At 51.7% G+C, this 69,578-nt stretch overlaps 2 protein-coding genes, 1 long non-coding RNA gene and 4 other non-coding genes across 8 annotated transcripts; 4 read left to right on the forward strand and 3 right to left on the reverse strand.

The window, feature by feature from the left end:
- The first annotated feature begins 6,009 nt into the window (after positions 1-6,009).
- Positions 6,010-9,098, forward strand: LOC143678676 (protein S100-A7-like). The gene is made up of 3 exons (XM_077155648.1): positions 6,010-6,127; positions 7,722-7,879; positions 8,877-9,098. The coding sequence occupies exons 2-3, from the start codon at positions 7,739-7,741 to the stop codon at positions 9,039-9,041; spliced, it is 306 nt and encodes a 101-aa protein (XP_077011763.1). The 5' UTR covers positions 6,010-6,127; positions 7,722-7,738; the 3' UTR covers positions 9,042-9,098.
- Positions 9,099-18,876: 9,778 nt separating this feature from the next.
- TRNAN-GUU (transfer RNA asparagine (anticodon GUU)) lies at positions 18,877-18,950 on the reverse strand. The gene has a single exon. It is a non-coding gene; the product is annotated as a tRNA-Asn (tRNA).
- Positions 18,951-24,378: 5,428 nt separating this feature from the next.
- TRNAV-CAC (transfer RNA valine (anticodon CAC)) lies at positions 24,379-24,451 on the forward strand. The gene has a single exon. It is a non-coding gene; the product is annotated as a tRNA-Val (tRNA).
- Positions 24,452-26,114: 1,663 nt separating this feature from the next.
- TRNAV-CAC (transfer RNA valine (anticodon CAC)) lies at positions 26,115-26,187 on the reverse strand. Its single transcript has one exon. It is a non-coding gene; the product is annotated as a tRNA-Val (tRNA).
- Positions 26,188-31,612: 5,425 nt separating this feature from the next.
- On the forward strand, positions 31,613-31,686 carry TRNAN-GUU (transfer RNA asparagine (anticodon GUU)). Its single transcript has one exon. It is a non-coding gene; the product is annotated as a tRNA-Asn (tRNA).
- Positions 31,687-41,416: 9,730 nt separating this feature from the next.
- Positions 41,417-44,481, reverse strand: LOC143678677 (protein S100-A7-like). The gene is made up of 3 exons (XM_077155649.1): positions 44,390-44,481; positions 42,636-42,793; positions 41,417-41,638 (listed from the first exon to the last, which is right to left on the reverse strand). The coding sequence occupies exons 2-3, from the start codon at positions 42,774-42,776 to the stop codon at positions 41,474-41,476; spliced, it is 306 nt and encodes a 101-aa protein (XP_077011764.1). The 5' UTR covers positions 42,777-42,793; positions 44,390-44,481; the 3' UTR covers positions 41,417-41,473.
- Positions 44,482-66,500: 22,019 nt separating this feature from the next.
- Positions 66,501-68,273, forward strand: LOC143678678 (uncharacterized). Of its 2 annotated transcripts, XR_013173401.1 has the most exons (5): positions 66,505-66,583; positions 66,665-66,809; positions 67,081-67,170; positions 67,364-67,449; positions 67,850-68,273. It is a non-coding gene; the product is annotated as an uncharacterized LOC143678678 (long non-coding RNA). The 2 variants fall into 2 exon arrangements; XR_013173400.1 differs by lacking the exon at positions 66,665-66,809 and having other exon boundaries at positions 66,501-66,583.
- Positions 68,274-69,578: the final 1,305 nt, after the last annotated feature.

Here is a 69,578-nt window from a genome sequence, read left to right on the forward strand (position 1 = left end):
GCAGGCTGTGCAGGCCCGGGGCTGGGGAGCACTTGAGCAGGCTGGGCAGGCCAGGGGCATCCCACTGGGCAGGAGGCCCTGCAGTTCCTGTGCTGCCGAGCCCCGCCCGAGGCCTCCCGGGTGCACGGCCAGGCCGGCACTTCTGCTCCCAGCAGGGCTCGCTTTTAACATTCCAAATCCCTCATCCTCCCCTGTTATTTTTATCTTTTTCTTGTCCAACTATCCATACACTGGAGAAAGGGGGCTGTTGGCACGAGGTTTCACCAGCACACTGGCACCCCTTCAAGCTCCCTAGTGATTCAGTCACCTGCAGGAGTCAAGCCTATCGGAGCTCAGCGATTCCAGGTATTTCCCCCTTGCTGCTTCCATGTACCAAGCACTGGAAAGGCACACCTCCATTCTGCATGTGCCCATCTGATAGGTCCACCTGCTGCCTCTTCAGACCTCCTTGGCCCTGATCGTTCAGTCTTGTCCTTCCAGGCCCCTGACTGACCAGCCAAGCCATTCCCCACTGTGTCTTCAGGCCACTTCTCCATCAGAGGAACTAAACTGCAAAATGCCGTACTCATTTTGAGAAGATCTAGCTTCACGTCTGTGCTTCAGGGACACTCCCACGGAGGACTACAATGCAGCAACAGCTGACTTCAGGCCAGGGCCAGGACATTCTGCCAGTCCTTCCAGGAACTGGGCCTGTGTCCCTCCCTTTCCCATCAGCAGGTCACCAGGAAGTCCTCCATGAGGGGACAGGTGTGAGCTAAGGGAGGAGTGTCAGTGCAACACAGATGGGTGAACTGAGACCTGAGCTACCTGTTCCTCTAAGGTACTTGTGCTTTCTGGTCCTGCTGGATCCCAATCTGGAATCTGTCATCACAGAGGTGTGGTGGATTGCTGCTACTCCGGTCTGCCTTAGGACTGGCTGAATCCAACGCCCAGCTCATGGTGAGCAGCTCTGGTGGCTCGGTCACTCAGGGTCTCAAGGTCCAGTGCTCCGTCTCTCCTAGGGCCCAATCAGGATGCCAGGAGAGAATTGTCTAGTGGAGAGCAGCTCTCAGCATCGGAGGGTGTGCTCGTGGGCCAGATAGCCAGGGCTCTGTACCGAGACCTCCAGTTGGGGATTTCCAGAAGCTCCACAGAGCATCCTCAGCCAACATGGGCAAACCTCCGTGCTTCTGTGTCTGCTGCACCACTCGGCTCGGACATTGCTAAGGGAATCCCTCAACTGCAGCTCCTCATTCACCATCTTGGCAGGTGGAGCGAGTCTCAGAGCTTCTACTTGTCTTCCCTAGAGTAACTGGTCTTACCCCTCAGATCAGGGCATCAGTGTGAATCTTCTGCCAGCTGATATGTATATTCATCCCAATCACACATGTGGAAACTGACATGCCAACCAAAGGGTGGGTCCATGGATGCAGTGGGCCGAGTGTGAGAAGACTCAAGATTCCATGTACCACCTGGGGCATCCGGAAACCTCATGCTAACAAGATTAGAAGAGTGTTTGGGGCCCCTTCAGACCAGTGTTACCTTACATTCATCTTTCTGAAAGACTGATATTCCTTTTTTGTCTGTGCACTGTCACTATGGCGAATGACCACAGTCTCTTTGGGGTAGTATTGGAGGAATGTCTGCTGTACACACTTGCAATGGCATTGGAGGATCCTCCTTCTAAGAGGCCTGTCTCGCCTTTAATCAATGGGCTCTGGGTCTGTTAAAACAATCTGACCAGGCATCCACGTGACAGACCACGATTGTTCAATGTGGTCCTGACGTCAGTTTCCCGCTTGCCACCTCTGGGTGGGTCCCTCCACGGACAGCGCGAGCACCACAGACCTTGTGGGTTCTGGACCCCGAAGGCCACTTCTGTCTTGCTGCACCTGACTTACTATGTCCACCTTGATGGTTAAGGCTTCCCCCTGGCCTCTGCCGGGCTAGGAGTCCATCATCATTCGCTCTCAGGAAGGCCAAGGCCAAGGCAGTATCCCCAGGGTCAGACCCAGCCCTGTGTGGACAGCTCCCAACACACTCCTAAAGGACGCTGTCCCTCCTCTCCAGTGTCCTTCTTGCTGCCATGTGGAGGGAGTGTCCTCAGAACCGCCTAAACAATGCGGTCAGGGCATGGGTCCCCAGTACGTGCTCGGTAAACCCATTCTTACTGGACCTTCCTAGTCATGCTTTAACATTGTGCCAAGGAAGTTCTGAAACCCGCCTCTTGTTTCTGGAAGTCACCATTGTGTTGTAACCAAACCTCAGGGAGCCATTCCAGTAAACGTGTGGGCCAACTCCAGGTGTTCTGACCTAGATATTGGATCCCGAGTTTGAGCAATTCCTCCATACCAGTGAAGCCCTCTATTCAACTTTTTAAGCTCTGCTGCCTTAGTCCGGCTCTCAGTCCACTCCCTCACAGGTTCCACCTCTTTGTTCTGGCTCATGTTAGTTTTGCTCTGAAATTTACTGCACGTGGATTGTTTTACCCCAGCGCAGGGCTCGTACTTCATAACATGTCCAGACAGGCCTCTGGTTGCTGGCCTGTAGTGATAAAGTGTGGGGAGATGTTAGGGGGAACGAGCGTGCTGGGAGGCACCTGCTTCAGGTGAGTCATTGCACAGGGGATGGCAAGGGAAGGCTGTTCTCCTGCTTTGAAGGAGGGTTCACTTGGGACCCCAGGGTTCCCAGGATCATCACCCAAATGACCCCGTCCCAGGCTTCAGAGCAATGTGGCAGAGAAGTCAGCTCTACGCAGCGAGTCCTTTACAGCCTGGCAACCTTTGTGATCAGGTCCTGTCGTGAGTTTCGGCACGGCCTGCCCGGCAGTTGTGGGAGATGAAAGTCTCCCCTTAAATGCTGTCCTCGAGGTCCTCTGGCTTTTGATGCATGCTTTAGGTTGAAAATTAGCTTTCTTGAGCTATTTTTTTCTTTTATCAAAGCTTCCTAGGATGTAAACGGAAGCCACCCCATGCTTTTATCCCCGTAAATATCATTGCCCCTTCAGTAATCAAATGGAGCAGCCGCTTGGTTTCCTCAAGCTTTTCCTTCTACCTGCACCTAAGCTCAAATAGCAGTAATAGAGTTGCCACAACGTGCACCCGAAATTATCACTTCGATACTGTTTCTATGGCCTTAAGACAGGTGGGAAATCAACTCCAAATCCAATTGAGCCTCTACGTTCTAGAGCCACTCCCGGAACCAATTCTCTTAGCACCGAGGCCGAGACAGAGCTTTCTCTAGTGTTATTTGTGGGGTGCTTACGTGCAGCTCCAAGGATACGTGAGGGGGGATTAGAGGTAAGGCAGGGAAGGAGGAAAGCACAAATAAGGCAGGTATTACTGAGCTGACCGTGGCTTTCTAGGAACAGAGGCCTGGGTGCCCCTGGTCACGTAGGGAGGTGATATGAGCATCACGGACCAGCGCCAGTGATGGGAACCAGGAGGGAACGTGAGCTCTTTAGCTGCCTCTCGCCTCCCTCTCATTTCTTTGTGATCTGTCTCCCACGTAGGGGTAACGCTTCTGCATTTGCAGATGGCAGTAGCTGCCCTCCACCTCCCGGGGCAGCCGTTAGGAAAGCGGGAGGCTTTGTGGCATCAGCCTCGTCCTCCGTGGACACAGCGCTGTTGTCGTCCTTCCACGAGGGGCGGGACGGAGGATGTGCCGGGGCCTGGCCCCCCCCCGCAGAAGGGGCCTGAGAAACTCTGCGGTGTCAGGAGATGAGCCGAGGGTGGCGCCCGGCGGGGCGGGGGGAGCCAGCACTGGGGTCTCGAGGCCAGAAGGCGTCTGTCCTGAACTCGGGGCGGACAGGGCTGGGGTGCGGGCAAAACTGGTGACGCGGACGCAGCAAGTAAAACACGACTGGACAGAGAACACAGGAACTGTAGTGAGCTATAAAACACATTGGCATTTATATACTTTAAAATCTACTCACAACCACGCAAATTTAATAAAAATACAGGCAAAAAGATGCACGTTAAACGTATGTCTGTGGTGAGAAAGAGAATGGGAGTTCAGAGTGGGGGGAAGTTTTAAAAAGTGAAAGACCGAAGAGGGACCTTTCACGCAGCGAAGTTGACCGTAGTTGAAAACGGCAGGTGGTCGTCTCTGAGTTCTTCTGTGCCTGGGATTCAAAAATGAAATCCAGGGCAGGATATGGTGGCTCAGCAGATAAGGACACTTGCCTGCCATGCCAGAGGACCTGGGTTCAATTCCTGGTGCCTGCCCACGTAAAAAAAAAATTAAAAAATGAACTCCAGAAAATTATAATACAGCGAGGTCATCTTTGGACCACACCTGGATATGATACAACATTCAAAATGTGGCTCACTGTAAATTCATTCTCCTTCCCTTTTGTCCCCAGTCACCCATTTCTTCCCCGCCTCACCTCTGTGCTTGCTTAACTGAGGGTTTCAAAACCACTGGGACTGGATTCCAACCAGATGAAAAGAAACCTGGGCACAGGGAGGGGCCGCACTGGGGGGGGGCCAGGCTGGGGGGCCCGGGTTGGGGGGGGGCCAGGCTGGGGGGGCCGGGCTGTGAGTGGACGGGCTTGGGGGGCCGGGCTGGGGGGCCGGGCTGTGGGTGGCCGGGCTGGGGGGCCGGGCTGGGGGGTCTGACGGCGTGGACGTGTTTCCCAGGAGGCCGTGAGGAATTCCTGGGTGGGAGGTGGGTGCATGAGTTGCGGGCAGAGCCGGGGCGGGGGCAGGAGCGGATGGGGAGACGGGGGTCCAGGAGAAGCCTCTCCTAGGGGGAGTCAGAGCAGTCCCAGAACCGTCTCCATGGTCTGGAGCTCCTGGGGCTTCTCCCGGGGCCCCTCGGGACGGGGTAGCAGGAAAGCGTTGCCTCAGTGAGTCATCCCCGCCGCCCTGAGAGAGGTCCCGGGACTGTCCCTCCAGCAGCCCGGCGCCTGCTTCCTGCCCTCGCCCAACGGCCTGGGGCACAGGAGAGGCGCGGGCACGTACAGGCTCTGAAGGACGGTTTGCACAGACACGGGGAAGGAGCTGAAACCTCCACGACGCCCTGTTCCCGCCGCCTGCGCAGGAGGAGACACATCCCAGAGCCGGGGCCAAGCTGCCCGATCTCACATCTCAGGTTCACTCGTGAGCCCAGGACGCGGTGGTCACACCCACGAGTGTCAGTGTCCAGTGCAGAAGACACTGAAAAAACACACTGATTTTCAACACTTGCAAAGGGCCTCCAGGGCTTAGAGCCCTTAGGCTGGGCTGGGGGGTGGAGGCAGGGCTCCTCCAGGACCCCTGTTTCCAGGGCACACCCCCTTAGCTGGATCCAGACTGGGGGGAGCTGCTGCTACGGCCGCCACCACCACTCACACCACAGCCCCCAGGCCCACCCCACAGGCGTGACCGGACAGTGTCCCTGGGGCCCACCCAGCTCCCTGGACAGAGGCCCTGGAGAAGGCTGAGCTGAGCTCCTGCAGGGCAGGCACACTGACAGCCCCCGTCCAGCCTGGAGACTCCCCGACCAGAAGCTTACCTGGAGAGAAATAGGATAAAGAACAGATTTTGGAGTTAAACTGACCTGGGTTTGAATCCTGACTTGGCAATATGCTGTCTGAGTAACCTTCGGTCATGAACCAACCTGAGCACTGATTGCCTCAAACGGAGAAGGGAGGGAGGCCCCCTAGCTAGCTCACGGTCATTAGGAACCCAGGAGAACTTACGGGCCTCTCATGAGCATTCTAGGAGGTAATGCATATAAGGCAACTGCGCTGCCTGCCGATTTACAGGCTGGATCAATGGAGGTGGTTATCACTAGCCATCAATACCGTTGTGCAGAGTGACTAAAAGAGTGAATACACAGAAGTTCCTTCAGTCCCTGATCCATGGATTCCGTCATTCTTGGGATTCTGTCTGTCATTCTGTGTCCGAGGACCTCATTCCCCTGGCTGGCCCAGCCCCAGGGAGCGTGGTCCAGGCAGAAGTTCTGTGAGGTGGCCTCAGGCACGAGGCCCACGCACAGGGCAGGACGGCTGAGCACAGCCTCCTGGGTGTGGCCCCCACCCACACTGGGGCACCATTTAGGGAGCAGCTGAGCACTGCCCAGGGAGCCCAGCCTCTGGGAGGGCCGTATAAGAGGGCCTGCTCTCTGCTCACCGACGTTCTCTGTGGCACTTCCTCAGGCCCTGGTAAGTCTCTGCCTGTCTCTCTGCCCTCCCTGGGACATCTCCCAGTGCCCAGCCTGCTGTCGGCCTGCAGGGGTGGGAGTCTTACCCGGCCTAGGGGTCAGGACGTGGGGATCCGCCACTGAGGAGATGGGACGTTGTGCTGGTCCCACCAACACCCACGTCCTCCCGCTCTGGCCACCGGTCTCAGGGAGGGTCTCGGGAGGTGATCTCGCGCGTCCTTTGGGGTCTGCATGAGGTGCCTGTCCAAGAAATCTTAGGTGAAGTGTCTTCCACTCCTCTAGCCTCTGGCTCTCTAACTCCCTGATTGCAGTGGTCTGCCTGGCAGAGGTGTCAAAAAGGACTTCTGGGAAGTAGTTGGGGCCCAGAGAGATCAGAATCAGCCCGGGCGGGAAGGTCGGGCCGAGTCACATCTGCCTTAGGACGCCGAGATAGCCCATGGGCCCGGGCACTGGGCTTGGACTGCGGCCTTGGACACAGGTACCGCAGGTGCTGCAAGGCCACCCCCTCCCCTCGCCGGGCCTCCAGCACGGCGCTGCCTCGCCTTTGTGAGGAGGGTGGTTTCCTAGTAGCTGCCCGCAGGGGATACAAGAGGGCACCCCAAGGGCTCAGGCGAGGACACGGTGCGCCATTGTGCACGGCCTGGGCTACGGGTCCAGAGCATTCCAACCTCTCTTGTTAGAAGAACTTGTCTCCTGGCAACTCTCCCTATTGATTGAAAATGGGGCACCACTTGGTGCTCTTTACTGAAGGAACTAGAGGCAGATAATCTTCCTGGTGCATAAACCAAAACCCCCCGCCACTCTCCCTCACCATCATTTTAGAGACCCAGGCCATCATTTTTGTTCATTTTAAGCCCGGAAGTGAACTGTGGGCTTAAATCTCCTCTTCCTACTTCCAGGAAGGCGTCTCTTGTGAGCTGAAGGTGGCCAGGCTTTCCAGCTCACGTGCAGAGGTGCTCACACTCACAGCGAAGGCCCTCTCTGACAGCAGATGCTTGAGCGAGGCTTTCTCCCCAGTCAGGGGGAGACCTGAATCACAAGGGATGTGGCTGGACCTTGCGGTCTTCTCGAGCAACCCAGCACGATCAGAGGCCAGATCCCCAGAAAACCAGATCTGTGCCCAGGATTCCAGACCTGAATTCCTAGATTGGACATCTTAGATGATTTCTTGGGTGGCGTGGGGTGAATGGGACAGAGCAAGAGCTATTGTTGGTAGGGACGTCTTGCCTCTGGATTGGATGTTTCTCTCCCCAGTCCAGAGAGCCAGGAGACTTGTCTCCACCCAACACAGCTCAACCCCTCCTTTCGCTCACTACAGCTTGGACAGCCTCTGCTCCATTTCCTCTTCTACAGCCCAACAGGAATGGGTCCAGGGCTCAGCACCTGGTTCCCGCTTCACCTCTGGAGACCAGCCCACATCAGCACTTAGGAGAACACAAGTTTCTTCTGTTATTTCTTAGCCCAGCCTTGACTTCTCTTAACCGCATCGCTCAAACCTTTCCCAACCTCCCTCATTCCCATTAAGTTCTTGTCTGCAGACCCTCATCATGGGGAAATAAAAAGAAAGCACGTGCTGTTGTCTTCCTTCCCTGCAGACTCTTTGAAAGCAAAGATGAGCACCAGTAGACTTGAGAAAAGCTTCCTGGAGCTGGTCGACCTGTTTCACACATACACCGGAGAGGATGATAAGATAGACAAGGAAAACTTTTTGAAGATGATGAAGAAGAATTTCCCCAATTTCCTCAAGGCCTGTGTGAGTGCTTGGGTTTGCCTTGCCCAGGGCGGGGAGAGGCTGTGGCTGTGTGGGGATCGGAGGGTGGACAGAGTGGACAGAGTCCACGGACTTGACACATGTGGGGACCTGTGGGGAGCTGGGTGTGCTCCCTGGGACCGGCCGGTCGTGTGTGCTTGATTCGCTCTCCACCCCCCTCACCGCTGCCCTGGGCCCGGACAGAGCCAGCCCCATGTGGGGGCAGATGGTGCCATCCACGGCACCAGGCCTGGGAGCGGAATTCCTGGGCCCCTGCCCACCACGGCCTCTCCCCTGCAGTGTGACCCGGGCCAGTTACCCGTGCTCTCTGACACTCAGTTTTCTCATCTGCACAAAGTGATAGGAGAACTTCATTCCTGGGGTCGTGGTGTTGAAATGAGATGATTCATTTGAAAATGCTTTCAGAGTTGAGAAGAAGTGGCCCATCTGTTAGGAAATGAAGTGCTGATTGAGGACCATTGACTCCTCCCTGCTCCCCACCTCCGCGTCTCCCCTGCACCAGCCATGGGGAGTCCTTCCACGTGTTTGGTTGCACTGGGGCCAAGAGTTAGCCCCTGAAGTCCCTCTCCACATTTCCCGAAGTGGGGGAAACACAGCGAGTGTCATGAACCCTAGAAACACAGCCGCAGCCCTTCACGTGGGCAAAGCACATTGAGAATCCCCAGCCCGTTTGCCCGTTAGGAGGAACTAATAGCGCAGAGTTTCAGGCCACGGACCGGAAAACCGAGTCTTGCCTCCATGGAACAGAACTGATAGGTTTCGATGTGAAAGAATTGAAATGGGAAGGACCTTAGGCAATGAGCCAGCGGGGTTGGCCCAGTGACTGCTCACGCCGATCAGCCCGTGGAGGGGCCCCCTGCCCACCACCCCTGGGTTCCACTCCAGGCTCTTCCCCCATCCTCCTCGGTGCGTTCGTGCCCCCCAGCGCAGGGCGAGGTGGAGGTGGCATGTTTCCTAGGTGTGCGTCTTTCTCCCACAGGAAAAAAAGGGGGTAGATTACCTGGACAACGTCTTTGAGAGAAAGGACAAGGATAAGGATGAGAAGATCGACTTTTCCGAGTTCCTCTGCGCGCTGGGGGAAGTGGCCACAGACTACCACAACCAGAGCCACGGGGCGCCGCCCTGCTCCGTAGATGACCAGTGATCCCCACCCACAGGCCTCCGGAGACCCCCAGAAACAATAAATGTCTCCTCCCACCAACACGGGTGCTGCTGCCTCCTTCGCGTTGGGCGGTCTGTGTGGACACACGGACAAGCACGGGCTCTCGGGTTTGTAAACCATCCACATTTTCTCCAGAGAGGCCTCCCCGAGTCCTGAGCATCTGATGACCCTCTCACACCAGCTGACCTCTGTCCCCACGCTGGCCAGCCCTGCTGCTACCAGCACGGTGTAGATGGCTTTCCTTACAGGTGGTGAGCTGGGATCCTGCAAGGGCTTTTTCTCCCAAGTGGCACTTGTCTGCTTGGATGTGAGGGGTTGCTGCCCAGTGGGGACAGCGAGTTGTCCATCACTGCCCTGGCTGTTGGGGGTGGAGCAGGGCAAAGAAGGAGCAGATGCTACCACCCCCTCCCCACTTTGTCTCCCACTCCCCTCACTCCATCGTGCCTCGGGGCCGTGGGACAATCAGACCATGAGACTCTGGACAAAAGTGGAAACCTTCCCCTTGAGCCAGTGGCCAGTGGGCCGAGGTCACGCATGGGACGAGGCAGTAGGGTCCTGAGAATTAGCCTCCCATCCTGGAGGCCAGGCCCTGAAGCCCGTGGGTGTGTCTGAGTGCCCAGGTGTGTGTGTGTTTGTGTGTGAGTGTGTGAATGAGTGTGAGACGGAGAGAAAGGAAGAGCGAGACCAGAGTGCAAAAGAGAGACTCCTGCTCTAACGTGCTCTCCCCACGTGAGGCGTGAGATATGTGCACTGCGGAGAAAGCTGGAGGGACTGTTCCAGATCTGAAGATCTGTCATCAAATCGGCAAGTCCTGCACGAGCACGTGAGAGGACAGGTGGACTAAAGCCAGCTCCTGCACTCACGGGGGATGGAGGGGTCCTTTCTGAGCGGGAGGCCTGAAAAGCAACCTCAGCGTTGGGCCAGACAGAGGGGGCAGGGGACGCGGATGACCACTGAGGGCTGCTGCGTTCTAGCACGTGCTGTGCTGGACACTGAGGCTGGACAGACCAACGCGGCCCGTAGCCGGCCTTCCCAGAGCCCTGCCGCGAGCACCAGGCCCCTTGTGGCGTCTGCACTGCCCCTGGGGTGGGGTGGGCTCTGCTCTCCTCTCTCCCCGGGCTCAGGCCTGAAAGGGTCAGGAGGAAGGTGGGGTCAGCATTTGCCTCCATCCCCAGGGTCACGCCCAGGCCACGTCCCCTGGACTCCCTCCTTGGGGCTCATGCCGTCTGGCCCTGAACACTGCTGCCCTCTCGCTCATGGTCTCCCACCAATCTCCTTGTCCACCCGTCCTCCAGCTTGACCTACAGTTCCTTGGTTCAACCTGCTACCTGGGCACAGATACGCGAGATACTGTCCATGGGGATGACCCTCAAGAACCGACTGACGGACAAACTCACTCCCTCCCTCCCTAGTCACCTGCTCCTCCCTCCATTGTGGCCCATTTCCACTCTAGGTTTTGTCAGTCCTGGGCTGCCCCTCCCTGGTGTCCTGCCCTCTGACCACCGGGTCTTCCTTTCTACTTGTTCTCTCCCTCGCTCCTATTTTAGCTCTCCTTCTAATGCACCTGGACCTCGGCTCACTGGATCTCTTTTTTGTCTCTCTTTCTCCCAGCTGCTGCTGGTGTCACCTCCTCTCAGCAGCCTGCTTTCCATTGTCCACCACCACAGCTCAACTCCACCTTCATCCGTCCCCCACCCACGCCTGTCGTGCAGCACCCGGTCAGAGTCAGCCCCGCCTTCTGCCTCCCAGGTGCTGACACCTGCTGGGTGACTTTGTGCCAGAGCTCTGCCCACCTGCTTCACATCTTTTCTCTCTGAACCCCCAGGTGTATTTCCAAGTAACTGTGATCACTCCATATCCCAGGCCGTTTTCTGGTTCCAGCCTGTCTGCTCTGTTTCCTCCATCACAAAATGCCTTCTGGCCTTGTCTGCCCAGGATCACCCTGTTTCCATTCTAGGGTTAATACCAGGTTCTCTGTGGTGATCGTATTCAGCCGTGAGGGCAAGGATGTTTCCTCTGTTTCTCTTGCGTCCTTACTGTTCCTCAGTCTTAGTTTCATCTCTAGCCTTTCTATCACCTTCTTCTTTCACCCGCTCTCTTCTAGACTGTGAGCTCCAAGGTTACGGAGAGCAGCTTCTTCTCCGAGTCACCCTCACGATATCGCCTGACTGTCCCTCACCCGCACGGACCCACAATCAGCAGCTCGAGTCCGATATAACTTCATAGTCACTCACGTCTGCTTCTTCCCCAGCTACCTTTGGCACATTTTAAAAGTTTTTTTTTTGCCAGATATAGGCAAACAAAAGGAACCAGTGTCACAGTCATACACAGATTTAATGCAGAACTAGCTGTCCGTGATCCGAGCACTTATTCAGACGTGTTGAAACTGCGCAGCACAAATATGAAATAGCCACTTAAAAAAACTGAAGCCCAAACTGCACGTCCTGGAGAAAGCTCTGTCCTCACTGCACTGGGAGACCCTGGCGCCCCCGCGCTGCCCTCAGTGGGTCCTCTCGGAGGCCAGGTGAGCCTCTTCATCCCGTGCCCTCCCACTGGAGGACCTCGGGGGCCCTGGCCGAGACACCCCCCGACCAGGCCAGTTGCTGGGCGGAGGCCACCGCTGTGGCTGCGTCAGCATCGTGGCCTCTCCGTCTGCTGGCAGTTGGCGACCACAATCAATTCTGCGGGAATGTCCTTTTGCTCTACTCCGTGTCTCCCGGGCATCCCTTTCCCTGGACAGTCCCAGGGCCCCAACCTGCAGATTCTTGCTCTGCTCTGGGGCTTCCCGGCCCTTTGCCTCCTGCAGTGCCGCGCTCCCACTTCAGCAGTGGCCCGGCTTCTTGCGGCCCCAGATGCGGGAGTTTTCTCCTCCCCTGGAGATAATCGCATCGCCTCATCATTCAGAAGAACAGCTGGTCAGGAGACCCGGGTTTCCTGGTTCCCAGTCCGGGGCTATTTTCAATACACCTGCCACCTCCTAGGTTTCTGGGGCCCCCAGTCTCCACCTCGGCTCTAAATCTGCCCACGCCCCACGCCCTCCTGCTGTTTGAATGGCAGGTTCATCGCCATCATCTCTCGTGATGCTCCCGACCCTGAGACCAGGGGGCAGTTGTGTCCCTGGTCACGCAGAGCCCAGTGGGGGACCTGGGACCTCACACGAGCACTCTCGCCTCTTGGACTAGTTCTTCTGTTTGCATTAATTCGCCTTGTCACTCGTTATTTGTTTGGGCATGTGTCTGCATCAGAAACCAACGGCCTTTGAGGGTGCAGAGAGGAATAGCACCTGGTCGTTGCCTGTGTCGATTTATTTGTGAGAGAAAAAAGGAAACCCTACATTTGATGGAATCCAGGGGTTGAAGAGTAGGGGTGTGTGCGCTGAGGAGCCGGGAAGGACTGAGGACGCCACTGGGGGAAGCAGGAGGGCTTCCGAGAGGCAGCCGAGCTGCAGGTGTGGACTGGACAGGGAGCCCTGAAGGGCGTGGGGCACTCAGGGACCCACAGGAGCTCTGCGTGGTGGGGGGTGCGGGGGCAGGCCACGCAGAGCTCGGACACACAACGAGGCTGTACAAGTGTCTGGCTCTCATGAACACTTCTTTCTCTGGGTTACAAAATAGTTCAAAGTGTAGGGTGTGATGAAGCCAATTCTCTTGGGGGACAGAAAAATACTGTGAAACACATTATACAGGATATAAAATTTACATGAACAAGACCATACGAAAATGCATATGTGTGGTATGTATATCCATATCGACGGAAAATTATATCTCAAAGTACTATTGATGCGTTTTTGTGGGCATCCTTCCCACTCATTCAAGTGCGAGAGCTTCACAAAAACCACCTGCAATTTCCGGGAACTCCTGAGAGCAGACCCAGCAGGGGACCCCACCTCCAAGGGGAAGACTGGCCTGCACCTCCCCTCCTCTTGGGGGAGTCTCTGTGCCTTCAGCTCCTGAGAACCCAAGTAGAACGGACTGGGGCGCGAGGCTGTCGCATGCGGAGGGTTTATTCCTGCTCCTCACGAAGGGTTAGGGTTACCGTTAGGGTGGCCCAGGGAAGGCGGAAAGAACCGCCAGGCTGCATGCACTCTAGAGGGCAGAGAGACTGCCCTGAGGGGAAGAGACAAGAATGGGGGACGGATGAGGGTGTGCACGGGACAGAGTGAGGAGGGCTCCAGAGAGACTGGCTGCCACTCTGGGGCCAGGGAATAGGACCACTGGGCGCTCAGCTCCAGTGAGAGATGTTTTTTTGGTGTGAAATTTGTAGTTTGGGTAGTACATTTCCTAATTTAACTGGTCGATTTAGTTGAACACCATACATACATGAAATCTTGACTAGGGCATGAGATCTTGTTTTTCCAGGTAAGTGTAATGTCCCAATAAACGCCAGAGTAGTTTGGGCAGCGAACACAGACGTATTTGCAAAGTTCCCTTGCACGGCTGAGGGAAAAGAGGAAATACTCAAATTCCACATTTGGACAATTTCTGTTATTCTCACAACAGTGGGGACAACCAATTGAATATGCCCAGCCCTCGATCTTGGGGTTCACCCCTATGAACCTTTTTTCTGCAAATGATAGGCTAAACCTACTTAAAATTAAGCCTACAAGTCACCCCCAGAGAACCACTTTTGTTGGTGAGGTATGGTCTCTCTCTCAAGCCGACTTGGGAGGTGAACTCACTACCGTCCCCGACACCTGGGGCATGACTCCCAGGGGTGTAAATCTCCCTGGCAATGTGGAACAGAAATCCCAAGATGACCCACAACCAAGCATCAAGGGATTGAGAAAGGCTTCTGGACCAAAAGGGGGAAGGGAGAAATGAGACAGAACTAAGTTTCAGAGGCTGAGAGATTCCAAACAGAGTCGAGGGGTTATCCTGGAGGCTATCCTTATGCATTATACAGATATTATTGGAGAGGCTGGAGGGAAGTACCTGAAACTGTAGAGCTGTGTTCCAGTAGCCTTGATTCTTGAAGACGATTGCATAAAGAGATAGCATTTGCAATGTGACTGTGTGACAGCAAAAAGCTTGTGTCTGATGCTCCTTTTATGCAGGGTACTGGCAGATGAGAAAAAATATGGATAAAGATAAAAAAAAATATGGGGGTCAAAGGCTGAAATAAATTAGGTTGATCAAAATACTACTGGTCAGTGAGAAGGAGGGGTAAGGGGGATGGTATGTATGAGGTTTTCCTTTTATTTCTTTTTCTGGAGTGAAGCAAATGTTCTAAGAAATGATCATGGTGATGAATACACAACTATGTGATGACAGTATGAGCCACTGATTGTACACCATGTATAGGATGCATGTGTGTGAACATTTATCAATAAAAATATTTTTAAAGGCCGGTGCAACAGTGCTCAGTGTAAGAATTCTCACCTGCCATGCTGGAGACCCGGGTTCTATTCCCGATGCCTGCTCATGCAAAAAAACAAAACAAAACAAAACAAACTTTAAAAAAAAGCAGAGGCTCTCTGGGGGTGACTTTTCAGCATAATTTGCAGTACATTCAGCTTCTCCTTTCCGGGAATAAGCTTCATAGGGGCAAGCCCCAAGATTGAGGGCTCAACCTATTGAGTCGGTTGTCTCCACTCCTTGTGAGAATAACTACAGAGTTTCTAAGGTGTGATCATGTGATTGTGGAACCTTGTGACAACACTCCCTTTATTCAGTGTATGGGCAGATGACTAAGACAAAAAAATATAAATAAATACTAGGGGGTGTGTTCAAGTCTGTCAAAGCTGCCAGAATGCAGCACACCAGAATGGACTGGCTTTTAATAAAAGGGGATTTATTTAGTTAAAAACATATAGTTCTTCAGAGGAAAGGCAGCTAACTTTCAACTGAGGTTCTTTCTTTTTTCAGACTTTCCATTTCTTCTTTTCGTTCTTTCCTTGCCTTCTTCCTATCCTCCCTCAATTCACTGATTTGGTTTTTGATGAAGTTTTCCATGTCTGTTCGTACATTCTGAATTAATTGTTTCAAGAAAAAGAAAAAGGAAAACGAAAACAAAAGAAAATAAACTAAAATAAAATAAAATGGTAGACTTAAGCCCTAACATTAACAACTTCAACAAATACAAATGATGTGAATACACCAATTCAAAGACCAAGATTGGCAGAGTGAATTTAAAAACTTGACCCCGTTGTAGGTTTCTACGAGGAAGACATTTCAAATGCAGTGATATCCGCAGGGTAAAAGTAGCAGGACGGTGCAGAGGGCAACACAGCGATTCCCCAAAGATGTTCAAGTTCTCGCCCCTGGAACTGATGAGCCTGTTACCTCACCCGGCAGAAGGGACTTTGCAGAAATGATTGAGGTGAAGGATCTCAAATGCAGAGATTATACCGGATAGTCTGGGCAGGACCAATCTAATCACATGATTCCGGGGAAGAGGAGACCCCTCGTGACTATGGATAGAGGGAGATGCCTGCAGAAGGGTCAGACAGGTGCAGCTGATGTTGCAGACGGAAGAGTGGGGCCTTAGACGAGAAATGTGAGTAACCGCTGGCGGGACCTGGAAAGGACCTGGCAACGTTCTCCAGGAGCCTCGAGTGCAGCCCTGCTGATAACCTGACGCCAGCCCAGTGAGAGTCATGCCAGACTTCTGACCTGCAGAACTGTGAGATGATACATTTATTTTTTCAAGTCACTAAGTTTGTGCTGATTTGCTCTGGCAGCAATAGAAGTCTAGTAAGATTGATAAGGACATATGCAAACATTAATGGAAAGGGGGAATGGCTATGAACTGTATCAGGTAAGTAGATTTGAAAGCAAAGAAAATCACCAGAGACAGAGAGGGCAATTTTTTAATAAAAGTGATCAATCCACCAAGATACAGCAATCCTAGATGTGAACTGCACAAATACAAATGAATGAAAGATCATTGCTCTGATTATTTATCTAAATAGTTTTCTAAGAAGCAGTTATGAAAATGTGCATATTAAATATCTCTAACTTGAGCTTGGGGCATTGTCAATCTACTATTCTTCATTCTTTGCTTAATTTGTCAGTGGAGATCATACTTACGCTTCTTGATGCTACAAGTTGTTGTTAGATTGTATTTACTGAGTAGCATTTTTTTCTGAATTTTTACTGAGTACAATTTAGCATTTTATGATTTTGCAAGATGATGCTTTTTCCTGTCATCTACCTAAGGGTATATATCAAGGTTATAAAATAATGTAAGAAAAAGGAATTTCTTTCTAGAGCTATTTCAGTTGCAATTTAATTGTCTCTTGCAAGTGAAAACACACCTATTCTTAGTGTCTGGGATATTATTGTAGAAGACCCGGGATGAAGGAAAAAGGTAAAGCAATGAAAGAATTGTATTTCTGAAATTGTGTCCATTATTTTAAAGTATCATTTTACTATCATTTTCGTTAGCAGTTTGGCTTTCCTTACCAAATAAAACTTGGCCTGCTTTAAGAATGGTTTACAACACTGTGTAATTATTATTTTTCTTGTTCAGTGCCTTTGACAACCTCAATTTATTTGTAGCTCAGATTATTCTTTCCTTTACATCCTATAATGCTGTTTCCACAGTCTAGGACATGTCCATTGCTTTTAGAATTTTTTCAGTTTGGTTATCTAGAGGTAGCAATTCTATATTACTGCTTTGAAAAGGCAACTGGGATTGCCTTTCTCCTAAAAATGATTGTGGTGGTGAATACACAGCTAAGTGGTGATAGTGTGAGCCGATGGTTGAACACTTGGATGGACTGAACGTGTGTGAAGATATCTCAATAAAAATATTTTTAAAAATAATAATTTGGGAATGTTTAAAGCTTCCTATTATGGAGTTAATGTTCAAATTCTCATTACTTATTTTGCAAGCCTCCAGTAAGAAAAAATACTACAGCTGCAATTAAACCTCTTGGTAGATATTGTGAATTGTTTTTTTAGTTTTTAAGCATTGTTATCATTGGGGTTAAATTTTGGCCGAACACATTAACAGTTCAACGATGAAGTGAAATCTCCTGCAGTGTGGTGGATGAGGCAGCTGCATGTAACTGACAATGGCGTGCACAAAGACACTTCCCTCTGGGACTGTACTGGAAGATTTATGAAAGCGTGTGACATTGCACCCGAAATTCTGTTATTAGTTACCACTGGCAGAAATGCAAACTTTATTGAACCTGAGGAATGTAAATGCACTTAATGCCCGTACTCTAGTCTGTTGCCTCAGCTTAAACGTCTAAGGTCCTAGTGTTTCTTATTGAAATGTATTTCCAGTTTTTATCAGTGAGGGTATTCTTGGACTACTGGAGTTATTGTCAAGTGTGATTTCTGTTTTTATTCTATATGATCCTCTAATGTGATACAAAATGATTTTTTTTTATCACTTAGATGCTATGTAGGCAAGTCCCGTAACTGAGTATTTGACAACCTATTAAAATGTGTTGCATGTGGGGGGATAAAAGCATATAAGAAGGACCAAATAAAGAACAGGACATACAAAATAGGGTAGAGATTCCTTTGTCAATAAAACATGTAGAAGGTTAAAAAGGTGATTCCAGGCCCCCAGTGCCCCAGGTTTCTTCTTGATTAGCTAATAACTGAGCGGACTCTAGTTTTGCAGGCTCGTCGTGTAGGAGAGGCAGGAGACAAGGGAGGGCAAGGTTGGTCGAGAACGGCTGTGGGGTAGAAAAGGGACCTGATACACACCTTGTATTTTGAAAGCCTCTGGGCTGGGCACGAACCAGCAGCTTCTTGGCAACAGCCGACTACACCACAGAGAAGCAGCAGCCCTTGGCTTTGATAACCATCTCGATGTGGCAATCACCCCACACTTATCCCCTGTTTCGTGGGAATGTCGAATGGTGCACCTCAGCCCTGGACGGACGGCACTTTGGCGGTGCCTCAGGAAGCTGAGCACAGAACTGCCACATGACCCAGCAATGCCGTTATCCATGTATTATTCAGAGGACCTGAGCACAAGGACACAAATGGACATGTGCACACTGATGTTTATCAAGCAGCGTTACTTGACAGGAGATGGAAACGGCGCAAATGTCCATCAACACACCGGCGGGCTGAACAAGCCGTGGAACGTCCGTGCGACGGAATACCACGCAGCTGCCAGACAATAAAGTCCTGACGCACGGAACATGTGGGCGAACCTTGAGGACACTGTGCTGAGTGAAATTAGCCAGAAACAAAAGAACAAATACTGCATGTCCTCCCCCGCGTGAACTAACATTAATGAGCAAACACTGGGAGTTAAACTTAAAAACGCAAATTATCAGGAGATAGAAAGAGGGGCAAGAGTGGGCATTTGGGGCTGAAGGAATACAGATCGTGCAACAGGACCGACTGTAAAAATTCGGTAGCCTACATGGCATTTACAATGTGACCCTGTGATTGTGAAAACCTTGTGTCTAAAAATAAAGATCAATAAATAATAGGTGGGGTAAGGCTTTTAAAAATTTTTGGTAGACTGAAATACTAGTGGTCAATGAGAGGCAGAGGGTTAAGGGATACGGGATGTATCATTTTCTTTCTTTTTTGTTTTTATTTCATTTTTCTGGAGTGATGCACAAGCCCTAGAAATGAATATGGTGGTGAATACACAACTATGTGATACTGTGAGCCACTGGCTGAATACTTCGGATGGACTGTATGTATATGAAGATAACGCAATAAAAATAATAATTAAAAAGAAGCATGTAGAAGGTAAAAAAGGATGAGTCTAGCCCCCCAAGTTTCTTCTTGGGGACCCGATAACTGAGAGGACTGCGTGTTGGCAGGCCCGTGGCGGGAAGCACGGGGAAGGATGAGCGGCCGGGAAAAACCTGACCCTTACAAAGGAAGACAAGCGTCCCTGGGTGGGCTCGAACCACCAACCTTTCGGTTAACAGCCGAACGCGCTCACCGATTGCGCCACAGAGACCCAGCGATGCGCGTTCTCGAGAAGGGTCCTGACCGGCGCCTGCTTCCACCCGCTCGCTCAGCACAGCTACGCCCTCCGCACATGGGCTGAAGCGTCTTTGAACACGCAGTCCACCAGGGGCTTTGCGGACAGGCGCTTACAGCTCTTCTGGAACAATTCCTAGGTGAGGCGCTCCTGCTGTGACAGACAGGAAGATGCCAAACTTCATAAACCTGCCCAAAGTTTCCCAACGCTGTGCTCGCGTCCAGCCCCACGAACGGGTGTGAGAGTGTGTTCACTCCCCATCTTCACCAGGGTTGGGGTTTTTCAGTCTTTATCGTTTGACCCCCTCTACTGGGAGAGGCGGGGACTCTGCGGTTTTCCAATCCTTTCCCCTGACACCTGAGCACAGAGAGCACCCATTGACGTGCCCGTTTCCGTAGGGCCATCTGCGTCTGTCCTTCTGACACGTCTCTCGTCTGACCTTCTGACACGTCTCTCATCTTCCGTCCACTTAAAGAACTTGGGTGGTTTGATGTTATTTTCAGGGTGGAGGAGCTCCTTGCACCTTCCTGATACAGGCCCCGGGAAGGGCCGGGAGGGCAGCACGTGCTGGCGAGGGGTTCAGAGGGAGGGACCCCTTCTAACCCCGTTCCCCCCTGTGCAACCGCCTCCGCAGCTCGGGGACGCCCGGGGCAGTGCGGGAAAATGGCCCCTGAAGTGTATCGGGACCGATGAAAGAACCGAAAGAGGTGCGAGTTCCGGAGAAGGCGAGCGCGGTCTGCAGCCGCGTCTGCTGTCAGGAACCGGGTGTGTCGGGTCATTCTACTGGGACCGAGTCGGCCCAGGCCAGGGCTGCCCCCGACCGTCCCTCAAGGCACGGGCCAGCCCTGCGCAAAGAACTGCCCGACCCCAAACATCAGCAGAGCCCAGGCTGAGAAACCCTAGTGCAGACCCGTGTCCACACTTGAGTGACGGGAAAACGTGAATTGCTAATTGGATATTGGGTCTGAGGAAGAACCAGCGTCTAGTTTTCCGGCACTCAGCATAGATGGACTGTGCGCGACCCACTCGGGGAAAACCGCGGGGGCGGCAGGTTGTAGGAGAAGCTCAGGAGCTCGGTGCAGCCCCCGAGGCCTGCTGGAAGGAGCTCCCCGCCCAGGATGTCTCCCTTTCTGCAGCCATCAGAGTCCTTGTTGAGGATGGAGATGTCGGGCTCTCTGTCACGGCCCCCTTCTCTCCCTGGGCGCCTCCCCTCCAGCCTCCTCCCCTCACCTGCTGCCCACGTCTGGATAGCCAACCCCTCTCGCTCCGCAGCATCTGTGGGTCCCTTCCAAGCTCAGCCAGGAGACCCGCCTCGCTCCATGGCTGGGGGGACCGGCGGGACCTCGGGGCAGGACACTCGCAGCAGAGCGCTCGGTGCGTGGCGGGCGGGAAAAGCTGGGGTCCGGCCTTCCGGGAGATTCCAGGAGGAGCGCGGCACCGGGGAGGTAGGTGACCCGGGAGGCCCAGGTCTCAGGGCACAGGTATAGACACCCGAAGAAGCCACGGCGGGGCACCTTCGGTGTCTCCCTGGTGGTCTAGTGGCTAGGATTCGGCCCTTTCACCGCCGCGGCCCGGGTTCGATTCCCGGCCAGGGAAGGCTGTTTTGCAGGTTTCCTTCCCACGCGGGATCCTTCCTTTTCTCCCCGGATTTAGTACCTGTTTGTACTTCCCAGGAAGCCCGAGGTCTGCCCACGTCCTCACCAATCGATGCTGCGGAGAAGCGGCCCTGGCTTTCCAGACCTACTGACCCGACGGTCCAGGCCGACGCGGCCATGCAGAGGTCACAGCCCTGTCCGCCACCCCCAGGAGCGCGCACTTCTCCGCTGCAGCCCGGTGGAGCCGTTGGGGCTGAGCTCGGAACAACCGAGGCCGAGGCCGCCGCCACGTCCTGGCGACCGCGCCTCCTTGGAAATGAGGTGGTCAGCGCCGGCCCCTCGGCTGCGTGTGCTGGTGACCCGCTTACTGGGCGACGAGGGGGAGGAGGCTGGGGGCGACGCCCGTGGGGGGAGGGGCGGCGGCGGAAATCCTGGAGGGCTGCGTGGCGAGGGTGTGCATGGAGTGAGCGGGGCGGGAGCCGGGCAGGCAGCTGGGGAGCTTCGCGGAGACGGAGAAGTGTCGTCAGCACCCCGGGCAAGGGCAAGTGGAGGAGTGATCCCCGGTCGGTGAGAAGGACGGTGGGTCCCGCCACCCAAAACCCGCACCAGACCATGGACGGCCCAGTCCGCACCTCGGAAGACCCCGCCGAGGCCCGCGCACGTCTTCTCTCTCCCGCGCCGTCCTCCCGGGAGGAGTGGAGGGGAACGTCCTGTCCGCTGTGGCCCTGGAGGGGAGCCGGACCAGGGCGCGGAGGCCGAGCCCCGAGGAGGCGGCCCCGGCGGGACGCGGGGGCTCGGGAGCGACTGCGGAGAGCCGGTCGGGAGGACGGCGGGGGGCGGGGAGCGGGCACCGCGCGGGGACAGGCGGGGGGGGCGGGGGCCGCGCTGGGCCAGCGACGTGCGCGCGCACACTTCCCCGGGGGGCGCCCCGGGAGGGAAGGCGGTTCTCCCGGGGCCAGGCTGGCCCGTGGCTCTTCGGAAGCTGCCGACCCTGCGATTTCCCCTCCTGGGGGAACCTCCCTGCAGATTTGTGGGCGGGACGGGGAGGGTGTGTGTGTGTGTGTGTGTGTGTGTGTGTGTGTGTGTGTGTGTGTGTGCGGTGTTGAGTGTGTGTGGGGGGTGGGGGTGTGGTGTGTGTGTGGTGTTGAGTGGGGGGTGTGTGGTGTGTGTGTGTGTGTGGTGTTGAGTGTGTGGGGGGGTGTGGTGTGTGTGTGCGCGTGTGTGTGTGTGTTGAGGGGTGTGGGGGTGTGGCGGTGTGGGCGGGTGTTTGCGGGGGTCTGCGCACGTCCCCGCCCTTGTGCCTTTGCGTCCGGCCCCCGCGTGTTTCCCGCCAGCCTTTCCCTCCCCGGCGCGGGCCGTCGCTTCTCCGCTTCCCGCAGCTTCGGGCCGTTGTCCCCGCGGCCGCTTTCACTCCCCGCTCAGCCCCCGAGCGCGGAAGGGGCCGGGGCCCCCGGGAACCAGCAGCCTGAGCGTCTTCCACCGCGCCGACTCCCAGCTCCCAGCGACGACGCCCAGCTCGCGACCCCGCTGTTGGCCTCGGGCCCCTGCCCCCAACCGGGCAGAGATTCGTGTTTTCTGGCTTGGGAAACGTCGACGGCGGTCCCCGAAGCCCTACCATTTCTCGATCTCCGAATTTGAGCAAACGGCTCTTTCCCCAAAAGCGGGAAAATCATTTAACTCGCGACGGTCGCCTCGCTCAGGGTTCAGGCTCTGAGATACAGCATCTCGAATGCGGGCCCCGCGGCCGCAGCGCCTTCCCTCCCAGCGGGCCTCGGCGTCGCCTCCTCCCCGCCTGTCGTCGCGGACCCTGGCGCCGGGGCGCGTGTCTGTCCCCCGACGTTTCCCTCCAGTCTGCACACCGGCAGCGGGCGGGACGCCCTGGGTTTCCCAGATCCCGCGAGGGGCAGGTGGCAGGAGACGCGGGCGCACGGGGACAGTCTGCAGCTCCCCGGGGGCGGGCCGCCCCTCCGGCTTCTGCAGGGGAAGGACAACTGCCCCCTCTGTCCTACCGAAGAAGGACCCTACAACGTCCCGGCGCCCTTCATTCGAACTGGGCCCTCCAGTCTCTGGGGAGAGAGTCTCTTCGTCCAGGCGCGTCCGCGTCTCCAGCTGGGCCGGGCAGGCCATGGCGAGCCCGGCGCCGGCTGCCTAGTGAACGCAGCCTCCTCCTCCCGACGGCGGGCCCTGGACGGCGGCTGTGCAAGGAGCTCTGCATCCACTGCACCAGGAGACTGATTGCAGGGAATGAAAACTGACACAATCATCCCCCAACTCTTTTAAAACTGCACGTCCAAAGGGGACCCTACAAAGGGAGTCAGAGTGAAAGAGGGAGAGAGAAAGAGAGAAATTAAGTCTTTTCTGCAGGGAGAATCTGTTTCCATCCTATGGCCTTTTGCTGTGACCGAACAGACAGGTAAACCTCTCCAGACCCTACCGTGCTGGTTGGAATGTGGGGAGGACCCCAGCAATGCCATGTCCTTTGGTCCTCATTCAGTATTGCTGGGTGCGAGCCTTTTGATGATTCGTAGAGATGTGATCCACCCAATCGTGGGTGCAACTTTTGATTAGATGGTTTCCACGGAGATGCGTCTCCAGCCATTCCAGGTGGGGTTGCTTATGGAGCCCTTTAAGAAAGAACCATTTTGGAAAAAGCTACAAACAGCCAGATACCTTTGGAGAAGAACAGGAAAACGCCCCCGGGGGAGGGGCATGAAACAAGAAGGCTGGAGAGAAACCTGGCAGGATTCACCATGCTCGCCATGTGCCTTTCCAACTGAGAGAGAAACCCTGAATGTCATCAGCCTTCCTGAACCAAAATAGCCTTCCCTGGATGCCTTAGGTTGGACATTTCTATAGCCTTGCTTTAATCCTGGACATCTTCACAGCCTCACAGCAGCAAACTTGCAACTTATTAAATTCCCCCTTTTTAAACGCCATTCCGTTTCTTGTTTATGGCATCCAGCAGCTTTCAAACTAGAACACCTTCTTTTCTCTGTAAACCGCCTTGACGGCTTTGTTAAAACTCCTCCATGACACGCTGAGCCAGAAAACTTTGAAAAGGCAACCAAAAGAGAGGGTTCCAGTACGATAAAGGGGGAAATCAAACTGCCCTTGAAAAGGGATCTCAGGCAGATGAGGGACCACCCGAGCGACGGTGAGATCCGCGTGGGCTGCCCTGCCTCCCCCGCCGGGCGGCCGCCCTGACACTCCGCGTTGGCGGGCGGCCTCCCGGCTGGCTTGTCGTCAGACTGCTCAGTAGAGGCCGCCCAGGGGGGTGCAGGCCTGGGTTGGAAGTTCTAGAGTTTCCATCCGTCAAATGCGTCTGCCTCGGTACCGGCTGAAGCCCGAAGGCGAGACTGAAGGCCTGGCCTTCAATCGAGTGGCGAGAACGGACGGCAGCGGCCGGCGCAGAGGCATCCCCGCCGTCGGGGAGGGCAACGCGGGGACGTCGAGGCGTGCGCAGCCCCGGGACGCGGCCCAGCGGGACCCGCCGCCTCCTGCCGCTCCGGGCGCTGGAGAGCCTGTCCCAGGGAGCTCGGTTCCGGAACCACCAGGGGCGGAGGCTGCGCCCGGCGTGTGGGGCTCAGGTCGTCGCCGGGAGGTGGAAAAAGCCTCAGCCAGGGCCCAGCGGCCGCGGCCGTGTGCGAGGCGCGAAAGACGGTGCGGCGTCCTCCCGGGCCTTTTCCACCGCTTTGCTGCGGGCGTTGAAATTCGAAACCAGTTGCATTTGGTACATTGCAAACTCTAAGAGTCGGGGAGCGCAGGGGGTAGCTTTGCAGGAATGTATCGGGACCCTGTTCTGTCACCCTGTTTCCGTGGTGTAGTGGTTATCACGTTCGCCTCACACGCGAAAGGTCCCCGGTTCGAAACCGGGCGGAAACAGCTCCCTTTTCTGCTTCTACATTCCCCCAGCCCCACCTAGGGAACCTAAAGTACATGCCTGAAAGAGGCCAGCTGGAGATGGTGCCTGGGGTTCCCTCCTCCTCTGTCAAAGGGCACAGAGCAGACTCCCTGGGCCAGTCCAGGAGGAGTGTGCAATCCTGTCTCCTGTGATGAAGAGCATTTGAGCATCTGCTTCCAGGAGCTCTGCGGATCCCAAAGAAGCAACTGTTCTTACTTGGAGAAGGATCCGGTGTAAGGAAATGGGGAAACCGCTACAATTGGAAAAGCCATTCTTGGTGCCACTGTCACATCCACTCCGCCCTTAATTTTAATTGCATTTTCCCAGATCAACACCCAGCTTGGTCTCATCTACTTTCTAAATGCACTTTTTCTGGAACTAAGATGAGTCTAGGAGGTTCACTAGTGAACATTGGACTTGTGTCTTTTTATGTATTCCAAAATCCTATATGATAAACACAGCAAGCTCACCTGCACCACCTCCCCGAGATGGGTTCACCTTCCCCGAGATGGGTTCACCTTCCCTGGATATGCCCATCCAGCGTGTTTTCTTTCTGACATCCACTCCCAGGGCTTGCCATCAGTTTTCTGGCTCCAGGCTTTTCTTCCCCATTCTGTACCCTATTCTGACATCCACGTCTTTTCATAAGCAGAAGATGTCAACTCTTCGTCTATCTCCAATTTGCAACATAGGACTCTATCTTTCCTAGGAGAGGAAATTATAACTATCACAAGTCCTTTACATTTCCTGGTCTTAAATAACTAAAGGAAACTTTTCCTGAAAGGAAAGCCCTGCCTGAAAAGTGAGTCTGCTGGGTTTGTCTGTTGTTTCTCAGGAACATCCCAACTCAGCGCCCAGTGTTGGCAGGCCTTCTGCTTCTTCGTCAGCCTTGTGGACAGTGGACACGTTCTCCCCTGAGGTGACAACTGAGGAATGTGGTCACAAGGGGGCACCCAGTACACGTGCACACCCATGTCCACACTGAGAGAAGACAGTGGACACGTTCTCCCCTGAGCTAACAACTGAGGATGTGTGGTCACAAGGGGGCACCCAGTACACGTGCACACCCGTGTCCACACTGAGAGAAGACAGTGGACACGTTCTCCCCTGAGGTGACAACTGAGGAATGTGGTCACAAGGGGGCACCCAGTACACATGCACACCCGTGTCCACACTGAGAGAAGACAGTGGACATGTTCTCCTCTGAGGTGACAACCGAGGAATGTGGTCACAAGGGGGCACCCAGTACACGTGCACACCCGTGTCCACCCTGGACAGAAGACAGTGACAATGCAGTGCGATGTCTGCGTGACGGCTATGCAGGATTGCAGACATTTCAAAATGTATCGAGCCCTGTAGGGAGAAGTGGAGGACTGTCTTATTGTATTTGAGGACTCACTGTAAGGTACACAACACAAGACTTTCTGCTAGTGACAACAGGTTAGGCAGTTAGATAGCTGGAGTGAACTGAGAGGTGAAGAAGCCGCTTGGTAAGGACACTTGAACTGGAGAAAGAAGGGTGCTAAGGCCAGAGGCCACAGAGGACCCTGACTGCAGGTGCCTCGGGCCTCCTCTCTCAAGCGAGCTCCGTGGAGCCAACCGCCAGAGTTTGGGAACTGGGAATGTAGAAGCAGAAAAGGGAGCTGTTTCCGCCCGGTTTCGAACCGGGGACCTTTCGCGTGTGAGGCGAACGTGATAACCACTACACCACGGAAACAGGGTGACAGAACAGGGTCCCGATACATTCCTGCAAAGCTACCCCCTGCGCTCCCCGACTCTTAGAGTTTGCAATGTACCAAATGCAACTGGTTTCGAATTTCAACGCCCGCAGCAAAGCGGTGGAAAAGGCCCGGGAGGACGCCGCACCGTCTTTCGCGCCTCGCACACGGCCGCGGCCGCTGGGCCCTGGCTGAGGCTTTTTCCACCTCCCGGCGACGACCTGAGCCCCACACGCCGGGCGCAGCCTCCGCCCCTGGTGGTTCCGGAACCGAGCTCCCTGGGACAGGCTCTCCAGCGCCCGGAGCGGCAGGAGGCGGCGGGTCCCGCTGGGCCGCGTCCCGGGGCTGCGCACGCCTCGACGTCCCCGCGTTGCCCTCCCCGACGGCGGGGATGCCTCTGCGCCGGCCGCTGCCGTCCGTTCTCGCCACTCGATTGAAGGCCAGGCCTTCAGTCTCGCCTTCGGGCTTCAGCCGGTACCGAGGCAGACGCATTTGACGGATGGAAACTCTAGAACTTCCAACCCAGGCCTGCACCCCCCTGGGCGGCCTCTACTGAGCAGTCTGACGACAAGCCAGCCGGGAGGCCGCCCGCCAACGCGGAGTGTCAGGGCGGCCGCCCGGCGGGGGAGGCAGGGCAGCCCACGCGGATCTCACCGTCGCTCGGGTGGTCCCTCATCTGCCTGAGATCCCTTTTCAAGGGCAGTTTGATTTCCCCCTTTATCGTACTGGAACCCTCTCTTTTGGTTGCCTTTTCAAAGTTTTCTGGCTCAGCGTGTCATGGAGGAGTTTTAACAAAGCCGTCAAGGCGGTTTACAGAGAAAAGAAGGTGTTCTAGTTTGAAAGCTGCTGGATGCCATAAACAAGAAACGGAATGGCGTTTAAAAAGGGGGAATTTAATAAGTTGCAAGTTTGCTGCTGTGAGGCTGTGAAGATGTCCAGGATTAAAGCAAGGCTATAGAAATGTCCAACCTAAGGCATCCAGGGAAGGCTATTTTGGTTCAGGAAGGCTGATGACATTCAGGGTTTCTCTCTCAGTTGGAAAGGCACATGGCGAGCATGGTAAATCCTGCCAGGTTTCTCTCCAGCCTTCTTGTTTCATGCCCCTCCCCCGGGGGCGTTTTCCTGTTCTTCTCCAAAGGTATCTGGCTGTTTGTAGCTTTTTCCAAAATGGTTCTTTCTTAAAGGGCTCCATAAGCAACCCCACCTGGAATGGCTGGAGACGCATCTCCGTGGAAACCATCTAATCAAAAGTTGCACCCACGATTGGGTGGATCACATCTCTACGAATCATCAAAAGGCTCGCACCCAGCAATACTGAATGAGGACCAAAGGACATGGCATTGCTGGGGTCCTCCCCACATTCCAACCAGCACGGTAGGGTCTGGAGAGGTTTACCTGTCTGTTCGGTCACAGCAAAAGGCCATAGGATGGAAACAGATTCTCCCTGCAGAAAAGACTTAATTTCTCTCTTTCTCTCTCCCTCTTTCACTCTGACTCCCTTTGTAGGGTCCCCTTTGGACGTGCAGTTTTAAAAGAGTTGGGGGATGATTGTGTCAGTTTTCATTCCCTGCAATCAGTCTCCTGGTGCAGTGGATGCAGAGCTCCTTGCACAGCCGCCGTCCAGGGCCCGCCGTCGGGAGGAGGAGGCTGCGTTCACTAGGCAGCCGGCGCCGGGCTCGCCATGGCCTGCCCGGCCCAGCTGGAGACGCGGACGCGCCTGGACGAAGAGACTCTCTCCCCAGAGACTGGAGGGCCCAGTTCGAATGAAGGGCGCCGGGACGTTGTAGGGTCCTTCTTCGGTAGGACAGAGGGGGCAGTTGTCCTTCCCCTGCAGAAGCCGGAGGGGCGGCCCGCCCCCGGGGAGCTGCAGACTGTCCCCGTGCGCCCGCGTCTCCTGCCACCTGCCCCTCGCGGGATCTGGGAAACCCAGGGCGTCCCGCCCGCTGCCGGTGTGCAGACTGGAGGGAAACGTCGGGGGACAGACACGCGCCCCGGCGCCAGGGTCCGCGACGACAGGCGGGGAGGAGGCGACGCCGAGGCCCGCTGGGAGGGAAGGCGCTGCGGCCGCGGGGCCCGCATTCGAGATGCTGTATCTCAGAGCCTGAACCCTGAGCGAGGCGACCGTCGCGAGTTAAATGATTTTCCCGCTTTTGGGGAAAGAGCCGTTTGCTCAAATTCGGAGATCGAGAAATGGTAGGGCTTCGGGGACCGCCGTCGACGTTTCCCAAGCCAGAAAACACGAATCTCTGCCCGGTTGGGGGCAGGGGCCCGAGGCCAACAGCGGGGTCGCGAGCTGGGCGTCGTCGCTGGGAGCTGGGAGTCGGCGCGGTGGAAGACGCTCAGGCTGCTGGTTCCCGGGGGCCCCGGCCCCTTCCGCGCTCGGGGGCTGAGCGGGGAGTGAAAGCGGCCGCGGGGACAACGGCCCGAAGCTGCGGGAAGCGGAGAAGCGACGGCCCGCGCCGGGGAGGGAAAGGCTGGCGGGAAACACGCGGGGGCCGGACGCAAAGGCACAAGGGCGGGGACGTGCGCAGACCCCCGCAAACACCCGCCCACACCGCCACACCCCCACACCCCTCAACACACACACACACGCGCACACACACACCACACCCCCCCACACACTCAACACCACACACACACACACACCACACACCCCCCACTCAACACCACACACACACCACACCCCCACCCCCCACACACACTCAACACCGCACACACACACACACACACACACACACACACACACACACACACACCCTCCCCGTCCCGCCCACAAATCTGCAGGGAGGTTCCCCCAGGAGGGGAAATCGCAGGGTCGGCAGCTTCCGAAGAGCCACGGGCCAGCCTGGCCCCGGGAGAACCGCCTTCCCTCCCGGGGCGCCCCCCGGGGAAGTGTGCGCGCGCACGTCGCTGGCCCAGCGCGGCCCCCGCCCCCCCCCGCCTGTCCCCGCGCGGTGCCCGCTCCCCGCCCCCCGCCGTCCTCCCGACCGGCTCTCCGCAGTCGCTCCCGAGCCCCCGCGTCCCGCCGGGGCCGCCTCCTCGGGGCTCGGCCTCCGCGCCCTGGTCCGGCTCCCCTCCAGGGCCACAGCGGACAGGACGTTCCCCTCCACTCCTCCCGGGAGGACGGCGCGGGAGAGAGAAGACGTGCGCGGGCCTCGGCGGGGTCTTCCGAGGTGCGGACTGGGCCGTCCATGGTCTGGTGCGGGTTTTGGGTGGCGGGACCCACCGTCCTTCTCACCGACCGGGGATCACTCCTCCACTTGCCCTTGCCCGGGGTGCTGACGACACTTCTCCGTCTCCGCGAAGCTCCCCAGCTGCCTGCCCGGCTCCCGCCCCGCTCACTCCATGCACACCCTCGCCACGCAGCCCTCCAGGATTTCCGCCGCCGCCCCTCCCCCCACGGGCGTCGCCCCCAGCCTCCTCCCCCTCGTCGCCCAGTAAGCGGGTCACCAGCACACGCAGCCGAGGGGCCGGCGCTGACCACCTCATTTCCAAGGAGGCGCGGTCGCCAGGACGTGGCGGCGGCCTCGGCCTCGGTTGTTCCGAGCTCAGCCCCAACGGCTCCACCGGGCTGCAGCGGAGAAGTGCGCGCTCCTGGGGGTGGCGGACAGGGCTGTGACCTCTGCATGGCCGCGTCGGCCTGGACCGTCGGGTCAGTAGGTCTGGAAAGCCAGGGCCGCTTCTCCGCAGCATCGATTGGTGAGGACGTGGGCAGACCTCGGGCTTCCTGGGAAGTACAAACAGGTACTAAATCCGGGGAGAAAAGGAAGGATCCCGCGTGGGAAGGAAACCTGCAAAACAGCCTTCCCTGGCCGGGAATCGAACCCGGGCCGCGGCGGTGAAAGGGCCGAATCCTAGCCACTAGACCACCAGGGAGACACCGAAGGTGCCCCGCCGTGGCTTCTTCGGGTGTCTATACCTGTGCCCTGAGACCTGGGCCTCCCGGGTCACCTACCTCCCCGGTGCCGCGCTCCTCCTGGAATCTCCCGGAAGGCCGGACCCCAGCTTTTCCCGCCCGCCACGCACCGAGCGCTCTGCTGCGAGTGTCCTGCCCCGAGGTCCCGCCGGTCCCCCCAGCCATGGAGCGAGGCGGGTCTCCTGGCTGAGCTTGGAAGGGACCCACAGATGCTGCGGAGCGAGAGGGGTTGGCTATCCAGACGTGGGCAGCAGGTGAGGGGAGGAGGCTGGAGGGGAGGCGCCCAGGGAGAGAAGGGGGCCGTGACAGAGAGCCCGACATCTCCATCCTCAACAAGGACTCTGATGGCTGCAGAAAGGGAGACATCCTGGGCGGGGAGCTCCTTCCAGCAGGCCTCGGGGGCTGCACCGAGCTCCTGAGCTTCTCCTACAACCTGCCGCCCCCGCGGTTTTCCCCGAGTGGGTCGCGCACAGTCCATCTATGCTGAGTGCCGGAAAACTAGACGCTGGTTCTTCCTCAGACCCAATATCCAATTAGCAATTCACGTTTTCCCGTCACTCAAGTGTGGACACGGGTCTGCACTAGGGTTTCTCAGCCTGGGCTCTGCTGATGTTTGGGGTCGGGCAGTTCTTTGCGCAGGGCTGGCCCGTGCCTTGAGGGACGGTCGGGGGCAGCCCTGGCCTGGGCCGACTCGGTCCCAGTAGAATGACCCGACACACCCGGTTCCTGACAGCAGACGCGGCTGCAGACCGCGCTCGCCTTCTCCGGAACTCGCACCTCTTTCGGTTCTTTCATCGGTCCCGATACACTTCAGGGGCCATTTTCCCGCACTGCCCCGGGCGTCCCCGAGCTGCGGAGGCGGTTGCACAGGGGGGAACGGGGTTAGAAGGGGTCCCTCCCTCTGAACCCCTCGCCAGCACGTGCTGCCCTCCCGGCCCTTCCCGGGGCCTGTATCAGGAAGGTGCAAGGAGCTCCTCCACCCTGAAAATAACATCAAACCACCCAAGTTCTTTAAGTGGACGGAAGATGAGAGACGTGTCAGAAGGTCAGACGAGAGACGTGTCAGAAGGACAGACGCAGATGGCCCTACGGAAACGGGCACGTCAATGGGTGCTCTCTGTGCTCAGGTGTCAGGGGAAAGGATTGGAAAACCGCAGAGTCCCCGCCTCTCCCAGTAGAGGGGGTCAAACGATAAAGACTGAAAAACCCCAACCCTGGTGAAGATGGGGAGTGAACACACTCTCACACCCGTTCGTGGGGCTGGACGCGAGCACAGCGTTGGGAAACTTTGGGCAGGTTTATGAAGTTTGGCATCTTCCTGTCTGTCACAGCAGGAGCGCCTCACCTAGGAATTGTTCCAGAAGAGCTGTAAGCGCCTGTCCGCAAAGCCCCTGGTGGACTGCGTGTTCAAAGACGCTTCAGCCCATGTGCGGAGGGCGTAGCTGTGCTGAGCGAGCGGGTGGAAGCAGGCGCCGGTCAGGACCCTTCTCGAGAACGCGCATCGCTGGGTCTCTGTGGCGCAATCGGTGAGCGCGTTCGGCTGTTAACCGAAAGGTTGGTGGTTCGAGCCCACCCAGGGACGCTTGTCTTCCTTTGTAAGGGTCAGGTTTTTCCCGGCCGCTCATCCTTCCCCGTGCTTCCCGCCACGGGCCTGCCAACACGCAGTCCTCTCAGTTATCGGGTCCCCAAGAAGAAACTTGGGGGGCTAGACTCATCCTTTTTTACCTTCTACATGCTTCTTTTTAATTATTATTTTTATTGCGTTATCTTCATATACATACAGTCCATCCGAAGTATTCAGCCAGTGGCTCACAGTATCACATAGTTGTGTATTCACCACCATATTCATTTCTAGGGCTTGTGCATCACTCCAGAAAAATGAAATAAAAACAAAAAAGAAAGAAAATGATACATCCCGTATCCCTTAACCCTCTGCCTCTCATTGACCACTAGTATTTCAGTCTACCAAAAATTTTTAAAAGCCTTACCCCACCTATTATTTATTGATCTTTATTTTTAGACACAAGGTTTTCACAATCACAGGGTCACATTGTAAATGCCATGTAGGCTACCGAATTTTTACAGTCGGTCCTGTTGCACGATCTGTATTCCTTCAGCCCCAAATGCCCACTCTTGCCCCTCTTTCTATCTCCTGATAATTTGCGTTTTTAAGTTTAACTCCCAGTGTTTGCTCATTAATGTTAGTTCACGCGGGGGAGGACATGCAGTATTTGTTCTTTTGTTTCTGGCTAATTTCACTCAGCACAGTGTCCTCAAGGTTCGCCCACATGTTCCGTGCGTCAGGACTTTATTGTCTGGCAGCTGCGTGGTATTCCGTCGCACGGACGTTCCACGGCTTGTTCAGCCCGCCGGTGTGTTGATGGACATTTGCGCCGTTTCCATCTCCTGTCAAGTAACGCTGCTTGATAAACATCAGTGTGCACATGTCCATTTGTGTCCTTGTGCTCAGGTCCTCTGAATAATACATGGATAACGGCATTGCTGGGTCATGTGGCAGTTCTGTGCTCAGCTTCCTGAGGCACCGCCAAAGTGCCGTCCGTCCAGGGCTGAGGTGCACCATTCGACATTCCCACGAAACAGGGGATAAGTGTGGGGTGATTGCCACATCGAGATGGTTATCAAAGCCAAGGGCTGCTGCTTCTCTGTGGTGTAGTCGGCTGTTGCCAAGAAGCTGCTGGTTCGTGCCCAGCCCAGAGGCTTTCAAAATACAAGGTGTGTATCAGGTCCCTTTTCTACCCCACAGCCGTTCTCGACCAACCTTGCCCTCCCTTGTCTCCTGCCTCTCCTACACGACGAGCCTGCAAAACTAGAGTCCGCTCAGTTATTAGCTAATCAAGAAGAAACCTGGGGCACTGGGGGCCTGGAATCACCTTTTTAACCTTCTACATGTTTTATTGACAAAGGAATCTCTACCCTATTTTGTATGTCCTGTTCTTTATTTGGTCCTTCTTATATGCTTTTATCCCCCCACATGCAACACATTTTAATAGGTTGTCAAATACTCAGTTACGGGACTTGCCTACATAGCATCTAAGTGATAAAAAAAAATCATTTTGTATCACATTAGAGGATCATATAGAATAAAAACAGAAATCACACTTGACAATAACTCCAGTAGTCCAAGAATACCCTCACTGATAAAAACTGGAAATACATTTCAATAAGAAACACTAGGACCTTAGACGTTTAAGCTGAGGCAACAGACTAGAGTACGGGCATTAAGTGCATTTACATTCCTCAGGTTCAATAAAGTTTGCATTTCTGCCAGTGGTAACTAATAACAGAATTTCGGGTGCAATGTCACACGCTTTCATAAATCTTCCAGTACAGTCCCAGAGGGAAGTGTCTTTGTGCACGCCATTGTCAGTTACATGCAGCTGCCTCATCCACCACACTGCAGGAGATTTCACTTCATCGTTGAACTGTTAATGTGTTCGGCCAAAATTTAACCCCAATGATAACAATGCTTAAAAACTAAAAAAACAATTCACAATATCTACCAAGAGGTTTAATTGCAGCTGTAGTATTTTTTCTTACTGGAGGCTTGCAAAATAAGTAATGAGAATTTGAACATTAACTCCATAATAGGAAGCTTTAAACATTCCCAAATTATTATTTTTAAAAATATTTTTATTGAGATATCTTCACACACGTTCAGTCCATCCAAGTGTTCAACCATCGGCTCACACTATCACCACTTAGCTGTGTATTCACCACCACAATCATTTTTAGGAGAAAGGCAATCCCAGTTGCCTTTTCAAAGCAGTAATATAGAATTGCTACCTCTAGATAACCAAACTGAAAAAATTCTAAAAGCAATGGACATGTCCTAGACTGTGGAAACAGCATTATAGGATGTAAAGGAAAGAATAATCTGAGCTACAAATAAATTGAGGTTGTCAAAGGCACTGAACAAGAAAAATAATAATTACACAGTGTTGTAAACCATTCTTAAAGCAGGCCAAGTTTTATTTGGTAAGGAAAGCCAAACTGCTAACGAAAATGATAGTAAAATGATACTTTAAAATAATGGACACAATTTCAGAAATACAATTCTTTCATTGCTTTACCTTTTTCCTTCATCCCGGGTCTTCTACAATAATATCCCAGACACTAAGAATAGGTGTGTTTTCACTTGCAAGAGACAATTAAATTGCAACTGAAATAGCTCTAGAAAGAAATTCCTTTTTCTTACATTATTTTATAACCTTGATATATACCCTTAGGTAGATGACAGGAAAAAGCATCATCTTGCAAAATCATAAAATGCTAAATTGTACTCAGTAAAAATTCAGAAAAAAATGCTACTCAGTAAATACAATCTAACAACAACTTGTAGCATCAAGAAGCGTAAGTATGATCTCCACTGACAAATTAAGCAAAGAATGAAGAATAGTAGATTGACAATGCCCCAAGCTCAAGTTAGAGATATTTAATATGCACATTTTCATAACTGCTTCTTAGAAAACTATTTAGATAAATAATCAGAGCAATGATCTTTCATTCATTTGTATTTGTGCAGTTCACATCTAGGATTGCTGTATCTTGGTGGATTGATCACTTTTATTAAAAAATTGCCCTCTCTATCTCTGGTGATTTTCTTTGCTTTCAAATCTACTTACCTGATACAGTTCATAGCCATTCCCCCTTTCCATTAATGTTTGCATATGTCCTTATCAATCTTACTAGACTTCTATTGCTGCCAGAGCAAATCAGCACAAACTTAGTGACTTGAAAAAATAAATGTATCATCTCACAGTTCTGCAGGTCAGAAGTCTGGCATGACTCTCACTGGGCTGGCGTCAGGTTATCAGCAGGGCTGCACTCGAGGCTCCTGGAGAACGTTGCCAGGTCCTTTCCAGGTCCCGCCAGCGGTTACTCACATTTCTCGTCTAAGGCCCCACTCTTCCGTCTGCAACATCAGCTGCACCTGTCTGACCCTTCTGCAGGCATCTCCCTCTATCCATAGTCACGAGGGGTCTCCTCTTCCCCGGAATCATGTGATTAGATTGGTCCTGCCCAGACTATCCGGTATAATCTCTGCATTTGAGATCCTTCACTTCAATCATTTCTGCAAAGTCCCTTCTGCCGGGTGAGGTAACAGGCTCATCAGTTCCAGGGGCGAGAACTTGAACATCTTTGGGGAATCGCTGTGTTGCCCTCTGCACCGTCCTGCTACTTTTACCCTGCGGATATCACTGCATTTGAAATGTCTTCCTTGTAGAAACCTACAACGGGGTCAAGTTTTTAAATTCACTCTGCCAATCTTGGTCTTTGAATTGGTGTATTCACATCATTTGTATTTGTTGAAGTTGTTAATGTTAGGGCTTAAGTCTACCATTTTATTTTAGTTTAGTTTATTTTCTTTTGTTTTCGTTTTCCTTTTTCTTTTTCTTGAAACAATTAATTCAGAATGTACGAACAGACATGGAAAACTTCATCAAAAACCAAATCAGTGAATTGAGGGAGGATAGGAAGAAGGCAAGGAATGAACAAAAAGAAGAAATGGAAAGTCTGAAAAAAGAAAGAACCTCAGTTGAAAGTTAGCTACCTTTCCTCTGAAGAACTATATGTTTTTAACTAAATAAATCCCCTTTTATTAAAAGCCAGTCCATTCTGGTGTGCTGCATTCTGGCAGCTTTGACAGACTTGAACACATGCCCTATTATTTATTTATATTTTTTTGTCTTTTTTTTTCTTAGTCATCTGCCCGTACACTGAATAAAGGGAGTGTTGTCACAAGGTTTCACAATCACATGATCACACCTTAGAAACTCTGTAGTTATTCTCACAAGGAGTGGAGACAACCGACTCAATAGGTTGAGCCCTCAATCTTGGGGCTTGCCCCTATGAAGCTTATTCCCGGAAAGGAGAAGCTAAACATACTGCAAATTATGCTGAAAAGTCACCCCCAGAGAGCCTCTGCTTTTTTTTAAGTTTGTTTTGTTTTGTTTTGTTTGTTTGCATGAGCAGGCATCGGGAATAGAACCCGGGTCTCCAGCATGGCAGGCGAGAGTTCTTACACTGAGCACTGTTGCCCCGGCCTTTAAAAATATTTTTATTGATAAATGTTCACACACAAGCATCCTATACATGGTGTACAATCAGTGGCTCACACTATCATCACATAGTTGTGTATTCATCACCATGATCATTTCTTAGAGCATTTGCTTCACTCCAGAAAAAGAAATAAAAGGAAAACCTCATACATACCATCCCCCTTACCCCTCCTTCTCACTGACCAGTAGTATTTTGATCAACCTAATTTATTTCAGCCTTTGACCCCCGTATTTTTTTTTATCTTTATCCATATTTTTTACTCATCTGCCAGTACCCTGCATAAAAGGAGCATCAGACACATGCTTTTTGCAGTCACACAGTCACATTGCAAATGCTATCTCTTCATGCAATCGTCTTCAAGAATCAAGGCTACTGGAACACAGCTCTACAGTTTCAGGTACTTCCCTCCAGCCTCTCCAATAATATCTGTATAATGCATAAGGATAGCCTCCAGGATAACCCCTCGACTCTGTTTGGAATCTCTCAGCCTCTGAAACTTAGTTCTGTCTCATTTCTCCCTTCCCCCTTTTGGTCCAGAAGCCTTTCTCAATCCCTTGATGCTTGGTTGTGGGTCATCTTGGGAGTTCTGTCCACATTGCCAGGGAGATTTACACCCCTGGGAGTCATGCCCCAGGTGTCGGGGACGGTAGTGAGTTCACCTCCCAAGTCGGCTTGAGAGAGAGACCATACCTCACCAACAAAAGTGGTTCTCTGGGGGTGACTTGTAGGCTTAATTTTAAGTAGGTTTAGCCTATCATTTGCAGAAAAAAGGTTCATAGGGGTGAACCCCAAGATCGAGGGCTGGGCATATTCAATTGGTTGTCCCCACTGTTGTGAGAATAACAGAAATTGTCCAAATGGGAACTTTGCAAATACGTCTGTGTTCGCTGCCCAAACTACTCTGGCGTTTATTGGGACATTACACTTACCTGGAAAAACAAGATCTCATGCCCTAGTCAAGATTTCATGTACGTATGGTGTTCAACTGAATTGACCAGTTAAATTGGAAATGGAAACTACAAATTTCACACCAAAAAAACATCTCTCACTGGAGCTGAGCGCCCAGTGGTCCTATTCCCTGGCCCCAGAGTGGCAGCCAGTCTCTCTGGAGCCCTCCTCACTCTGTCCCGTGCACACCCCATCCGTCCCCCATTCTTGTCTCTTCCCCTCAGGGCAGTCTCTCTGCCCTCTAGAGTGCATGCAGCCTGGCGGTTCTTTCCGCCTTCCCTGGGCCACCCTAACGGTAACCCTAACCCTTCGTGAGGAGCAGGAATAAACCCTCCGCATGCGACAGCCTCGCGCCCCGGTCCGTTCTACTTGGGTTCTCAGGAGCTGAAGGCACAGAGACTCCCCCGAGAGGAGGGGAGGTGCAGGCCAGTCTTCCCTTTGGAGCTGGGGTCCCCTGCTGGGTCTGCTCTCAGGAGTTCCCGGAAATTGCAGGTGGTTTTTGTGAAGCTCTCGCACTTGAATGAGTGGTAAGGATGCCCACAAAAACGCATCAATAGTACTTTGAGATATAATTTTCCATCAATATGGACATACATACCACACATATGCATTTTCGTATGGTCTTGTGCATGTAAATTTTATATCCTGTATAATGTGTTTCACAGTGTTTTTCTGTCCCCGAAGAGAATTGGCTTCATCACACCCTATGCTTTGAACTATTTTGTAACCCAGAGAAAGAAGTGTTCATGAGAGCCAGACACTTGTACAGCCTCGTGGTGTGTCCGAGCTCTGCGTGGCCTGCCCCCGCACCCCCCACCAGGCAGAGCTCCTGTGGGTCCCTGAGCGCCCCACGCCCTTCAGGGCTCCCTGTCCAGTCCACACCTGCAGCTCGGCTGCCTCTCGGAAGCCCTCCTGCTTCCCCCAGTGGCGTCCTCAGTCCTTCCCGGCTCCTCAGCGCACAACCCCTACTCTTCAACCCCTAGATTCCATCAAATGTAGGGTTTCCTTTTTTCTCTCACAAATAAATCGACACAGGCAATGACCAGGTGCTATTCCTCTCTGCACCCTCATAGGCCGTTGGTTTCTGATGCAGACACATGCCCAAACAAATAACGAGTGACAAGGCGAATTAATGCAAACAGAAGAACTAGCCCAAGAGGTGAGAGTGCTCGTGTGAGGTCCCAGGTCCCCCACTGGGCTCTGCGTGACCAGGGACACAACTGCCCCCTGGTCTCAGGGTCGGGAGCATCACGAGAGATGATGGCGATGAACCTGCCATTCAAACAGCAGGAGGGCGTGGGGCGTGGGCAGATTTAGAGCCGAGGTGGAGACTGGGGGCCCCAGAAACCTAGGAGGTGGCAGGTGTATTGAAAATAGCCCCGGACTGGGAACCAGGAAACCCGGGTCTCCTGACCAGCTGTTCTTCTGAATGATGAGGCGATGCGATTATCTCCAGGGGAGGAGAAAACTCCCGCATCTGGGGCCGCAAGAAGCCGGGCCACTGCTGAAGTGGGAGCGCGGCACTGCAGGAGGCAAAGGGCCGGGAAGCCCCAGAGCAGAGCAAGAATCTGCAGGTTGGGGCCCTGGGACTGTCCAGGGAAAGGGATGCCCGGGAGACACGGAGTAGAGCAAAAGGACATTCCCGCAGAATTGATTGTGGTCGCCAACTGCCAGCAGACGGAGAGGTCACGATGCTGACGCAGCCACAGTGGTGGCCTCCGCCCAGCAACTGGCCTGGTCGGGGGGGGGTCTCGGCCAGGGCCCCCGAGGTCCTCCAGTGGGAGGGCACGGGATGAAGAGGCTCACCTGGCCTCCGAGAGGACCCACTGAGGGCAGCGCGGGGGCGCCAGGGTCTCCCAGTGCAGTGAGGACAGAGCTTTTTCCAGGACGTGTAGTTTGGGCTTCAGTTTTTTTAAGTGGCTATTTCATGTTTGTGCTGCGCAGTTTCAACACGTCTGAATAAGTGCTCGGATCACGGACAGCTAGTTCTGCATTAAATCTGTGTATGACTGTGACACTGGTTCCTTTTGTTTGCCTATATCTGACAAAAAAAAAAGCTTTTAAAATGTGCCAAAGGTAGCTGGGGAAGAAGCAGACGTGAGTGACTATGAAGTTATATCGGACTCGAGCTGCTGATTGTGGGTCCATGCGGGTGGGGGGACAGTCAGGCGATATCGTGAGGGTGACTCGGAGAAGAAGCTGCTCTTCGTAACCTTGGAGCTCACAGTCTAGAAGAGAGCGGGTGAAAGAAGAAGGTGATAGAAAGGCTAGAGATGCAACTAAGACTGAGGAACAGTAAGGACGCAAGAGAAACAGAGGAAACATCCTTGCCCTCACGGCTGAATGCGATCACCACAGAGAACCTGGTATTAACCCTAGAATGGAAACAGGGTGATCCTGGGCAGACAAGCCAGAAGGCGTTTTGTGATGGAGAAAACAGAGCGGACAGGCTGGAACCAGAAAACGGCCTGGGATACGGAGTGATCACAGTTACTTGGAAATACACCTGGGGATTCAGAGAGAAAAGATGTGAAGCAGGTGGGCGAGCTCTGGCACAAAGTCACCCAGCAGGTGTCAGCACCTGGGAGGCAGAAGGCGGGGCTGACTCTGACCGGGTGCTGCACGACAGGCGTGGGTGGGGGACGGATGAAGGTGGAGTTGAGCTGTGGTGGTGGACAATGGAAAGCAGGCTGCTGACAGGAGGTGACACCAGCAGGAGCTGGGAGAAAGAGAGACAAAAAAGAGATCCAGTGAGCCGAGGTCCAGGTGCATTTGAAGGAGAGCTAAAATAGGAGCGAGGGAGAGAACAAGTAGAAAGGAAGACCCGGTGGTCAGAGGGCAGGACACCAGGGAAGGGCAGCCCAGGACTGACAAAACCTAGAGTGGAAATGGGCCACAATGGAGGGAGGAGCAGGTGACTAGGGAGGGAGGGAGTGAGTTTGTCCGTCAGTCGGTTCTTGAGGGTCATCCCCATGGACAGTATCTCGCGTATCTGTGCCCAGGTGGCAGGTTGGACCAAGGAACTGTAGGTCAAGCTGGAGGACGGGTGGACAAGGAGATTGGTGGGAGACCATGAGCGAGAGGGCAGCAGTGTTCAGGGCCAGACGGCATGAGCCCCAAGGAGGGAGTCCAGGGGACGTGGCCTGGGCGTGACCCTGGGGATGGAGGCAAATGCTGACCCCACCTTCCTCCTGACCCTTTCAGGCCTGAGTCCGGGGAGAGAGGAGAGCAGAGTCCACCCCACCCCAGGGGCAGTACAGACGCCACAAGGGGCCTGGTGCTCGCGGCAGGGCTCTGGAAGGCCGGCTCCGGGTCGTGTTGGTCTGTCCAGCCTCAGTGTCCAGCACAGTGCTTTCTGGAACGCAGCAGCCCTCAGTGGTCATCCGCGTCCCCTGCCCCCTCTGTCTGGCCCAACGCTGAGGTTGCTTTTCAGGCCTCCCGCTCAGAAAGGACCCCTCCATCCCCCGTGAGTGCAGGAGCTGGCTTCAGTCCACTGGTCCTCTCACGTGCTCGTGCAGGACTTGCCGATTTGATGACAGATCTTCAGATCTGGAACAGTCCCTCCAGCTTTCTCCGCAGTGCACATATCTCACGCCTCACGTGGGGAGAGCACGTTAGAGCAGGAGGAGTCTCTCTTTTGCGCTCTGGTCTCGCTCTTCCTTTCTCTCCGTCTCACACTCATTCACACACTCACACACACACCTGGGCACTCAGACACACCCACGGGCTTCAGGACCTGGGCTCCACGATGCGAGGCTAATTCTCAGGACCCTACTGCCTCGTCCCATGCGTGACCTCGGCCCACTGGCCACTGGCTCAAGGGGAAGGTTTCCACTTTTGTCCAGAGTCTCATGGTCTGATTGTCCCACGGCCCCGAGGCACGATGGAGTGAGGGGAGTGGGAGACAAAGTGGGGAGGGGGTGGTAGCATCTGCTCCTTCTTTGCCCTGCTCCACCCCCAACAGCCAGGGCAGTGATGGACAACTCGCTGTCCCCACTGGGCAGCAACCCCTCACATCCAAGCAGACAAGTGCCACTTGGGAGAAAAAGCCCTTGCAGGATCCCAGCTCACCACCTGTAAGGAAAGCCATCTACACCGTGCTGGTAGCAGCAGGGCTGGCCAGTGTGGGGACAGAGGTCAGCTGGCGTGAGAGGGTCATCAGATGCTCAGGACTCGGGGAGGCCTCTCTGGAGAAAATGTGGATGGTTTACAAAACCGAGAGCCCGTGCTTGTCCGTGTGTCCACACAGACCACCCAACGCGAAGGAAGCAGCAGCACCCGTGTTGGTGGGAGGAGATATTTATTGTTTCTGGGGGTCTCCGGAGGCCTGTGGGTGGGGATCACTGGTCATCTACGGAGCAGGGCGGCGCCCCGTGGCTCTGGTTGTGGTAGTCTGTGGCCACTTCCCCCAGCGCGCAGAGGAACTCGGAAAAGTCGATCTTCTCATCCTTATCCTTGTCCTTTCTCTCAAAGACGTTGTCCAGGTAATCTACCCCCTTTTTTTCCTGTGGGAGAAAGACGCACACGTAGGAAACATGCCACCTCCACCTCGCCCTGCGCTGGGGGGCACGAACGCGCCGAGGAGGATGGGGGAAGAGCCTGGAGTGGAACCCAGGGGTGGTGGGCAGGGGGCCCTCCACGGGCTGATCGGAGTGAGCAGTCACTGGGCCAACCCCGCTGGCTCATTGCCTACGGTCCTTCCCATTTCAATTCTTTCACATCGAAACCTATCAGTTCTGTTCCATCGAGGCAAGACTCGGTTTTCCGGTCCGTGGCCTGAAACTCTGCGCTATTAGTTCCTCCTAACGGGCAAACGGGCTGGGGATTCTCAATGTGCTTTGTCCACGTGAAGGGCTGCGGCTGTGTTTCTAGGGTTTATGACACTCGCTGTGTTTCCCCCACTTCGGGAAATATGGAGAGGGACTTCAGGGGCTAACTCTTGGCCCTAGTGCAACCAAACACATGGAAGGACTCTCCATGGCTGGTGCAGGGGAGACGCGGAGGTGGGGAGTAGGAAAGGGTCAATGGTCCTCAATGCAGCACTTCATTTCCTAACAGATGGGCCACTCCTTCTCAACTCTGAAAGCATTTTCAAATGAATCATCTCATTTCAACACCACGACCCCAGGAATGAAGTTCTCCTATCACTTTGTGCAGATGAGAAAACTGAGGGTCAGAGAGCACGGGTGACTGGCCCGGGTCACACTGCAGGGGAGAGGCCGTGGTGGGCAGGGGCCCAGGAATTCCGCTCCCAGGCCTGGTGCCGTGGATGGCACCATCTGCCCCCACATGGGGCTGGCTCTGTCCGGGCCCAGGGCAGCGGTGAGGGGGGTGGAGAGCGAATCAGGCACACACGACCGGCCGGTCCCAGGGAGCACACCCACCTCCCCACAGGTCCCCACATGTGTCAAGTCCGTGGACTCTGTCCACTCTGTCCACCCTCCAATCCCCACACAGCCACAGCCTCTCCCCGCCCTGGGCAAGGCAAACCCAAGCACTCACACAGGCTTTGAGGAAATTGGGGAAATTCTTCTTCATCATCTTCAAAAAGTTTTCCTTGTTTATCTTATCATCCTCTCCGGTGTATGTGTGAAACAGGTCGACCAGCTCCAGGAAGCTTTTCTCAAGTGCACTGGTGCTCATCTTTGGTTTCAAAGAGTCTGCAGGGAAGGAAGACAACAGCACGTGTTTTCTTTTTATTTCCCCATGATGAGGGTCTGCAGACAAGAACTTAATGGGAATGAGGGAGGTTGGGAAAGGTTTGAGCGATGCGGTTGAGGAGAAAGCCAAGGCTGGGCTAAGAAATAACAGAAGAAACTTGTGTTATCCTAAGTGCTGATGTGGGCTGGTCTCCAGAGGTGAAGCGGGAACCAGGTGCTGAGCCCTGGACCCATTCCTGTCAGGCTTTAGAAGAGGAAATGGAGCAGAGGCTGTTCAAGCTGTAGTGAGCGAAAGGAGGGGTTGAGCTGTGTTGGGTGGAGACAAGTCTCCTGGCTCTCTGGACTGGGGAGAGAAACATCCAATCCAGAGGCAAGACGTCCCTACCAACAATAGCTCTTGCTCTGTCCCACTCACCCCACGCCACCCAAGAAATCATCTAAGATGTCCAATCTAGGAATTCAGGTCTGGAATCCTGGGTACAGATCTGGTTTTCTGGGGATCTGGCCTCTGATCGTGCTGGGTTGCTCGAGAAGACCGCAAGGTCCAGCCACATCCCTTGTGATTCAGGTCTCCCCCTGACTGGGGAGAAAGCCTCACTCAAGCATCTGCTGTCAGAGAGGGCCTTCGCTGTGAGTGTGAGCACCTCTGCACGTGAGCTGGAAAGCCTGGCCACCTTCAGCTCACAAGAGACGCCTTCCTGGAAGTAGGAAGAGGAGATTTAAGCCCACAGTTCACTTCCGGGCTTAAAATGAACAAAAATGATGGCCTGGGTCTCTAAAATGATGGTGAGGGAGAGTGGCGGGGGGTTTAGGTTTATGCACCAAGAAGATTATCTGCCTCTAGTTCCTTCAGTAAAGAGCACCAAGTGGTGCCCCATTTTCAATCAATAGGGAGAGCTGCCAGGAGACAAGTTCTTCTAACAAGAGAGGTTGGAATGCTCTGGACCCGTAGCCCAGGCCGTGCACAATGGCGCACCGTGTCCTCGCCTGAGCCCTTGGGGTGCCCTCTTGTATCCCCTGCGGGCAGCTACTAGGAAACCACCCTCCTCACAAAGGCGAGGCAGCGCCGTGCTGGAGGCCCGGCGAGGGGAGGGGGTGGCCTTGCAGCACCTGCGGTACCTGTGTCCAAGGCCGCAGTCCAAGCCCAGTGCCCGGGCCCATGGGCTATCTCGGCGTCCTAAGGCAGATGTGACTCGGCCCGACCTTCCCGCCCGGGCTGATTCTGATCTCTCTGGGCCCCAACTACTTCCCAGAAGTCCTTTTTGACACCTCTGCCAGGCAGACCACTGCAATCAGGGAGTTAGAGAGCCAGAGGCTAGAGGAGTGGAAGACACTTCACCTAAGAGTTCTCGGACAGGCACCTCATGCAGACCCCAAAGGACGTGCGAGATCACCTCCCGAGACCCTCCCTGAGACCGGTGGCCAGAGCGGGAGGACGTGGGTGTTGGTGGGACCAGCACAACGTCCCATCTCCTCAGTGGCGGATCCCCGCGTCCTGACCCCTAGGCCGGGTAGGACTCCCACCCCTGCAGGCCGACAGCAGGCTGGGCACTGGGAGATGTCCCAGGGAGGGCAGAGAGACAGGCAGAGACTTACCAGGGCCTGAGGAAGTGCCACAGAGAATGTCGGTGAGCAGAGAGCAGGCCCTCTTATAAGTCCCTCCCAGAGGCTGGGCTCCCTGGGCAGTGCTCAGCTGCTCCCTAAATGGTGCCCCAGTGTGGGTGGGGGCCACACCCAGGAGGCTGTGCTCAGCCGTCCTGCCCTGTGCGTGGGCCTCGTGCCTGAGGCCACCTCACAGAACTTGTGCCTGGACCACGCTTCTTGGCCAGCCAGGGGAATGAGGTCCTCAGACACAGAATGACAGACAGAATCCCAAGAATGACGGAATCCATGGATCAGGGACTGAAGGAACTTCTGTGTATTCACTCTTTTAGTCACTCTGCACAACGGTATTGATGGCTAGTGATAACCACCTCCATTGATCCAGCCTGTAAATCGGCAGGCAGCGCAGTTGCCTTATATGCATTACCTCCTAGAATGCTCATGAGAGGCCCGTAAGTTCTCCTGGGTTCCTAATGACCGTGAGCTAGCTAGGGGGCCTCCCTCCCTTCTCCGTTTGAGGCAATCAGTGCTCAGGTTGGTTCATGACCGAGGGTTACTCAGACAGCATATTGCCAAGTCAGGATTCAAACCCAGGTCAGTTTAACTCCAAAATCTGTTCTTTATCCTATTTCTCTCCAGGTAAGCTTCTGGTCGGGGAGTCTCCAGGCTGGACGGGGGCTGTCAGTGTGCCTGCCCTGCAGGAGCTCAGCTCAGCCTTCTCCAGGGCCTCTGTCCAGGGAGCTGGGTGGGCCCCAGGGACACTGTCCGGTCACGCCTGTGGGGTGGGCCTGGGGGCTGTGGTGTGAGTGGTGGTGGCGGCCGTAGCAGCAGCTCCCCCGAGTCTGGATCCAGCTAAGGGAGTGCGCCCTGGAAACAGGGGTCCTGGAGGAGCTCTGCCTCCACCCCCAGCCCAGCCTAAGGGCTCTAAGCCCTGGAGGCCCTTTGTCAGTGTTGAAAATGAATGTGTTTTTTCAGTGTCTTCTGCACTGGACACTGACACTCGTGGGTGTGACCACCGCGTCCTGGGCTCACGAGTGAACCTGAGATGTGACATCGGGCAGCTTGGCCCCGGCTCTGGGATGTGTCTCCTCCTGCGCAGGCGGCGGAAACAGGGCGTCGTGGAGGTTTCAGCTCCTTCACCGTGTCTATGCAAACCGTCCTTCAGAGCCTGTATGTGCCCGCGCCTCTCCTGTGCCCCAGGCCGTTGGGCGAGGGCAGGAAGCAGGCGCCGGGCTGCTGGAGGGACAGTCCCGGGACCTCTCTCAGGGCGGCGGGGATGACTCACTGAGGCAACGCTTTCCTGCTACCCCGTCCCGAGGGGCCCCGGGAGAAGCCCCAGGAGCTCCAGACCATGGAGACGGTTCTGGGACTGCTCTGACTCCCCCTAGGAGAGGCTTCTCCTGGACCCCCGTCTCCCCATCCGCTCCTGCCCCCGCCCCGGCTCTGCCCGCAACTCGTGTGCACACTTCTCACCCAGGAATTCCTCACGGCCTCCTGGGAAACACGTCCACGCCGTCAGATCCCCCAGCCCTGCACCCACAGCCCGGCCACTCACAGCCCGGCCCCCCAGCCCGGCCACCCCAGCCTGGCCCCCCACAGCCCGGCCCCCCCCCAGCCAAGCCCCCCCAGCCTGGCCCCCCACAGCCCGGCCACCCCAGCCTGGCCCCCCACAGCCCAGCCACCCCAGCCCTGCCACACACAGCCCGGCCCCCCTCAGCCTGGCCACCCACAGCCCAGCCCCCCCAGCCCAGCCACCCCAGCCCGGCCACTCACAGCCCGGCCCCCCAGCCCGGCCACCCCAGCCTGGCCCCCCACAGCCCGGCCACCCCCAGCCCAGCCCCCCCAGCCCAGCCCCCCCAGCCCAGCCCCCCCCAGCCCGCCACACACAGCCCGGCCCCCTCAGCCTGGCCACACACAGCCCGGCCACCCCAGCCCGGCCACCCCAGCCTGGCCACACACAGCCCGGCCCCCTCAGCCTGGCCACACACAGCCCAGCCTGGCCCCCTCAGCCTGGCCACACACAGCCCGGTCACCCCAGCCTGCCACACACAGCCCGGCCACCCCAGCCCGCCACACACAGCCAGGCCCCCTCAGCCTGGCCACACACAGCCCAGCCACCCCAGCCCGGCCCCCTCAGCCTGGCCCCCCCCAACCCGGCCCCCCCAGCCTGGCCCCCCCCAGCGCGGCCCCTCCCTGTGCCCAGGTTTCTTTTCATCAGGTTGGAATCCAGTCCCAGTGGTTTTGAAACCCTCAGTTAAGCAAGCACAGAGGTGAGGTGGGGAAGAAATGGGTGACTGGGGACAAAAGGGAAAGAGAATGAATTTACAGTGAGCCACATTTTGAATGTTGTATCATATCCAGGTGTGGTCCAAAGATGACCTCGCTGTATTGTAATTTTCTGGAGTTCATTTTTTTATTTTTTTCTACATGGGCAGGCACCGGGAATCGAACCCAGGTCCTCTGGCATCGCAGGCAAGTGTCCTTGTCTGCTGAGCCACCATGGCCCACCCTGGATTTCATTTTGAGTCCCAGGCACAGAAGAACTCAGAGACGACCACCTGCCGTTTTCAACTACGGTCAACTTCGCTGTGTGAAAGGTCCCTCTTCGTTCTTTCACTTTTTAAAACTTCCCCCCACTCTGAACTCCCATTCTCTTTCTCACCACAGACATACGTTTAACATGCATCTTTTTGCCTGTATTTTTATTAAATTTGCGTGGTTGTGAGTAGATTTTAAAGTATATAAATGCCAATGTGTTTCATATCTCACTCCAGCTCCTGTGTTCTCGGTCCAGTCGTGATTTACTTGCTGCGTCCGCGTCACCAGTTTTGCCCGCACCCCAGCCCTGTCCGTCCCGAGTTCAGGACAGACGCCTTCTGGCCTCGAGACCCCAGTGCTGGCTCCCCCCGCCCCGCCGGGCGCCACCCTCGGCTCATCTCCTGACACCGCAGAGTTTCTCAGGCCCCTTCTGCGGGGGGGCCAGGCCCCGGCACATCCTCCGTCCCGCCCCTCGTGGAAGGATGACAACAGCGCTGTGTCCACGGAGGTCGAGGCTGATGCCACAAAGCCTCCCGCTTTCCTAACGGCTGCCCCGGGAGGTGGAGGGCAGCTACTGCCATCTGCAAATGCAGAAGCGTTACCCCTACGTGGGAGACAGATCACAAAGAAATGAGAGGGAGGCGAGAGGCAGCTAAAGAGCTCACGTTCCCTCCTGGTTCCCATCACTGGCGCTGGTCCGTGATGCTCATATCACCTCCCTACGTGACCAGGGGCACCCAGGCCTCTGTTCCTAGAAAGCCACGGTCAGCTCAGTAATACCTGCCTTATTTGTGCTTTCCTCCTTCCCTGCCTTACCTCTAATCCCCCCTCACGTATCCTTGGAGCTGCACGTAAGCACCCCACAAATAACACTAGAGAAAGCTCTGTCTCGGCCTCGGTGCTAAGAGAATTGGTTCCGGGAGTGGCTCTAGAACGTAGAGGCTCAATTGGATTTGGAGTTGATTTCCCACCTGTCTTAAGGCCATAGAAACAGTATCGAGGTGATAATTTCGGCTGCACGTTGTGGCAACTCTATTACTGCTATTTGAGCTTAGGTGCAGGTAGAAGGAAAAGCTTGAGGAAACCAAGCGGCTGCTCCATTTGATTACTGAAGGGGCAATGAATTTACGGGGATAAAAGCATGGGGTGGCTTCCGTTTACATCCTAGGAAGCTTCGATAAAAGAAAAAAATAGCTCAAGAAAGCTAATTTTCAACCTAAAGCATGCATCAAAAGCCAGAGGACCTCGAGGACAGCATTTAAGGGGAGACTTTCATCTCCCACAACTGCCGGGCAGGCCGTGCCGAAACTCACGACAGGACCTGATCACAAAGGTTGCCAGGCTGTAAAGGACTCGCTGCGTAGAGCTGACTTCTCTGCCACATTGCTCTGAAGCCTGGGACGGGGTCATTTGGGTGATGATCCTGGGAACCCTGGGGTCCCAAGTGAACCCTCCTTCAAAGCAGGAGAACAGCCTTCCCTTGCCATCCCCTGTGCAATGACTCACCTGAAGCAGGTGCCTCCCAGCACGCTCGTTCCCCCTAACATCTCCCCACACTTTATCGCTACAGGCCAGCAACCAGAGGCCTGTCTGGACATGTTCTGAAGTACGAGCCCTGCTCTGGGGTAAAACAATCCACGTGCAGTAAATTTCAGAGCAAAACTAACATGAGCCAGAACAAAGAGGTGGAACCTGTGAGGGAGTGGACTGAGAGCCGGACTAAGGCAGCAGAGCTTAAAAAGTTGAATAGAGGGCTTCACTGGTATGGAGGAATTGCTCAAACTCGGGATCCAATATCTAGGTCAGAACACCTGGAGTTGGCCCACACGTTTACTGGAATGGCTCCCTGAGGTTTGGTTACAACACAATGGTGACTTCCAGAAACAAGAGGCGGGTTTCAGAACTTCCTTGGCACAATGTTAAAGCATGACTAGGAAGGTCCAGTAAGAATGGGTTTACCGAGCACGTACTGGGCACCCATGCCCTGACCACATTGTTTAGGCGGTTCTGAGGACACTCCCTCCACATGGCAGCAAGAAGGACACTGGAGAGGAGGGACAGCGTCCTTTAGGAGTGTGTTGGGAGCTGTCCACGCAGGGCTGGGTCTGACCCTGGGGATACTGCCTTGGCCTTGGCCTTCCTGAGAGCGAATGATGATGGACTCCTAGCCCGGCAGAGGCCAGGGGGAAGCCTTAACCATCAAGGTGGACATAGTAAGTCAAGTGCAGCAAGACAGAAGTGGCCTTCGGGATCCAGAACCCACAAGGTCTGTGGTGCTCGCGCTGTCTGTGGAGGGACCCACCCAGAGGTGGCAAGCGGGAAACTGACGTCAGGACCACATTGAACAATCGTGGTCTGTCACGTGGACGCCTGGTCAGATTGTTTTAACAGACCCAGAGCCCATTGATTAAAGGTGAGACAGGCCTCTTAGAAGGAGGATCCTCCGACGCCATTGCAAGTGTGTACAGCAGACATTCCTCCAATACTACCCCAAAGAGACTGTGGTCATTCGCCATAGTGACTGTGCACAGACAAAAAAGGAATATCAGTCTTTCAGAAAGATGAATGTAAGGTAACACTGGTCTGAAGGGGCCCCAAACACTCTTCTAATCTTGTTAGCATGAGGTTTCCGGATGCCCCAGGTGGTACATGGAATCTTGAGTCTTCTCACACTCGGCCCACTGCATCCATGGACCCACCCTTTGGTTGGCATGTCAGTTTCCACATGTGTGATTGGGATGAATATACGTATCAGCTGGCAGAAGATTCACACTGATGCCCTGATCTGAGGGGTAAGACCAGTTACTCTAGGGAAGACAAGTAGAAGCTCTGAGACTCGCTCCACCTGCCAAGATGGTGAATGAGGAGCTGCAGTTGAGGGATTCCCTCAGCAATGTCCGAGCCGAGTGGTGCAGCAGACACAGAAGCACGGAGGTTTGCCCATGTTGGCTGAGGATGCTCTGTGGAGCTTCTGGAAATCCCCAACTGGAGGTCTCGGTACAGAGCCTGGCTATCTGGCCCACTTCTTTAACCTGATATCTATAAGAGATCTACAACAAAGAGCTACCCTCCTGAGATCCTCCGATGCTGAGAGCTGCTCTCCACTTGACAATTCTCTCCTGGCATCCTGACTGGGCCCTACGAGAGACGGAGCACTGGACCTTGAGACCCTGAGTGACCGAGCCACCAGAGCTGCTCACCATGAGCTGGGCATTGGATTCAGCCAGTCCTAAGGCAGACCGGAGTAGCAGCAATCCACCACACCTCTGTGATGACAGATTCCAGATTGGGATCCAGCAGGACCAGAAAGCACAAGTACCTTAGAGGAACAGGTAGCTCAGGTCTCTGTTCACCCATCTGTGTTGCACTGACACTCCTCCCTTAGCTCACACCTGTCCCCTCATGGAGGACTTCCTGGTGACCCGCTGATGGGAAAGGGAGGGACACAGGCCCAGTTCCTGGAAGGACTGGCAGAATGTCCTGGCCCTGGCCTGAAGTCAGCTGTTGCTGCATTGTAGTCCTCCGTGGGAGTGTCCCTGAAGCACAGACGTGAAGCTAGATCTTCTCAAAATGAGTACGGCATTTTGCAGTTTAGTTCCTCTGATGGAGAAGTGGCCTGAAGACACAGTGGGGAATGGCTTGGCTGGTCAGTCAGGGGCCTGGAAGGACAAGACTGGACGATCAGGGCCAAGGAGGTCTGAAGAGGCAGCAGGTGGACCTATCAGATGGGCACAGAGTGGGTGGCCTTTTGTATCTCAAATCAATGCCTACCGAGACTCTCAACAGCCAAGAAGTCAGAATGACCTTCCTGTGGTTGGAACCAGCTTCTCTCGTGAACTGCCCCGTGCTTGGCCTTCCTAAATTGAGTGACCATGTTGGCAGGAATGAGGGCTGAGCAGTATCCCTACAGCATCAACTACTTCTCCCCAAAGCTCAGCTGCTGGACAATTACATGTTGATTTCTCTATTGACCATAGATACAAAATCTCTACCCAAAATATTGGCAATCTGAGCCCATTTATATGGAAAAGATAATACATGATTTCCAAGGGGAGTTTATTCCAGGAATTCATGTTAAAGTAATGTACAAAAAATATCATATGATCAGCTCAATAGATGGAGAAATACATTTGAAAAAATTAAACGTCCCATCCTTAAACAAAAACATTAGCAAAGTAGAAACAAAGACACTTCTTTAACCTGATATCTATAAGAGATCTACAACAAAGAGCTACCCTCCTGAGATCCAGCATGCCTCAAGGATGCTTGCTATTACCACTTCCATTCCATTTTTTCCTGAGAGGAAGGGTGGCTTAAAGTGAAATAAGGTCAGAAAATCAAAGTGTAATAATTGGAAAGGAAGAAATAAAGCTGGCATCACATGATCTAATTTTTACATAGAAATCTAAAAGAATCTACAAACTCTCAGAATTCATAACCCAACATGTCTCGGGTGGGTTGAACTTGGCTTCCGTCAGACCCAGGCCCCTGTGATCTGAAGGAGCTGATCAAAGATTGCGACCAGCAATCGGCTGTGTCACCCTGGATCTTGGGGAAGTGGATTTTTATGTCCCTTTCTGGCACCAGAAAACTACAGCAGAAGCCAGACCCACTGCTGCTTGTCAGCAACCACCCGACAAAGAGCTGGCGAAGGCCAAGGATTTAAAAGGCGCAGGCCCATTTTCACGGAGCGGGCTATAAGGGATGAATTTGGAAATGAGCTCATATGTTGATACCCGGTATAGAGTCCATAATCATCTTGCTTGTGTACCATTTTCCACTAGACAGACATTACTTAGGTTTTCAGATGAGATGAAGAGCTTGAGAGCTTTCGGCCTTTGTGAAGACTCCACAAGGCACAGTAAAACAATGTTTATTTGCATTAAGTGTAAATCAAATAAAAATGTGCTGATGAAGCCAATGTCTTGAAGAGCAGTTACAGGCAGATCTTCAGTGTTAAGCCATGATGCTAAAATAAAAGAGTAGTTTCAATACTACATTTTAAGTGAAATATGTTCCCTTTAAAAGTGACCCTGAAAGCAGCATTTTTCAAATAACAGAAATTTCATGAAAATCATCAAATGAATTTCTGAATTTGATTCACTTTTGCAATAGCAATTGAGAAAATGTAAAAATATACAATCACTTATTTATCTAAAATGAATTCAAAGAATTAAACTAATGAGAAAACATTAGTGTCCTACATGTACTAGTGATAAATCAAATAAATGAGCCAGACTGCAAATATTACTCCACAGTTGTGAGGAAAATGCTAATAAGTTTGTGATTATTACAGCCGTCACAATGGAAAAACTCCTGCTTTTTTTTTTTTATCATCAGAAAACCATGAATCTGAACTTATTCAAAAGTGAAGCAAGTGCCTGAGGTCTGTCCACTGCCCTTGAACAGCATTCTCTCTCGTCTGTGCTATGACAGCATCTGCTCTGAAGGTGAGGCCAAGAGGCTGCAAGGACTGCAGTGAGCACAGAACGCAGGGCCCACTTCCCGCTTCTCTGACAGCCTCACCCTTCCCGTGGCTGTTGACGGCTTGGGTTATATAACTCACATACGTATGAGCTAGTTATATAACTATGAGTTATATAACTCATATTTTGGTTCGAGGCGGATTTTAAACCTGTGCCTCCTTGTTGGATTTAACTTTACGAGTCTCAACGTGATGAGATGGACTTCCCCCTGGGAAGCTGGCCAAGCCTTGTCACAAGGGTCCGAGAACATTTTAAGGACTCAATATATGTTTGAAGACACAGAAATCTGAAAGTAAATGAGATAAAAAATGTTTATCCAAAAAGTGGATTTTAATTGTAATTGGGAAAACATGTTGGAATATTTCAGTTAAATGAATGATGAATTACAGATTTAAATGTATAATAAGAGCATGTTATTTACTGACTAAAAAAAGAAAAAACAAAAGGAAATCCAGATGAAAAGCATGGAATATTTAACAAAAGCAATAAAGAAGAGAGAAGAAATCAGTATAAGTTATTGTTACACTAAGAATCTTATAAGAATATCAACACTTTCAGATTATACCAAAAGGAGTAATTCAATAAGAAAAAGAGATGAATTTCTGAAGCTCTTGGACCACACAGGAAGCCACTGTAACAAGATGTTTTAGTTTGCTAACACAGCTGGTATGCAATATACCAGAAATGGATTTTATAAAGGGGATTTATTGAGTTACAAGTTTACCGTTCTAAGACCATAAAAATATCCAAACTAAGGCATTTGACTCCAAAGAAATGCCGCTATTACAGGGAGAGCACATGGCTGCTGGTCCTTGTTCCCAGTTCCGTTGCTTCCAGATTCTGATGCCAGTGGCTTCCTCTTTAAGTGTTTCTGGGTTTCACTGAGCTGCTCTAGGGCAAAACTCTGGATTCCATCTCTTAGCTGAGCTCTGGGGCTGGAGATTTCATCTCTTCAAGTCTCTGTGTCCTGGTTTCATATGGCTTCTCTAAGCCTATCTGTCAGCACTCCAAGAATCCCCAAATTCCTGTGTCTGAGCTTTCTCTGAAATGTTTCCCCTTTTATAGAACTCCAGTGAACTAATCAAAACCTATCTCAGATGGGCAGGGTCACATCTCCATCTCATCAAAAGGTCATACCCCATGGAGTGTCACGCTCCACGGAAACAACCTAATCCGGAGGTCCCACCCTACGATATTGGAACATGGCTTGTCTGGGCGATGTGACTGTTTCAAACCAGCACATTCCACCCTCTGGTCCCCCGAAAGACGTGGTCTTTCCATACACAAAATTCATTCATTCCATCGCATTATTACAAAACTCTTAAGCCATGTCGGTAACGATACAAATAGAATACTAAGTCAGAAACAGTACAGAATCTAATTAAAGTCAGTTACAGACACGGTATGTTCTAAGGCAAAAATTCTTCTCTAGCTGTGGACCTATGAAGCGCAGATCGAATTGTCTGGTTCCAATACATAAAGACGGGATAGTGATAGGGTAAGCTTTCCCATTGCCATAGGGAGAAACTGAAAGGAGAACGGGGGTCACTGGACCCAAACAGTTCTAAAAACCTGCAGCACAAACTCCATTAGATTTCAAAGTCTGAGAGTCATTTACGGTCCTTGGTGCTTGGTAAAGTGGGAGTTACCATTTCTGTGTAAGGCTTCATTGGAAACAACTTTAGCACCCATATTTCTACTAACAGTCTGTCCAAAGCAATTCAGGCCTTTACTATCAAGCATACTGCAATTCCTCTACAACCTTACCCGTATCCATTTATAAAGCCATTCAGTAATTGCATCTCACAGAACCCCACTTCTCTGGTACCAAAATCTGTTTCGGTTTGCTAAAGGCTGCCAGCATGCAATATACCAGAAATGGATGGGCTTTTATAAAGGGGATCTGTTAAGTTACAAATTTACAGTTCTTTGGCCACAAAAATGTTCAGAGCAAGGCATCCAGAGAAAGATACCTTGACTCCCAAGAAAGGCTGCTGTTTGTCACATGAGAAGGCCCATGGCTGGTCCTTGCATCCAGTTCCGTTGCTTCCAGCTTCTGATTTCAGTGGCTTCTTCTTTAAGCATCTGTGGGTCTCACTTAGCTGTAGATCAATTTGGGTAGAATTGCATCTTAACTGTATTTAATCTTCTTATCTATAAACGGAGAATGGATTTCCACCTATTTATATCTTTGATTTATTTGGCAATGTTCTGCAGTTTTCTGTGTACAAGCCTTTACATCATTTACATCCCTAGTTAAGTTCATTCCTAGATACTTGATTCCTTTAGTTGCTATTTTGAATGGATTTTTTCTTAATTTCTCCTCAGTTAGGCCACTGCTTGAGTATAGAAACATAACCTATTTTTGCACATTAATTTTATATCCCTCCATGTTGCTGAATTTGTTTACTAGCTTAAGTAACTTTGTTGTAGATTTCTCAGGATTTTCCGAGTATAGTATCATATCATTTGCAAATAATGAAAGTTTTACTTCTTCCTTTCCAATTTGAATGCCATTTATTTCCTTTTCCTGCCTGATTGCTCTAGCTAGAAATTCTAGTACAATACTGAATAATAGTCGTGAGAAAGGGCATTCTCGTCTCATTTCTGAACTTAGGGTGAAAGCTTTTGGTCTTTCTCCATTGAGTAAGATGCCGGCTATGGGTTTTTCATATATGCCTTTCATCATGTAGAGGAAGTTACCCTTGATTCCTACATTTTGAAATATTTTTATCAGAAAAGGATGTTGAATGCTTTTTCAGCATCAATCAAGTGTTCATGTGATTTTTCCCTTTCAATTTTTTAATGTGCTGATTTACATTAAGTGACTTTCTTGTGCTGAACCATCCTTGCATTCCTGGTATAAACTCCACTTGGTCATGGTGTATAATCTTTTAATGTCTTGTTGGATTTGATTTGCTACTATTTTGCTGAGAATTTTTGCATCTATGTTCATTAAGGAGATTGGGCCTGTAGTTTTTCTTGCTTGTAGCATCTTCACCTGGTTTTGGTATTAAAGTGATGTTAGCTTCATAAAATGAGTTAGGTAGTGTTCCCTTTTCCTCAAATTTCTGGAAAAGTTTGAGCAGAATTGATATCAGTTCTTTATGAAATTTTTGATAAAATTCCCCTGTGAAGCCATCTGGCCCTGGGTTTTCTTTGTAGGAAGTTTTTTGATGATTGATTGAATCTCTATTTGTGATTGGTTGTTGAGATCTTCTATTTCTTCTTGAATCAGTGCAGCTTGTTCATATGTTTCCAGGAATTTGTCCTTTTCATTTAAGTTGTCTAGTTTGTTGGTATATTGTTATTTATAGTATCCGCTTGTGATTTTTTTTTATTTCTTCGGGGTCAATGGTAACAACACCCCCCCCACCCCATTTCTGATTTTGTTTACTTGCATCCTCTCTCTTTTTTCTTTGTTAGTCTTGTTAGTGGTCCATTGATTTTACTGATTTTCTCAAAGAACCAATTTTTGTTTTATTGACTATTTCTATTGTTCTTTTGTTCTCCCATTCATTTAACTCTACTTTATTCTTTGTTATTTCTCTTTTTTATTTGCTTTGGGGTTGGTTTGGTGTGCTTTATCAAGTTCCTCCAGGTGAGCACGTAAGCCCTTGAATTTTGCTCTTTCTTCTTTTTTAATACAGGCATTTAGGGCAATAAATTTCCCTCTCAGCACAGCCTTTGCTGCATGTCATAAGTTCTGATATGTTGTGTTGACATTTGTCTCCAGATAGCTAATGATTTCTCTAGCAATTTCTTCTTTGACCCACTGGTTGTTTAAGAGTGTTTATTTAATCTCCATATATTTGTGAAAATTCTCGTTCTTTGGTGTTTATTGATTTCTAGCTTCATTACATTGTGATCAGAGAAAGGACTTTGAATAATTTCAATGTTTTTATATAAAGTCCTGAATTTTGCCCCAGCATATGATCTATCCTGGCAAATGTTCCATGAGCACTAGAGAAGAATGTGTATCCTGGTGTTTTGGGGTGCAATTATCTATATATGTCTGTTAGGCCTAGTTCATTTATTACATTGTTTAAGTTCTCTGTTTCCTTGTTGATCTTCTGTATGGTTGTTCTATCTATAGAGGAGAGTGGTGTATTGAAGTCTCCTTCTACTATTGTTGAAATGTCTGTCGGTCCCTTCTATCAATGTTTGTCTCATGTACTTTGGATCTCTTTGATCGGGAGTATAAACATTTATGGTTGTTATTTTTTCTTAGTGAAATGTTCCTTTTATTAAGATATAGTATCCTTCTTTGTCTCTTATGATGTCTTTACATTTAAAGTCTATTTTGTCCAATATTAGTATAGCTACTCCTGCTTTCTTTTGGTTACAGCTTGCATGGAATATCTTTTTCCATCCTTTCATTTTCAATCTATTTTTATCCTTGTGTTTAAGATGAGTCTCTTATAAGCAGCAAATAGCTGGATTATATTTCTTAATCTATTCTGTCACTTTGTATCTTTTAATTGATAAGCTTAGTCTGTTAACATTCAAAGTTATTAATATAAAGGTGTTTCTTGAATCCACCATCTTATCCTTTGGATTTTATTTGTCAGATCTATATATTCTTTACCTTCTGTTCTAGTTTGCTAGCTGCTGGAATGCAATATACCAGAAATGGAAGGGCTTTTAAAACAGGGAATTTAATGAGTTGCTAGTTTACAGTTCCAAGGCTGAGAAAATGTTCCAATCAAAACAAGTTTATAGAAATTTCCAATTCAAGGCATCTGGGGAAAGATACCTTGGTTCAAGAAGGCCAGAGATGTTCAACGTTTTTCTCTCAGCTGGAAGGGCACATGGTGAACATGGCATCATCTGCTAGCTTTCTCTCCTGGCTTTCGGTTTCATGAAGCTCCCCAGGAGGCGTTTTCCTTCTTCATCTCCAAAGGTCACTGACTGGTGGACTCTCTGCTTCGTAGTGTTGCTCTCTCTGAATCTTTCATTCTCCAAAATATTTCCTCTTTTATAGGACTCCAATAAACCAATCAAGACCCACCCACATGGGTGGAGGCATGTCATCCCTTAATCCAGTTCGACAACCATTCTTGACTAACTCACATCATCCAGGAAGGTGATCTGATTACAGTTTCAAACATATAGTATTGAATAGGGATTATTCTACCTTTATGAAATGGGGTTTATATTAAAACATGGCTTTTCTTAGGGGTCATACTTCCTTTCAAACCAGCATACCTTCTTTTTCTTTTTATCCTTTAAGTTACCCTTACTGGTAATTTTCAGTTCTGTGCCCTCCTCCAGACCTCCCTTTCTTGTCCTTTTTTCTTTCAGCTGGCAGAACTCCCTTTAGTATTTCTTGTAGGGCCAGTCTCTTATTGACAAATTCTTTCAGCATTTGTTTGTCTGTGGAAATTTTAATCTCTTCCTCAGTTTTTTTGTTTTTGTTTTTGTTTTTGAGTGGGAAGGCACCAGTAATCAAACTTGAGTTTCCGGCATCTCCCTCAGTTTTGAAGAACAATTTGGCTGGGTACAGAATTCGTGCCTGGAAATCCTTCTTTTTTAGGATCTTAAATTTTTCATACCACTGCTTTCTCCATGCTGCCAGTTGAGTAGTCTAAACTCAGTCTTATGTGGTTTCTCTTGACTGTGGTTTCTCAGTCTTATGTGGTTTCTATGTACAATCTTGTAGCAAATTGTTTTCCTCTTGCTAATTTCAGAATTTTTTGCTTCTCTTCAACACTTCGCAAACTATTAGCATGTGTCTTGGGGAAGGTCTGTTTGAATTTATTCTATTTGGAGTTCATTGGGCTTTTTTTGATTTGCATATTTATGTCCTTTATAAGGGTTGGGAATTTTTCCCCCTTTATATCCTCAGCTACTCTTCCCAGCCTTTTACTGTTCTCTTCTCCTTCTAGGACACCAGTGATTCTTGTATTTGTGCACTTTGTATTTTCCATCATTTCCTCAAACTCAATTCAAAATTATCCATCTTTTTGCCATTTTCTCTTTTATGTGTTTCAAATCTTATCCTGTCCCCTAGATCACGTATTCTTTCTTCTGCCTCTTAGATCTGCTGTTGCATGTCTCTAATATATTTTTTATTTGGTCCCCAACATGTTTATTTCTGTGACATCTCTTATTTTTTATGTTTATTCTTTTAAATTCCTCTTTATGCTCTTCTAGTGTCTTCTTGATCTCCTTTACGTCATTAGCCATCCCATTGATTTCATTTAGTAGAGTTGTATGAACATCTTTGATTAGTTGTCCCAAAGTCTGTGTCTCCCCTGGTGTTTTAATTTGGTCCTTAGGCTGGGCTCTATCTGTCTGCATCGCGATGTGCTTAGCGATCTCCTGCTGTCTTCCTGGCATGTAGATACCTTGATAGGGTTACTTTGGGAGTTGATTTCCTTCAGTAGCCTGAAGCTTTGCACGTGTGGGATGGATGTGCTTTGCACATGTGGGATGGATGGATGTGTGTATGCGTTGCAGCACAGCTGTGGGCAAGGTTTGGGGATGAATGCGGAGGCTGTGAGCGTTCAGTGTGGGGTGCGGGTTGTGGAGGTGTGGTGTGGGGGCCGTGAGCGTGGGTCTGGCTCAAGCAGGCCTTGGAGCACTGCAGCAGGGTGTGGTGTGGGGGCCACAGATAGGGCACAGCAGGAGGAGGCTGTGGGGGCTGTGCGGAGGCCCGTGGGCTGGTGCACAAACAAGACGTGGGTGGGCATGTGGAGCATGGGGTTGTGGGTATCAGGGTGTAGGGTGGGAAGCACAGAGGTTGGGGCACAGGGAAGGTAGTGTGCAGGTGTGTCCTTGCACAGGGCAAGGGGTCCAAGGGCCCAGGTTGTGGATATGCAAGTGTTTAGGGGTGAGGCACAGGTCGTGGGGGTTTCAGGACAGGGTCAGGGGCAGGTGATATCAGGTGGGCTAGGCCCTGGTACCCGTGCACATGTATGGGGCGTTTGGGGAAGTGGTGCCAGCATACACAGAGTGGGGGCTTTGTAGCACAGATGTGCACAAAGATGTGCCAGGGGTGAGACAAGGGTGGCATGTGTGCTGGGCAGGGGGTTGGGGTACAGGGGCCAAGAGGTCAGTGCATGGATGCCTGGGCACCCAGAGGAGAAGATGTGGCTGTGTGTATGCATGGGTCTCGGGGGTGGGGCCCTGGTGCGAGCATGTGCAGAGCTCAGGGGCAGCAGGCTAGGCTGACACCTGCATGGGTGGGGGATGGTAGGGGTCTGAATGCGCAGGTCTGTCCTTTCCCAGAGCTAGAGCGCATGACAGGGGTGTGTATGTGTGCATGCAGAGATCTGGCGTGTGTGGCAGGGGTGTGTACGTGTGCATGCACAGATATCATGCGTGTGTCAGGGGTGTGTATGTGTGCATGCACAGAGCTGGAGCGCATGGCAGGGGTGTGTATATGTGCATGTGCAGATCTGGTGCGTGTGGCAGGGGTGTTTATGTGTGCATGTGCAGATCTGGAGTGCGTGGCAGGGATGTGTATGTGTGCATGTACAGAACTGGAGCGCATGGTGGGGTGTGTATGTGTGCATGCGCAGAGCTAGAGTGCGTGGTGGGGTGTGTATGTGTGCATGTGCAGATCTGGAGCGCATGGCAGGGGTGTGTATGTGTGCATGTGCAGATCTGGCATGTGTGGCAAGGGTGTGTATGTGTGCATGCACATATCTCGTGCATGTGGCAGGGGTGTGTATGTGTGCATGCACATATCTCGTGCATGTGGCAGGGGTGTGTATGTGTGCATGCGCAGAGCTGGAGCGCGTGGTGGGGTGTGTATGTGTGCATGCGCAGATCTGGAAGGTCAGACGCTAATGTACACGTGCCCGTTACTCGGGGGGGGTGGGGCAGGGTTGTGCAGCTGTATGGGCTGGGGGTGGGTGTAGCCCAATATGAAGGTAAGCATCTAAAAGAGCAAAATATCTAGGAATAAATTTAACCGAAGATATAAAAGACTTGGACATAGAAAATTATAAAACATTGCTAAAAGAAATCAAAGAAGACCTAAATAAATGACAAGATATCCTACGTTCATGGATTGGAAGACTAGCCAAGGCAATCCACTAATTCAACACAATCCTGTTAAAAATTCCAGCCACCTTTTTTCAAAAAATGAAGAAGTCAATCATCTAATTCATTTGGATTGTCAAGGAGCTCTAATTAACCAAAACCTTACTGAAAAAGAAGAATAAAGTTGGAGGACTTAAAACTCCCAATTCCAAAACTTATTATGGACCTACAATAATCAAAACAGCATGATACTGGGCATAAGAACAGACAAAGAGAACAATGGATTAGAATTGAGAGTTCAGAAATAACCTCTCACATCCATAGCCAATTGAGTTTCAACAAGGATGCCAAGTCTACTCAATTGGGAAAGAATAGTCTTTTCAACAAATGGTGTTGGGAAAACTGATAGCCACATCAAAAAAGAAGAAGAAAATAAACCCTTACCTCACACTATATGAAAACCTAACTCAAAATAGATCAATGGCTTAAGTGAAAGAATTAAAACCATAAAACTCTTAGAAGAAAACATTTGAAAAATCTTTATGACCTTGGATTTAACAATGGATTCTTAAATGCAATATCAAAAGCATGTGCAACAAAAGAAAAAGACAGATAATTGAGACTTCAACAAAATTAAAATGTTTTGTACATCAAAGGACATTATCAGGAAAGTGAAAAAGACTAGCTCTAGAATGGGAGAAAGTATTTGGAAGCCATATATTTGATAAGGGTTTCATATGCAACCCAATTTAAAAATGTGCAAAGGATGTGAATAGATATTTTTTGAAAGAAGATACACAAATGTCCAATAAGCACATGAAAAGATGCTCAACATTATTGGTCATTAGGAAAATGCAAATCAAAACCACAGTGAGATGCCACTTCACACCTACTGGAATGGTTATTTTAATTTTTTTTGAAAGAAAACATTTACTGAATCAAAATCAATATTTTCTTTTTAATACCTACAAGCCAACACTGAACTCACTTTATTAATGAGTGAATACAATCTACAAAAAAGTATGCTTATATTATAAAAAAATATCCATTTTATCTTCTGGGTGCTGAAACAACATCATTTTAAACAAAATCAAGGGAAATTGCTCTCTATTATGACACTTCTATAATTTAATAACAAAAATGAAAGCTAATAAACTCATGAAGGATTTTTATTTTTTTTAAGTAGTAAAGTTTATTAAAGCAAGTTTATTAAAAAGAGAGAGGTTAACATTAGAGAGGTTAACATGGGTATGTGTAAGGGAGGGACAGCTTGTTTTGTAGGAAAGTTTTACCTGGGGCAGGTCTCTGCAGTAATCTTTCAATACTAGGTAGCTTCACTGTTCAAGGAGGAGATAGCTGGCAGAATTCACGGTTTGTTGTCACATGCCTAAAATCTGTCTTTGGGCAAATGGTTAACAATCCTTATGACCCTATGCTTCCTTTTATTAACTCAGAGTTTGCTTTAGGCCCAGAATTTTATAAACTTTTATGGTTTGGAGAGGTTGCAATGGTTTTGGGGAGTTTGAAGACTTTAAGGAAATTTTAGTCTCAGGAAGGTTGGAGCTGAAGTTTGCAGCTTTGCTTTAGTTCTTTTGGAGCTGGATAAGAAACAAGGGACTTGCAGTTGTCTGTTAACATTTTCAGAGCTGAGCAGGGAACCAGGGACTTACTGTTGTCCTATTTTATCCTGCTTCAGTCTCCCCTCCCCCTTGAATCTTAAAGGGAAGTAGAGGGATAAATTTTTGGTGTTTTCATAGAGTTGAGAGAGTATATGTAGGAATGTGTATAATTGCTATTAATGTTGGAAGGGCTCGGGGACACTGGAAAATGCAAAAACATTCTGATGCTATAATCCACCCCATCCCACCACTCTTACAATCTTTCTGCCACCTCTGAGTGCAGGAACAAGAGGTTAGAGGTTTACAGCTTGCAATGTTGAGAAATGAGAATAAAATAGCATTTGGGGGAAGTTAAGTATGCTTTGGCTCACTTAGAGCTGCTTTGCCTTCTGTTCCTTTATTTTGCTATATAATGAAGTCCTGGCCACACGTCAATGCAGACAGCCATCCTATGTGCTGGGAGCAGTTGAATCAGGAGCTCTGGTGCCCAGGACGCAGCTTTATTAATTATCCAGATTGAGCTGTTCCAAACACATGTCACAGAGGGGCAGGTCTTGTTCAGATGTACTCTGACAGTAGAGGTAATAGACAGAACTAGAGAGTATTAGAATTAGGTATTTGTTATTTTGGGGAACATGGGTGATTAACAGTTATATTCCATGGGAGGTTGGAATTACTTAAAGCTGGAACATATTTACCAAATATTTCAGTTTGGCAAAACTGAAGTTTTTTATTTTTTTTTAACATAAGCAGAGGTACATTAACAGGGAGAACATAATTTGTATACTTGCCTTGCTTCTTTTAAAAGTTTCTTTTTGTTAACATGAATTTCTGATTCATAGTAGTTTACTGCAAACACTGTTAGAGAAGCATTAGACCGAAACAATGCAATCAGTAAAGAAATTTAATTATAACACTGAACATTTTTTGTGCAACTTATAATATATTAAATTTATTAACTAGGGTTCTCTAGAGAAACAGAATCAGCAGAAAGTATCTGTATAAATAAAATTTATAATCTGTAGGGCAGGCTGTAAAGCTGATGACTTCAATGAAAGGTCTGGACAAACTCCACAGGAGAGGCTCGCCAGAGGAAGCAGGAAGAGAGCCTGTCTCTTCTGAATCCTTCTTCAAAGTCTTCTAGTGATTAGATTACGCATCACTCATTGAGAAGACACTCCCCTTGACTGATTACAAATGGAATCAGCTGTAGATGCAGCTGACGTGATCATGATTTAATTCTATGAAATGTCCTCATTGCAACAGACAGGCCAGCACTTGCCCATCAGACAAACAGGTACCACCAGTTGGCCAAGTTGACACATGAACTTGACCATGACAGCCATATAGCAGGAAAGCCAAGGAACCCAAGGATTGCCAACCAGCCAAAATACTACTGACCCTGGAAGGAAGCAATCCTTCTAGCCTCTGAAGCGATGAGCTAATAAAATCCTGTTGGTAAACTAATCCATAACAGCTTGGAAACTAAGATAGTTTTTGGCCCCAGAATGTGGAGTTTTGCTATTACAAATACATAAAAATGTGGAAATAGCTTTGGAATTGGATAATGGATAGAGGCTAGAAGAACTGTGAAGAACTTGATAGAAAATGCCAAAATTGTTTTGAAGAGACTTTTGGTAGAACCTTAGACATCTAAGGTACTTCTGATGAGGTCTTAGAAGGAAATGATGAATGTGTTATTGGAAAGGGGAGGAAAGTGATCCTTGTTCTAAAGTGTTAGAGAACTTGGCAAAATTGAGTTGTGATGTCAAATGGAAGGCAGAGATGAATTTGAATATTGAGTCAAGGACATTTCTAAGCTATGTGTGGTAGGTGCTGCCTGGTTTCTCCTTATAGCTAATAGTAAAATGCAAAAATATAAACAAACAAACAAAAAAACCAGACAAAACGAGAATTGAGCTCTTAAGCACAAAGGAACCAGAAATTGATGATTTGGAAAATCCTGAGCCTATCCAGATAGAGTGCTCTGAGACTACGGCCAGAAGCAGCTCTATCAGAGACCTCATGGAGCTTCTGGGAAGTGAGAGCAGGACTCCATGTGAAGATTTAATTGAACAACTCTTTGTTAAGGGGATGTGGCTGAAAATAGATCCTTTGAGTCATCTCAGGGGAACTTAGGGTTGGAAGTGATGCTGTCCAGGAAGGATCGTGGAAAGTCCTTCTGCCTGATGGTTTAGACCACCACTTTGAACGGCATGCAAAACCAGCAAGGGTTTTGCGAAATGTGCATGAGCAGAAGCAATGCCTAAAAGGGTCAGAGAAAAGATGAATCGAAGGAGGAACGACTTCAAGGGAAGAACCATGGAAGCAGAAGTCTGGAGTGAAAAGATCTCCTTAAGGCCCACCTACGTGTGTGGAAATGGCAGTTCTGCCCCTGCCCTTGGAGAGGACATTCCACCTGCTCCTGCATATGGAGAGGACAGTCCACCTGCCCCTGCCCTTGGAGGGTTCTGGCTCCAACTTGCTCAGGGGGAGTTTGGCTGCCACCCCAATGCTTGCAGAGTGTGGGGACTTATACCCCAGTTTCAGGCCCAGTGAGACCACCACTCCAGGGCTAACTGGGGGTGGGACCTAGGCCCCAAGCATTTGGGGAGAGAGTGTACGTGCTTGGAAAGGGTGGAGCCACCTGGAGAGAGAGCCACAGGTGACTCTCAGACCCTGAGGTCTACTAGGGTTCACCCTGTGGGTTTTGGACTTGCTTGGGGCCCATGACCTCTGCTCCCCTTCCAATTTCTCCCTTCTGGAAAGGGAACATTGACCTATGCCTGTCCCACTACTCTACTTTGAGAGCAGAGAACTTGTTTTCTAGTTCTGGTTTACGGGTCCGCAGCTGGAGGAATCTTACCCCAGGCTGGACCATAACCATAACTGATTTTGATGAGACCTCGGATTTAGAGTTGTTACCTGAATGGCTAAGGGTTTTGGGTGGCTGTGTTTGTGTATTGTGTGTGTGTTCTGTATTTTGTATGTGGGAAGAACATGTGTTGTTGGGGCCCAGGGGGCAGACAAAGTGGTTTGAATTATGTACTCTGATTTAGACATGTTTTTGGCTAAAGTTAGTGGGCTGAAGTCACTTGTCCAAGTTCACCCAGGTATTAAATGAAATGGCAAAGCTGGGATTTGAACCCAGGCAGTCTTCTCCTAAAGTCCATGCTCTGCCTCATTGGACTCTGCTAATTATTTTAAATATGATTGCGGTCGTCTTTCTGGTGACGATCGCTTGGGGGCAACTCTCTGACTGCTAAGGATTAATTCAGAGCTCTGTAATGGGGTCTAAGGCGACACCGGGACTCAGCAACAAGCTGCTGAGGGACCCAAAGACTTGAGCCGAATACCAATTGATGGCACAAAGCTTCTTTATTGTTACATGGTAATAGCTTAAGTGCTCCGGGGCTCAAGTGCTAAAAAGGACCCCGAAGCTCAGTGAGCTTCGGGTTATATACAGTTTGGGGAGGGGTGGAGTTAGGACATGGACTCCAGGGGAGGGTAGCCAATCATACACGCATGGGGACAGTTGCTAGGCTTAGGGCAGAAGTTAGGTATAGGGATAGAGTTGAACATAACAGGAAGGTTGTGGTTTTGTGGTGGGCTATGGAAATGGGCGGTCTATGACAAGAGGGGGAGAGGACTGCAAGCAAGAAGAATAGGGAGTGAAATTTAAAGAAATTTTATGTACTGTAGGCTCCAATCCCAAATAATATGCCACATATGCTTATTTTCATGTCTTAAGCGGCCCCCCCTTGTGAGCCGTGACTCTTCAGGAGTGGGAGTGGCTGTGGGGGGCAGTGGCAGTGATGGCATGATGGTGGGTGTGGTGCAAACTGCAGTCTGAGACTTCCAGGGCACGAGCAGGGCATTCAACCACAAAAGAGAAGCCACACAACTTGAGGGTTCTAAAAAGGAATCTTGAAACAGATTAAAGTTCTAGCCTTCTCCTAAAATCAGAGTCCAGCCCTGTCCTTGTCCTCCCGAGCCCAGAGGTCAGGAGGTGCACAGCCCTCCCGGACAACACAAATGGGTCAACGCACAGCTGCTGGGTGAGCTGAAAGCTGCTGCTGGAATTCACTCAACCAGAAAGACAAGAGTCAAACACCCAACCTTCGCCTGCAGGCCAAATGGAATTACCACTTTCGGGAACTTAGGAGACATGCAAATTCCTTCTCCCAGAAGGAAATGTCTCTTCAGCACTCCTTGGAGGACCCAGCCCAAGAGGAGGGGGGAAGCCAGGGTGGAGGCCCCTCCCCAGCCAGCCTCCAGGTGTGGAAGCCACCACCTGGGCCCCCTTCCTTACCCGTGCCCTGGAAGCCCTCCGCGGAGAACAAAACCTTCCTATCCCACTTAGTTCTCACAACAGTCAACGCTGGGTCCCAGGCACCAATCCCTCTTAACGACTAGATGAGATGTGACCCATTTTGCTTTGGTTTCTCCCTATTACTTTGTTGTTAACCCCGCTGTGGGTAAAAGGAAGAGCAACACAGGTTTGGAGGAAAATGACTGAAAACCCGAAACAAAACTCAGCAAGAAAATGGGAGGTGAGCTAAGAGTGACAGGTACTAGGTATTGGGTACCAGATTCTGTTTTACTTCCCAAAACAATGCACTGTCCATTTACAGATGAGCAAACCAAGGAAGGGTTAAAAGCTTAGGCCATTTGTCCCAAGTCACCCTGGTACCAGAGGCTGGCTGGAGTCAGTCTGTCCACAAAGTCCTTCCAGGGCTCTGTTTCACAGATGAGGAAACTGAGGCTGAGAGAGACCAAGTAAGCCGCTCAGCCCACGTTGCTGGTGAGGGGCAGAACCGAGACGTAAACCCAGGGCCCCTGTGCCTTCTTTGGGGGTGGAGGCAGGGGCTCTATTATCCGCTGGAAGGGTTACCTATGCCCTTTCCTGGCCGCTGAGTTGGCAAGCCAAGGAGGAAGCCACTGCATTGAGACAAAAGCCCTGAAGGTTCCTTGGCTCTCTTGGGGGGGGAGGGGGGGCTCCAGGTGTGCTGGCGACTGATCTACAAGGAAGCCCACCTTCACCCCCAAGCATTCTTGGAGCACCCCATCTCAGCCTTGGCACTGGTCACCTCCCCTCACCCCGCGTGGAGCACAGGCTGCACCCGCCGTGGGTTTGCAGGTACAGGGTGAGGTGAAGCCTCCACTCAAAACACGAGGGCTCTGCCCTTCTGAAGGCCTCCTGGGGACTCCTGGCTGCTCTGCTGCCTAAACCCTCCCACTCGGGGCCCTGGGTCCATCCCTTCAACCCTCCCCCATAGACACCCCCCTCTGCGAGCACCCCATCCCACACCCAGGCTTTGGGCCCCCCATAGAGTAACGACCCCCGAAGACTGCCCGCAGTGAGAACCCCGGCCCCAGCCTGTCCTTGCCAGAACCCCGTGTCCTGACCCCCCACAAGGTGGGCGCCCCGAGGCCAGGCTGTGTCCTGCCCAGCACGGGAAGGTCTGCCCCGCGGCGAGGGGGCGTTCACAGCTGGACACAGCTGGAGCTCCAGGAGGGAGGTGTGCCCTGGCCCTTCCCGGCTGCGCTGTGCCCACCCCCTGGGGGGCCTGGGTGCCGGGGCTCTTCCACGGGGAAGGAGGGGATTCTGGCACCAGTGACGAAACGCCAGCCTCACCGCGGATTCAGGGCGATGCCTTGTGGCAGAAACCAGCGGGAGGACAAACAAGGACTGAGCAGGGTTGGGTCACAGCCCAGGCAATGCGCCCAGTGGGAAGGGGAGGCCCTCACCCAGACCCACAAGCCATGGCCCTGCCCTGGCCACCCCTCACCCTCCCAGCCCTTTTCTTCCTCTGCAGGCACCGGGCTCAGCTCCCCCCGCAGCACGCCAGCCCCTTCCCCTGTCGTTTGCCAACCACCCCGAGCCGCGCCCCCCTCTTTGCTGCTGGTGGGACCCCTGTCCACGGCCAAGACTGGCAGCGCCACGGACCTGCCCTCTGAGCCCGCCTTGCCTCTGGAAGTGGCCCAGGTGGGGGCGGTTCTGGTCGGTGATAGGAAGGAGGGTCTTTGGGCAGGTTTGTGAGAGAGGCTTCCTGCCTTGTGAAAGAAGGTTGGACGAGGAAGCCCCCTTGTCCTTCTGGCTCGGGTTGTCATCCTGGGAGTGGTGTGTGCAGAGTTGCTGGAATGTCTTCATGAGGGAAGCCGAAAGAATTGCCAAGAAACTGGCAGGATTCACCAAGCCAGGAGCCCCTGCATCCAGATGTCTTCTCACATGAGAAAATAAAAGGCTTTATATTCGCTCTGCTGGTTTTTTACAACCAAAACGATCCCACCTGGCTCCTGCTCGCCTCCCCAGAGGCCACTCCCCGTGTTGTCCCCAGAGGCAGCTGTCAGCCGCCAGCCCCACACAGATTAGGTGTGTTCGCCATGTGCCTTCTCACTTGAGAAAGACCCTGAATTTCACCAGCCTTCTTTAATCAAGGTATCTTTTCCTGGATGCCTTAGATTGCACATTTCTAAAGACTTGTTTTAATTGGTACATTTTCCAACCTTACAACTGTAAACTAGAAACTTATTAAATTCCCCTTTTTAGAAGCTATTCCGTTTCTGGTATATTGCATTCCAGCAGCTAGCAACCTAGAACAATGCCCTAGCGGATATACCTCCACTGTGTTGTTGCAGTCCTGGTTCCCCCTGATAGTCAGGGTCAGTCACCCCAGCCAGTAATGCAATCCCCTTCTTGGCTTGTTGATCCAGGGGCATGAGTAGCCCAAAGTGACCAGGTGGCAGTCTTAGATTCCAGTTCAATGGAATCATTGTTGTTCCTCCTGGAGGAAGCACTCCCCCTTTTGGAACTAAAACCTGTAGACCAGCAGAGCTCAAGGTCACAGGGACAGGAAGCAAAAATTTTCCTAGAGGATTACTAGGGGTAATAGTGAGTGGTGCCAATCCCATTTCCACCCCTTGGTTCCTGGACCCATGGATCCTGGCTATGGGAGAAACAGCACCATACAGCGGACGCTGATTCAGAGCATACACAGCTTCCTGGAGAACATTACCCCAGCGCTTCAAGGTATTGCCACCTAGTTGGCACCGTAATTGAGTTTTCAAAAGGCCATTCCACCGTTCTATCAATCCAGCTGCTTCTGGATGATGGGGAACATGGTAAGACCAGAGAATTCCATGAGCATGTGCCCATTCCGCACTTCATTTGCTGTGAAGTGTGTTCCTTGATCCGAAGCAATGCTATGTGGAATACCATGACGATGGATAAGGCATTCTGTAAGCCCACGAATAGTAGTTTTGGCAGAAGCATTGCATGCAGGGAAAGCAAACCCATATCCAGAGTATGTCTCTATTCCAGTTAGAACAAATCGCTGCCCCTTCCATGAAGGGAGTGGTCCAATGTAATCAACCTGCCACCATGTAGCTTGCTGGTCACCTCGGGGAATGGTGCCATATCGGGGGCTGAGTGTGGGTCTCTGCTGCTGGCAGATTGGGCACTAGGCAGTGGCTGTAGCCAGGTCAGCCTTGGTGAGTGGAAGTCCATGTTGCTGAGCCCATGCATAAACTCCATCCCTACCACCA

This window comes from Tamandua tetradactyla, chromosome 4 (assembly GCF_023851605.1).
Source record: "Tamandua tetradactyla isolate mTamTet1 chromosome 4, mTamTet1.pri, whole genome shotgun sequence".
In the NCBI taxonomy this organism is placed as follows: domain Eukaryota; kingdom Metazoa; phylum Chordata; class Mammalia; order Pilosa; family Myrmecophagidae; genus Tamandua; species Tamandua tetradactyla.

Excerpts from the sequence above, each read along its gene's own strand:
- LOC143678676 (XM_077155648.1), top strand. The coding sequence starts at position 7,739 with ATGAGCACCAGTAGACTTGAGAAAAGCTTCCTGGAGCTGGTCGACCTG. Across the intron at positions 7,880-8,876 it reads CCAATTTCCTCAAGGCCTGT|GAAAAAAAGGGGGTAGATTA; the intron begins GTGAGTGCTTGG and ends TTTCTCCCACAG.
- LOC143678677 (XM_077155649.1), bottom strand. The coding sequence starts at position 42,776 with ATGAGCACCAGTGCACTTGAGAAAAGCTTCCTGGAGCTGGTCGACCTG. Across the intron at positions 41,639-42,635 it reads CCAATTTCCTCAAAGCCTGT|GAAAAAAAGGGGGTAGATTA; the intron begins GTGAGTGCTTGG and ends TTTCTCCCACAG.